Source organism: Carya illinoinensis, chromosome 15 (genome assembly GCF_018687715.1).
Source record: "Carya illinoinensis cultivar Pawnee chromosome 15, C.illinoinensisPawnee_v1, whole genome shotgun sequence".
NCBI lineage: Eukaryota > Viridiplantae > Streptophyta > Magnoliopsida > Fagales > Juglandaceae > Carya > Carya illinoinensis.
In genome coordinates, this window is record NC_056766.1 from 30747998 (window position 1) to 30820086 (window position 72089).

Genomic DNA, 72089 nt, shown 5'->3' on the forward strand with positions numbered 1-72089 from the left:
CCTCTTCCCCACTAATCGGTGACCCTCCCCCTCCATTCCTAGCCCTTCCCACATCACTAATTGCCTTGACGCATGGCTTCAAGCCAAGGGTTCCTTCAGTTCGCACGCCATCGTGCCACCACCATTGGTCACCATTTTTTCACCACATCACCAGCGACCCCCTAGTTACCTAACTCATCTGTCCTTAGCCCCGATTCGACACCTTTGAAGCCCCACCATCTCCATTTCTGATTTGAGATTTTTGGCCTCCAACCGCCACCCACGGCCAACCACCACCATCATTTGCTTTACCAACATCTCTAAGCCATTACCTAGCCAACTAAAGTCTTCGTTTGTCCCATTCAAAATTTGATATTATTAGACCCATGGCCTTGGTTTGAAACTCTGTTTTGTTGTTGTGTCGTCACCTTTAGCACCATCATGGTCCTCCAAAAATTATATTTTATCACTGTAAGTAATTTTCCAAAGAAAGTTTTGAGATTTGAATATATTTTTACACTAACATATTTTCTGCAGTTTGGTTGGTTGTGCCAGACTTTGAGTTCGAGGAGTATGGGGGCCTAGTTGGATTGAAGGATGTGTTCATTTATTAAATTGAATTACGTTTAGGTGCTTTTATGTTGTGTTTGGTGTCATGATTATCATTGCATTATTGCATGCATATTCATGTGTTGTAGATGAAAACTGGATTTTCATGTGAGAAAGAATTTTGGGTATGTTTGTAATGAATGAATTGAAATGAATGAAAGAGAGGAAAACAGGGAACTGTAGGGATGGTGGTAAGCAGGGATGGTGGTAGAGTCCCCCCTGTGATTCCCGCCTATAGTGCTCTGATAGATTGAAATAGAGGAAAAATGAACTATAGGGATGGGGATATGCAGGGACGGTGGTAGAGTCTCACTTGTGATTTCCGCCTATGATGCACACAGTATGGATGGTGGTAAGTAAGGATGGTAGTAGTACCACATGCGATTCTTGCCTATAGTGCAGGTTATAGGGATGGTGGTAGTCCCGTATGTGATTCCTGCATACGGTGCACTCGGTAGGGATGATGGTAGTCCTGCCTGTGATTCCCACCTACAATGATTGATAAATGGATCTGTCAGGCCATTTTTTGAAAAAATGGCGGCATATAATTAAGTGCATACTAGCACCATTTTTTGGAAAAATGGTGGGTTCATTTTTGGGCCATTTTTTGGGAAAATGGCAGATGGTATTTAATGACTTGTTTTGGGTCAAATGAGATTTTTTGACATGTGTTGGAAAAATGATCATTTTGGGAGAAAATGGTGGCCTTGGGCACATGCATGTTTCATCATGTGCACGCATTAATGTTGGTTGCATTAATGTATTTTTATCTCGTAGATTGTTTGGTTGGTTACGTATTGAGATTCATATTTCACGTGGTATTCAACACCCTGCAGTTTTGTTTTATAGAATCGTAGATTTTGATGCAGATGGTGATGAAGCAGAGCCTGAGGTTTCGGCTCCATCGGAGGAGTGACCTGGGGTTGCTTTCTCCTATGTTGGGATTGGTTTCCCGCTTTTGGATCTTGTAATTTGGTTTTATCATGTTTTCACTAGATAATTGTAATACTTTTTGAAACGCTTGTATTTAAGTGATTCATTATTAAGTAAATTCTGGTACTTAGTTGACTAAATTTAACGTATCCGCTACGACTTTTGTTTTATACGTGTTGCATGTGCACACACTTAGCACTTGTTGTTGGGGTTCGTGACCCATGTTGTCAGCATTTCGATGTCACGATTCTCGTATTTCTATACATAAGAGTCAAGGGCATCACATGAGGTATCAAAGAGGTTCGACTCTGGGTAAAACCAAATGTCCCGTAAGTGTAGTACCAGAAAATTTTAAAGGTTTAATTTGAAATTGTTTTATTTAATTTGAATTTATTATATTTAAATTGAAATTATGTTATTTTATTTATGGAATTTATTTTATTTTGTTTTATTTTATTTTATTTTATTTTATTTTGTTTTGTCCAGAGTTGAAAAGTGGCTCAAGGGATACGCTATGGCAGGAAGACAATACGACCGAGAATGCCATTATTAGATATGAATATTTAGTGTAGTAGGCTTGAACTTTTATCAACTTAGTTTGCTTTTATAATATCAAGGCTCGAAAGGAACAGTATGGTCTAGGTGATCTCTTTGGGGTGTGGGAACAAAAGTCACAACTGAGGAGGGGAATGGTCGACATAGCCCTAAGATGTTCTTCATTGTATAGTTAGGGTGCATCTTATAGGAGTCAAACCTCATGGTTAATCCACGTAACCTGGTGGTTGAAGTTCCCCCAAACTTCATCTTCAAGGCTTGCCACATGCTTTGGGCAGTGTCATAGGTTTCGAACTCACACATTAAATCACTATGCATGCTAATCAACATGATTATATGCGCACAACAATTCTTCTTAGCCCACTCAATATTGGCTAGATTATCTATCATGTGTTGGTCCGAGTCCCATTTATTGGGCTCAGTTAGGGAGTGAGATAAGGCCTCCAAGACCTCTTGCTCATCTAGGACTATTGGATCTTGCGATGCCATATATCATAATTCCCCCATCTAATTTCTCCCATTTGTTTAAGTCAGCAACAATACACTTGGCTGCCATTTCACTACAATACATAAAGAATGGATATTACGCACACACCTAAAAAATCTACTGCATCTATGTAAGCTAAAAAAATAATAATTTAGATATGTCGCAAGATCGAAAAATCGCTAGGTTTCAAAATCATCTCTTGCGCCACAATAGCCAATTATTAAATTTCTAACCTAATTCTCGCCAAATTAAAAACAAATATGGGAGATTTCATCATCATAAATCTTAACCATACTCTGATTATCTTAAGTAGTCAGCTAGTCCTAGTCACGCGTAAAGACAGATCCTACTAAAATCGAGGTAATCTTTTGGGCCAATCTACAAGGACAGCTACTTAGACCATAGCAACCTGTTGGGCCAGTCTACAAAGATAGCCAGACTACAGCAACCTGTTGGGCTAGACTACAGCAACATGTTGGGCCAGTCTACAAAGATGGTTCAAATAAGACCATTACAGTCCATTTTTCTTGTTCCATCAGTGCATTTTTTTTATTGGGGCCATCGTAGTCTTTTGGCTATATAGTGTATTTACAGTTCTTATTGGGGTCACTGCAATTCTTTCATCTTATCATTCACATTGAAAATTCTAACTAAGACTACTTAGTGGGATTTTCTATTTTATCACTAAAAGAAATGAAGAATAATGTCTAAACATTCAACCCTACATTCATAGATGATAAAATAATTACATATCCACATGTTCAATCCACAAAAACATGTAATCACATTTAATCTTAAATATTAAATAAAAAGATCACATGTAAAATAACATTATGGAAAAAAAAAATAGCAAGAATATAACCAAATATTCACATGTAATCACATTTAATCTAAAACATAAATACAATTAAAAAACCCCCACCTAGGCCAAAAGAAATTTGCAGCCTAGTGGTGCACCCAGCTTTTTGGATTAGTAGGTCGTCTTGGGTTCAAAATCCAGATGTTCCACTTTATTGTCTCCTTTTATTTTGTGTTAAAAAAATGTGGTCTTCGTTGCTGCCGAGCCACGAAATTAGCCTAGCCATTTTTTTATTAAACAGAATGATAGAATAGCCCAAGCCCACTGTTTTTTTTTTAAACAAAACTAGTGGGCCAAAAGGCCCAAAACCATAAAAAAATAGGCCCAAATGACTTAAAAGTCATCTTCAACCTTCAGCTAGGCACTGTTCAGAACAGTGCCTCTCTTGCAGCGAGGCAACTACTGCTGACATAAGCAGCTGCTGCCACCCCCTCAGCCACAGACGAAACCCCAACCACAGCCTCAACAACATCCTCAACTGCTGAGACATGGCTTTGTCTAGAAAAAACAAGTGGTGCCGCACCACCTCTTTGGTGCCAGCAGCACCACTGTGGTGCTTGCCACACCATTGTGGTGTGTGCAAAACCATTGTGGTGCTTATCATGCCATTGAGGTGGCGAAGCACCTTGCATGGTGCACACTGCACCAGTGAGGTGCGCGCTACACTTTGCGTGGTGCACACAGCACCTTGAGGTGATTGTAATGCCATTGTGGTGTGCGCTACACCAACCTCCAGGCAACTCAACTCAGATAAAAAGAATCACAGTGGCAGCATCATGGTGCAAGTAGCGACTTTCAAGGTTTTTTAAAAAAAAGTAGACAAAAAAAATGACACCAAGATTTCAAGCATATGTGAGAAAAAAAATATAAACTAGAAAAAACAGAAAAATAGCTCTGATACCAATATATGAAAGCATAGCAGAAATACCTCAAGTATAGCTTATTGAGTTGCTCTACAAGTTTATCCAGTTTAACAAAACGTCTCCTCTTAGCGGTGAATTGTACTATGTTGTAGGGCCGAGTAGAAATCTAAAAATCCAACTCCGACTCCGATGCCCTGGCTCTGACTCCGACTTTGAATCCGCTTCGACTTCACTCCGATATTGTATATATTTAATAAAAATATATGTATTTTTCTATATATCAATCATATAAATATAATAACATGTAATAATAATGTATAAATATTAAAATGCATAATAACATGTAACACCAATGGATAAACACTAATATATAAATAATAAATTTATAATAACATGTAATACTAATGTATAATAACTAAAGTATTGATTATGTAGATTTTATCTAACTATGTCTTATATAGTTAGTTAAACTCAATATATATATACTAGCATGAATTAATTATTATTATAAAAATATCTATATTCTTTATACATTAATCATATATATTTTATATAACTATAACTTATATAGTGAGTGAAATACTAGTATGAACAAATGTACCTAAAATAATACACTTTTACTATAATAACATGTAACACCAATGTACATAATATATCATGTAGTAGTAATGTATAGACTATAGTAATCAATCTATGATTCTATAATAACTTATATAACATGTAATACTCATTTTGTTCCTTTTTCTTTAGGCACAAGTTGTATTGGTTCTTTTGTTGTAAGTTGTAACTTGTTGATGGAATTAGAACTTGATGGATGATGAGCCATGAGTTGGTTGGGTAATTTGGGAGGATAGATGATGATGGATAATTAGTTTGTAATTTTGGTTATGTATTTTTAATTTGTAATTTTGTATAAATGATTTTAATTTGTAATTTTGGTTATGTATTTTTAATGTGTATCATAGTTGGAAAAGTTCTTGTTGGAAGTTTGAATTTTGTTTTATTTTACAGTGTCCAAGATTTTAATGTGTGTATCAAGTTTTAAGGATCTAAGGATGAAGGATCCTTGTGTGAATGATCTTTTTTTACAAATTTGGTTAAATAAATTAGAAATTATATTTAAAAAAATTGATATGGAAGCCCAAATCCGATTAGAGTCCAAAACTGTAAAATTAAAATATCAAATGGATTAAGGAAAAAAGTCCAATAAAAAAGCTTAACTCCGACTCCGCTCCGATAAGTCGGAGTGGAGCCTATAGTAGTTAGAGTCAAATTCGGAGCTCGGATTCGACCTCTGACAAAGTTGGAGTCGGAGGACGACAATACCGACTTCGAAAAGTCGGTGCTTAGCCTTATTACATCGTATAGACTAGAGCAACACTCAATATATCTACCGCCTAAATACTATTTCAAGAGAGAACAAAAGAGAGAGAGACTTGACTAACTTAGAATGCTGCCAAGAATCAACTGAGGGGGGCTATAATGCATGGTTGGCTTTTAAGACTAGCCTTCACTTTTACATTTAAATGGCAGTAATGCATGGCATTAAGTAATGTTTACAAGCCAAGTAATGCATGGCTTAAAGCCATACATTACAATGCAGGAAACGTGGGCGCCCCTTCATCTAACAATGTATATATCACCACCTTGAAATAGTTTTCAATAGGGGAAACATAGATGATGAATATGTATTTAAGTACTGTACCCAAACCCAATAATTGACCACTTTCCATGAGCAGAGGCCTTAAATACAGAGACCCTTTCCCCGCAGGAGGAACTTGTGTTCGTATTCAATGCCACAAATTCATATATTTAAAAATATGTTTAAACTTCCATTGACAGAAATAACTCAGAAACAATAAAAGTGTCAATGCAACATTAGTCTTGGGCATTTTCTTCAAGACAGAGAGAGATTGCCCAACGCTTATTGGCTATGGTAGTTTGCTTCACAACATCTACAAATTGATCAATGGAGGGTGATGGCATGCACATTGTTTCAGCGCCCATTTTCATGCGAATTGCATTCTGTTTTTGATAGAAGAGAAGAAGGTATCCATCTTCACTCATGTATGCTTTTGTGCCTTCAAATAGTCCCTGTTAAGATTTTACATTTGATTATAAGTTTCCTTTAGGCTACACAAGTAAAGGGTAAAACAAAGCTACACTCAAAGTACCTAAATTCAACAAAATAAAACCTTTCTTTTAAAAAAAAAAAATACAATCAAACAAGACATCCTTTGTTACCATATAGTTAAATTCTGAAGCAAATATCAACTGCAACATACCTACCCATAATTTAGAACTTCAGCAGCAGGGCTCAACTTAATGTTTCCATATCAACTAAGATGTCCTTGTTCAAAACACTTTGCTTTAGTGCATTTCGTTGCGTACATCCTATCATGAATGAAAACATTTTTAGCCTACTTTATTACTTAAGATTCCTAATACCTGAACATAATTACTAAAAACTATATACCATTTCCATTAGAGAGATCATATATGATGAATGAAAACACCCATATGATCACAAATTATTTGAGTACTATATATTTTTTTTAAAGTGAAACTTTGTTCCATTTATTCATTAAACTGACAATTAAAACTTCTGACCTGAAAAATACAAGTCAAATTCTAACATTTTCTCCCTCTCCAACCTACAAATTTCTTTGCGGCTGATAGGGTCTTGTTCAATGCCTCCAGACTAATCATCTGAGAGACTCAACTCTGTCTTAGACCACTATCTAAGATAGCCCACATAACTCACATTCCCATAGAGTGAAGTACAAACTCTACGGTCCTTGGGTCCTAGAGACAATGTTTCCTACTACTACCTAAAACAAACTAAATGAACGAGAATACATGAAAACCACTCAAAACACACAATACACTGAAAAAACTAAAATCACATGGACTGAAGAAACACCTTGGGCCTTGCCCAAACAAAAAAATCTAGCCCAGCCCAAACAAAAAGTCCAGCCTATTGGGAGGGCCCCTAGGGTTTCATCTCTTTTTCCTACTACTCCCTCTCTGTGCAGTGCCATCCCTCCAAGCAAGTGCAAAGACCACCAAGTGCAGAGAACACACTTCTCCTCCACAGCTCACGCCGCAATTCAAGCACTGCTCATAGCAACTCATGCGCACTTCTCCTTCCTCCCATGGGCTGAAAACACTAAAAAAATATTAAAAAACAAAACTCATGATGGACTTTGGTTAGCCCACGCTGTATGGGGCACAACACCATCCACATGCGTGCCTCCTCCACATTTTATGCTGAAGCACTCCAACAAAGCAATACATGGTGCTGCGCTGAAACCACTCCACCAGTCCTAGGATTTACGAAAGCCACCACGAAGTTATGCTGGCAACCCAGAGACGTCAACTACACTACGTCGTCATCCTCACCCTAGCCCAAAACCCCCTTCACGTGAAGTTCCTTTCGGCCATTAAGTCCCACCTTTATTTTTGTAGATGGAAATAGAGCTTGACAGCTGCACTGAACTTCCTCCATGGAAAGCGTTTGACCACCTGGAATGGCAGCCGCATCAATGCTCATATGGGGTGGTTTGTGTTCGGGTTGCACTCGGGAGGTGTTCCTCCCCTTGAGCCACTACGCCACAACCATGAAGACAAGAACCCGTCTCACCTTATTAGTCAACACCAAAGCAAACAAAACAAAAAGACTGGAGAAACAGTAGGAAAACAAAGTAAACAACAAGAAAAGGGAGGGAGGAAAGAGCCGAAACTCCCACCTCCCTTAGGGATGGTTGTCTTTTTAGATTCTAGAGAGAGAAAAAATTTGTAGAGCTTGAGTACTATTTTTTAGTCTATAGAGAAGAGATTCTTTAGCCATGAGTTGCTTTAAACCATATGGAAAATAGCACTCAAATAATCAAAAACTAAATTGTGATATAAGATTGAAACAGGAAAAAATTTGATTTTTTACTAAAAACAAAGAAAGCATTGTTTTTGGTTTCAGATATCTATAAATATCTATATCACATCATTCAAGTCCTACGAAATTCTCCATTATACTTTCTAACACCACGCTGCAAAACACTACAAAATTTGGGAACCATAAAGACACGTATTCTTTTAGAGATATGGCCCGTTTGGTTGATCAGGAATCAAAGGAATAAAAGTGCAACCAGAAAGAAAATAAAAAATAGGTTTTGAGTTTGAAAGGTTGGGCTAAGGAACATGGTCTACGATTTAGAAAGCTCATTCCTTTTTCATCTTCCATCACTTTTTGACCCTTTTTTATTTTTTAGGCAGCCAAATAGAATTAATAACTCAGAAAGGAAAAAGAGGCTGAACCGAAGCTAACCTTCATGTTGGAGAGAAGCACGAAGGACTCAAGGAACGATGTCGGGCTAAGCCTGGGTGGGATCGTATTCCTCTGATCGATGGCCAAAACCAAAAACCCAAAACCCTAGCCTCTTGTTGAATACCTTTACAGTTAGTCTTTTTGAACACGACCAGCATGGAAAATAGAAATTAAAGCAGAAAGATGGAGACAGAAACAAAGAGAGAGCGAAAGAATAGAAAAAATGAAGAACAAAAAAACAACTAAAGGCAAAAAAATGTCAGATGCAGGAGTGTATGGGAAGTACCCTTCAGATCTAGATCTTGCATAAAGGAAAAAAATAGGAACTAAGAAGAGCATACCCACACGGTATTATGAAGAGCAATGAAGAAAATGAACCAAGATATACCTAGTAGTGAATGGAAGTGTTTTTTTCGGCACCTCACCCTTGAGATTCGTCTGAATTAATGGCCAAAACGAAGAGAAAGGTCTGAAGGGAGAGAGAGAGAGAGAGAGAGAGAGAGAGAGAGAGAGAGAGAGAGAGAGAGAGAGAGAGAGAGAGAGAGAGAGAGAGAGAGAGATCTGAGGCGGTGAATGTATCTGATGATAGTATAAAAATTTACAGATGTTGGATTGACAGAAGAAAGAAGCGAGAAGTTAAATATTAAGGTTTCACTGGTTTCAATCAGTGAGGAATGGAGAGGATTAAGGAAGGCATAAATATCCAAAAGTTTTAGTCCAAAACATTTCAGGAGGTGAAGCGATAAACTTCATAAATGCAAGAATGCTAATGGGCAAGAGGAAAGTAGAAATGGTCAAAATTGTTAGATGATAAAAGAAGCAAAAAGTGAGGAATCAAGAAGAAGAAGGAAAGTATAAACATCCAAAGGTTCTAGTCAAGAAGCTTTCAGGCAGTGAGAGCAAGGGATAAACTTGAGAAATGTAGAAGACAATATATATTAAAACAAAAATACTATTCCTATGTCAAACAAAATACTATTTCTTCTACATTGACGTTTATATATATTATAGAAAAATACTGTTTCTCCTACATTGGTGTTTATATGTAGAGTAGATATATTTAATTTTAAGTGATGAATAAGATTCTGTTCCAATGTCCCATTCTTTCATGATCTCTCTGTCTTCAATCGCTTCCAAAATGTATACAATCTATCTACCTAGTGCATGTATTCGTCTGTTCTGTTATATCTGTAAAATTATATAATCAAAGTGACTGAGTTGTTTATGGTAATTCGAGGTTAACAGGCCTCCTTTTGATATTCTGTAATTTGAATAAATGCATCAGTGCCTTTTGATTGAATAATAGCAAACTTAAATAGGCCAAGTGATAATTGACCATTACACAACGTGGGCATTGCCCAGTAAATACGGACTGAAACAACTGACTCAAACAGACTACAGAGACTCAACAACTACCCACAAGCCTCTCGGTCCACTTACAAGGACTCAGTCAACAAAAAAAAAACAAAGTGAAATGACACAGTAGTAGCACCATTAGACAAACATCAGATAGTGAGGGTCTCGAACCGTCACACATAACAGATCCCCCCTTGTTAGAAAACCTTGTCCTCAAGGTTAGGGTAGCACCTCCTTAGGGTTTCTAAGTCTTCCCAGGTAACATACTCCTCGCCAGCGCCATCCCACTACACCAAGACTTCAACTCCAGCCACATTCCCTTTCCTTTTTAGTCTCCGTTGTAGGATCTTCTTGGGCTCGGGTTTCATGGATCCTTCGGGAGTAATACTCGATAAGTTTGCACATTCTTGTCTTCCTTCTCCTAGCTTCCTTTTAAGGCATGAAATATGAAATACAAGATATATCTTGGCTTCGGTGGGTAGATCTAGTTCATACGCCACTTGTCCTACCTTTCGAACTACTTTAAACGGCCCATAATACCTCAGTGTGATCTTCAAGTTCCTTCGCATCGAGACCGTCTTTTGCCGGTACAACCTTAACAAATTCACCAATTGCAAACTCTTGGCTCCTTCTTTTCTTATTAGCAAAATATTTCATTTTAGCTTGTGCTTCTTGCAGGTTTTCCTTGATGAGCTTGGCTATAAACTCACAGCTTCACAGTTCTTCATCAACCACTTGAACTTTGGTAGCTACCAACTTGTATGGTAACATGCGAGGAGGAGGTTGACCATAAACAACTTCAAAAGGGGATACCTTTGTTGATGTATGGACAGAGGCATTGTAAGAATACTTAGCTAAAGGTAACCACTTAACCCAGTCTTTTGATTTGTCACTTGGGAAGCACCTAAGGTAACACTTGCGCACTTTGTTCATGGATTCTGTTTGTTTATCCGTTTGAGGATGGTAGGCTATACTGAGTAACAAATCTGTTCCAAATAACCTGAACATTTATCTCCAAAAATTGCTAGTGAACACAAGATCTCGATCACTTATTATGGTTAGGGGTAAACCATGTAATTTAAAAACATTGTCCATGAACACCCTGGCCATGGTGAGAGCTGTGTATAAGTGAGTAATAAGCATAAAGTGAGAATATTTACTTAACTTGTCCACCACCACAAAGATTACTGTCTTACCTCATAAAGGAGGTAATCCTTCAATAAAGTCCAAACTGATATCTTCCCAGTTCTTCGAAAGAATGGGCAAAGGCTGGAGCAACCCCGATGGGAGGAGGGCTTCAACTTTGGTTCTTTGGCATACATCACACTCTTTGATGTGTGTCCGAACATCATTCCTTAGGCCAGGTCAGTAAAACTCCTTTTTGATTCTTGCTTGTGTTTTTTGTACTCCCATGTGACCTCCTAATGGACTGTTGTGGAATTGATGCAAGATCTGCTACTGGAAGGGCACCAACGGCCCAAGATGTAGCCTACCCTTGTAATAGAGTAGCTCATTTTGGAGTTGGTAATGAGATTGGTCTATGTCTCCGTGATGGTAGTGGCTAATCAGCTGCTATAGCATGAGGTCCTGTTGGTAAGCTTTCTTTAACTCTTGCATCCACTGTGCTTGGACTATACTGATTGCTTTAATTTGGATTTGATGCTGGTTGGATTTCTGTTTGGATATTGTTGTGGAGGATGGGTTTGTGATGAAATTTTCGGTAGTTGGATTGGAGTTAGTAATTTCTGGTTGGTTTGTGTTTATGGATGGTGTTTGGGTACTGTTTGGGTTTTTGCTCTTGGAATAATGTACCCTGGAGAGTGCATCAGCCACTGCATTATTTTTTCCACTCTTATAGTTGATTAGGAAGTCATAACTAAGCAATTTAGAGATCCACTTCTGTTGTGAGGGAGTTCCCACCCTTTTTTCCAATAAATATTTGAGTGCTTGCTGGTCAGTGTGTACTTTGAAGGACTGTCTCAATAGGTAGTGCCTCCATTTCTTCACTACTATCACCAAGGCTAATAGGTCCTTCTTATAGGTGGATAAAGTCAGATTCCTCCCCTTTAAAGCCTGACTGAAATAGGCTAGGGGCTGCCCTTCTTGCCTCAGCACTGCCCCAATGCTTCTCTTGAAGCATCACATTCGACCACAAACATTTTTGTAAAATTAGGTAATCTGCACAAGGGGACTTACCATAGCCTCTTTTAATTCCTCAAATGATGCTTGTGCCTTATCATTCCAAGAAAAAACATTTTTTCTTAGAAGACAGGTGAGGGGGGCTGCGATTGCTCCATATACTTTAATAAATTTCCTATAGTATCCTGTTAGTCCTAAAAAACCTCTTAAAGCTTTGAGATTTTTAGGAGTTGGCCATTCTTGCATAGCAACTAGTTTTTGGGGATCAGCTTTGACCCCTTCCTTAGAAATAAAATGCCCCCAAATAATTGACTTCCTTGCTACCAAAAACACACTTGGACAGCTTGGCAAAGAAATTTTCAGCTTCTAGTGCCTCCAAAACCCATGTGAGGTGTTCTATATGGTCATGCATTGACTTACTGTATGTTAAAATATCGTCAAAGAATACCAGTACGAACTTCCTCAAATAAGGCCTAAACATTTCATTCATCACCCCTTGAAAAGTCGATGGAACATTAGTAAGCCCAAAAAGCATTACTAAAAACTCATAATGACCTTCATGTGTGCGAAAGACAGTTTTAGGAATGTCTTCAGGATGCATTCTTATCTGCTAATATCCTGACCTTAAATCCAACTTTGAAAAAATTTCAGCGCCCCCTAATTCATCAAGTAACTCATCAATATTAGGGATAGAGTACTTATCTTTGATGGTATCCTTATTGAGAGCACGGTAATTCACACACATCCTCCAACTTCCATCAGCCTTCCTTAATAGTAACATGAGTGAAGAATAGGGACTTTGGCTACTCCATATGCCGCCATTCTTGATTAGATCAGCCACTAGCTTCTTAATCTCCTCCTTTTGGTAATACAGATACCTGTAGGGTCTTACACATGTGGGTTTATAGCCCTTCTGCAATTTAATTTTATGATAAAAAAAATCCTAGGGGGTGGCAGCCCTTTTGGTTCAGCAAACACCCCTTTGAATCTGTCTAGAAGTTGCTGTATTGCTCCCGGGATGCTAGGAGTGAGACTTGCAGCATTTCCATCCATAATTTGCAGCCATATGCCTTTTGTTGTTCCCTTCTTGAGGTCGCAAATGTTTGTCTTCCTCAGTCACATTTAGTGCTAGTCTCTTGATTCCAACTCTACAGCCATTTCATCACATTGGAACCGCATAGTTAGATCAGAAAAATTCTATAAAACTGGTCCCAATCCTCTTAGCCACTCAACACCCAAAACTAAGTCACAACCCCTAAGAGTCAACACATATAAATTAGCCTTACATGTGTAATCCTGTAGCTTCAATGAAACTGCCTTACAATAACCAAGGCAAGGAAGAGTGGCACCATTAGCCACCTGAACTGTTAAGTGGCTCTCTTCCCTTGGTGGATTTGCCTTCCTTGCTACATTTGGATCTATAAAACTATGAGTGCTTCCTGTGTCAATCAAGACTAATACTTGGTGGTGATTAATTTCAGTAAACAATCTCATAGTTTTAGGGGCTAAAGATCCAGCAATAGCATGCAGGGTGATTCCTAACAACTCACCCACTTCCTCATCATTAGTTTCTATCACAGCCAAAGTACCTTCCTCATTTTCTGGTTCCTCAAGTTCCTCTACCTCTCCCTCCATTCCTTCTAAAAGGTAAATTCTGGGTTTGGTACATTTATGTCCGGGATGGTACTTCTCATCACAAAACTAACATAGACCTTTTTCTCTTCTTTCTTGCATTAGGGTAGAAGAGACTCTTTTGATAGGAAAACTGGTTTTGCTGGGGTTATTAAAGGTTTGAGGTCTCAGGTTGGGTTTATTTGGAGGTGCTGGAAGTCTCAAAATAGGGGCTGGTGTAGGCTAGGCCTGTGCAAATTTCTGAGATTTCCGACTCCGCTCGTAATTCCGCTCCGAATCCGACTCCGACGGAGTCGGAGTTTTCAGAATTCGGAATCGGAATCGGAGCCACTCCGAAAACAGAGTCGGAGTCGGAGTCGGAATTCGGAGTTACTCCTAACTCCAAACTCCGACTCCGATGTTTTTAAATAACAACACAGAAGCAAAACGACGTCGTTTTGCTTCTGTGTTATTTACATTATTAATTTAAATGATGGCGTTCCTTTAAGATAGGAATGACGTCGTATGGCTGGGTATAGATCCCGGCCGAGGCTGCTTCTTCAGTTCTTCTTCGTCTCTTCTTCCATTCGCGAAACATCCCAATTCCCCATTTCTTCTCTCAATCTCACTGTCTTCGTCTCGTTTTTAATCTTCAACCGTTCAACGCCTCAAAGCCATTTCATTTCTTGAAAGTGCTGCCGTCATAGCTCTCCCAAGTCGTCAACACAGTGCCGAACTGTCGCCTCGCCGAGTCGCCTGCATCACCATTACAAACTGGTAAGCCGTAAGCTTTGTTGTTTGTACTTTAAATTTGGGAATGAAAATTGCTGGATGTATTTAGGATAAATTTACAGTATGTGTTTTGGAAATTGCTGGATGTATCTAGGATAAATTTACAGTATGTGTTTTTATGTTGTTGAGGTGTAAATGGAAGATGAGTGCAAGGTGTTTGAATAAATGTCTCAAAGCCTAAAAAAATTCACAACAACCTCGAAAGAGTGCAATTATCTCAAATTACAAACTAAAAGTCTAAAACATCTAAAAGAGTACTTATCTTCTTAAAAACTCATTTTGGACGTGAGATCAAAAGGTGAATTCTTACCACTAAACTACAGCCAGTGAGCCACGGTGTTGAAAGGTTAGCATCTTTTAAATATATGTAATTATTTTTTTTTCCATCAATGAATTCTATTAGACATATTAGACACTAGACAGTTGTAGTTGCTGCACGATATGTCCAAACAATCGTCTTCATTCAAGGTTTTTCCTGTGGTGGATAAAATAATGTCACGACTTATATATATATTATACACATATATATAGTAAAGCATCAATCGCACGTGTGCTTAGTTGATAATTTTCCTATTCCATAACTCTAAAATTTCCGAATTTAACTCTAGAATTATTCTTCAATCATTGATGGTTATAATTATTTATTTTGAAAATTAGATCATCAACATATATAGAAACAACTAGAATATCTATGTGATCTTGGGTCTTGATGTAGAGCATTGGTTGATCATTTTTGATCCTCCTGAAACTATGGTCACTAAAATATTTATCAATTTTAATGTACCAAGCTTGAGGTGCTGGCTTAAGCCAATACAAATACTTTCATCAAGCGTCACATGGTTTCTGCATCCACTGTCTAAATGTTACTTTTCATGTTACTTCTTAGAAGCAACTTGGCATGTATAGAACATATGATCCTTATCTTCTTCTTCAAAAAATTTGCTTGATGAGTATCTTTGAAGTGGCAAACTTGTTCAGTATTCCCAAACATTTTACAATTTCTACACCAAGGCTTTCCATGATACCAACAATCTTTTTTGAGATGACTTGTCTTCTTGCAAATGCCATAAGATGGATGATCTCTTTTCTTTTCCTTCATTTTCATATTTTCTTCCTTGTAAGATATCAATCCTCTGTTAGAATTCTTTTAAAATTCTCTTCCCACTTTGCATGATATCTAAGTTTCTATGTTGAGCTTAAATTGAAAGGCATTCTCTAATGAGACTTTGGAACACCTATTGGATCATTGCTCATTTACTTGTAGAGAAACTATCAGTTATGCGATCAACATAGATGATAAGTACTTAGACTCTCCAATTGCAGCTACAACAAGTCATATTTTTCTGTCATGTCGGTTAATATCTTTTGTAACAATCTTTGATCATATATTTTTTCTCTGTAAGCTCTCATCCATTTTACGAACCTCCATCATCCTTAGACGTCTTTAGCAACTCAGGATCTTTCATTATAAAATTCTCCAATTCTCTTATCAAAATTTGGAGTTTGATAGTTCATACTTTGGTGTGTTACCTTGGAACTTCTCCTACAACATATCCCAAGCCTGCTTTGATGATTTAACTGTCATAATTTTTGGAAAGGCTGTATCAATTAGTGCTTGTTGGAGAACAAAAAGAGTTTTGCCATCCATCCTTTTGTTTAAGTTCCTTTTGTTTTGACATTTGACTTGTAGAGAGAGGACTTCCTTTAGTATGATTTGCAACTCCTTCAATCACCTCTCATAAATCTTGATATTGAAAAACTAGTACTGTCATCATCTTGAACTAGAAGCCATGATGCCCTTCGCCCAAAATTGATCGAATTTGAGCTCTAATAGTACTGTTAGATATGAAAATGTGATATTTAGTTGAATGGATAAGTTGTGAGAAAAGGCTAGATGAATTAGGAAGACTTCTACATTTGAGTTCTTCCAAAGCTTGTAGAAAAGATTGATATTTATTTGTTTTATTTCTTTTTGGATTGTCATACAAAGCAGCGTATGTATGGTATATATAAGGGAAGTAAACAGATTCTAGAACCAGCCATTACAAATTATTTCTTTGACAGATTCATTAATACCAGCCATTACAAGTTACACTCCTCAAGTAACTTGTTCAGCTCAGCTGCTCTGTGAACACTTTTGACAAAAATAACAACTTGATTGAAGTCCAATGCATCAAGAAGATCATTTAATTTGCGGTTTTTTAATTGCTGCATGCATATTAAGGATGATCTTCATCTTCTTCAGAATTCTCAACCTTCCCATTGACAGAAAATAACATATTTCTAAAATATTAATAAAAGCTTCAATTAGACCAGTATATCTATTTGTATCTTAACAATAAGCATTAAGTGTGCTAAAAACACCAAAGTTTTTTACGAATACTAATATATTTCTATTTTCTACCATGTAGTGCGTTAAGATATGGGAGAATACATAATATGGTTTTCTGTTGCATAGATTCCTTTTGGTTGAAAGTGTCATTCTTCTTCTATTTTTCTATTTATATTAACTATTTCTTTTATTTTATTTTTGATAGATATGGAGGCTTCACCTAGTGGAAGGTCAGAAGGGAATCCAAGCCCCACGATCCCGTCACTGACACCGAGATCTAGACCCACTTCTAAAGCAGCTACTTCTTGTGCAAGTAGCCGATTCTCAATTCCAGTAGACATAGAAAATGAGGATGAGTTTAATGAGTATGAGGAGATGGGTATTGGGGATCTACCACCTCCATCTACAACTCCATCTCAACCACGAAATACTAGAAAAAGGTCTTGGACATGGGAGCATTTTACCAGGATTCCTGGTAATCCTGAGAACCCACAGGCCCAATGCCACCACTGTGGGCAACTCTGCAAATGTCATTCAAAGAAGCACGGCACCGCTGTCTTAATAGCCCATCTCCAAGGTTGCCAGCGATATAAAATGTCGAAGGGAGAGGCAGCCACTGATCAGACCAAGCTCAGTTACGAAGCTTCTACGGGCACTAATGGTACACAGATTAAGAAAATGGTCATCCCTCAATACAGTGAGAAATTGGTGAGGGATATGCTTGCAGAGATGATAATTGAAGATGAGATGCCTTTTACCACAGTCAATAAAAGAGGCTTCCGAAAGTTTGTCAAGACTATTGAGCCACGATTTCCATTGTCATCACGGTATATGGTGATGCAGGATTGTATGAAGAAGCATGCAAAAGAGAAGGCAGAGATGAAGAAGATGTTCACTACCACTAGCCAGAGAGTGTCATTTACGACTGACACATGGACTTCCATACAGAATATTTCCTACATGTGTATCACAGCGCACTACATTGATAGTGAATGGAATTTGAGAAAACGGATTATTGGGTTCAAAGAAATTATTGATCATAAGGGAGCATCAATTGGGGCACTGATGGATGATTGTTTGAAGGATTGGGGAATTCAAAAGGTTTTATGTATTGTAGTTGACAATGCCAGTGCCAATGACACCGCAATTGAATGGTTCAAGAGGAATACGAGTATGAAAGCTGATGTCATCCGCAACCACAAATTTATTCATGTTCAATGTTGTGCTCATATCCTCAACCTTATTGTCAGTGAGGGGTTAAAAGAGGTTGATGATTCCATTACCAGAGTCCGCAACATTGTGCGGTATGTGAGGGCTTCCCCTCAAAGGCTGTCAAAGTTCAAGGCAATAGCAAGCCAGCTTGGAATTTCATGTTCTAAGACATTGTGTTTGGATGTTCCGACTCGATGGAACTCAACATACCTTATGTTGGATGTGGCACAAAGGTACCAAAGAGCATTCGAGCGGATGAAGGTCGAGGATGGGGCACTTAAGTATGCTTTGTTGGAGCCTGCAGGAAAGGGGCTCGGTGCGCCAGACACACATGATTGGACTAGTGTGGGGCATTTTGTGAGATTTTTACAAGTTTTTTATGATATGACTATGCGGATATCTGGATCCGCATATACAACTGCAAACTTATTCTTCAGCGAGCTTTCAGAGCTTCACTACCACTTGTAAGAAGGTTGTACGGGTTCATGTGGATTATTATCTGGTATGGCTATGAGGATGCAGGCCAAATATGATAAATATTAGGGGGATGTTGAGAAAATAAATAGATTACTTTTTGTGGCTGTGATCCTTGACCCTCGATATAAGTTGGCCTTGATAGAATTTTGGGCAAATTCCACAATGGGGGCAGTGAAGGCTGCATGGTTTATTACATCACTTAAAAGGGATCTTGATGACTTATATTCTCACTACAACAATAATGGTCAGCCTTCATCCGCAGCGGGCACCTCACACTCGAGGCCGACACCTCTATTCGATGACCGTAGCTCAGATGACTCATTAAATCCACCTCGTCGAGGTTATAATATGTGAATCAGTATCATCAGCTCGTTGCAACGAGGAATATTATGCAGTGTACTTCTGAGATTGAACGGTATTTTATGGAAGAGGTCGAGGCACCTAGCGAGTCATTTCAGCTTTTAACTTGGTGGAATGTTAATTCCACCAAGTATCAGATCCTTTCTCGTATTGCCCGAGATGTGATGGCCATTCCAATCACCACAGTTGCCTCTGAGTCAGCATTTAGTACTGGAGGTCGAGTATTGGATTCTTACCGGAGTTCATTGTCACCGTCAACTGTGGAGGCCCTCGTTTGTACACAGAATTGGTTGAGTGATACGCCCATTGGACTAGATACCATTGGCTTTGATGCTGATAGCTATAAGCTTGAATCAGGTAACTTTGTTTGAGTATTTCAATTGATTTATTTAATTCTTTTTATGATTTCATAAATCTATTAACCTTATACTTTTTATGATTTCATAGATATAATTGTGAACCCTAGCATACTTGCCGATGATTGATACTTGGAGTGTGGCTAAGCTGATAAACTCGCGATTAAAAAATATTGGTGAGAAATGATAATCATTTTTTTCTGAATCATTTTTTTTATGAATCATTTTTTTTCTTTTTATTGATTGTGACTTTTTATTTTAATTTTAGGTATCACCAACGAGTCAACGACAAACCACGATATATTGAAAGATGTTTTGGAGCACCTCTGTATTGGAAGATGTTTTTATTTTGGTATTGGAAGATGTTCGGAATAGCATTTAAACTATTATCAATGTTTTGGACAATTGTATAAGAGTTTCTTAAAGATGTAATATGTATTATATACATACATATATATATATATATATATATATATATATATATATATATATATATATCTATATATCATTTAAAAAAAAAATCGGAATCGGAATCGGGCGGAGGTCGGAGCCCGATTTCGATCGGAAGCCATCGGAACTCCGAACTCCGATCGGGATCGGACTCCGACTCCTCGTCGGAGTCGGAGTCGGAGTGAAATTCAGTTTCCGACTCCAGTCGGAGTCGGAGTTCGGAATTGGCGATTCCGACTCCGTCGGAGTCGGAGCCCAGGCCTAGTGTAGGCAATCTAGGTTGGTTGTGTAGGTTGGTGTTTTGGTAATTTTAGAACTTGTTTGGGTTTGATCTTACATGCCTAAGCACTTCTTCCTCCTGTAACTTAGCCAAACCGAAGGCTGCTGAGAGTGTAGATGGCTTCAACATGGTGACAGTGATCCTCAAATCATCCCTAAGGCCACTGAGAAAGGTACTAATTCAAAACTCTTCAAATAATCCAGGTATTTTATTAGATAGTATTTCAAATTGTGTCTGATATGTTTCTACAGTCCCATTTTGCCTTAATTTAGTAAATTGCCCTACAAGATCCTCATAGGCCAAGGGTCCAAATCTCATTTCTAAGGCTGCAATAAAATCATCCCAAGATTGGATTGGGCTGGACTCCTTTAACCAATTATATCATGATAGGGCATTTCCCTCCGAGTTTTGCTACATACAAGCACAATCGCGTACTAATTTGTGTACCAATACTGATTTATTCATACTTAAAATTTAAATTAACACTGTTTTCAATAAAATCTATTATTTAACCAATCACATCATATTGGTGCACAGATTAGTATACAATTGTGCTTGCAACTATATTTTTCCTTTCCCTCCATATGGAAAAAGGTTATTTGAAGCCTTTGGTCATTAGCTGTTTTGTAATACTCAAAAAATTGTTATGCCTTTTGAATCCATTCATCTGGATTAGTACCATCAAATTTAGAGAAATCCAACCTTAAGGACCTAGCTTGAATTCTCCCATTTTCCTCAAATAGAGGATTGTTATTGACTTTAGAGTTGGAAGAACCTTCCCCAGAATTGTGATGTGCTGCTAAAGCCTCATAGCTAGATGCCAAATTTTTGATCTGTTGAAGTACTGAGGCTAACATCTCCTTCTGTCGCTCCTGTTCTTCACACAGGTGGGAGTTCTCTCCTTTCAGTGCTGCCAAATCTTCAGTCATTTGCGCATGCCTAGTACCTTCGGCTATTGTCATAGAACCAAGGCTCTGAATATCACTATTATATCTGTAAAATTATGTAATCAAAGTGACTGAATTGTTTATGGTAATTCGAGGTTACCAGGCCTCCTTTTGATATTCTATAATTTGAATAAATGCATCGGTGCTTTTTTGATTGAATAATAGCAAACTTAACTAGGCTAAGTGATGACTGACCATTACACGACGTGGGCATTGCCCAGTAAATACGGACTGAAACTACTGACTCAAACGGACCACAGGGACTCAATAACTACCCACAAGCCTCTCGGCCCACTTACAAGGACTCGGTCAACGGAATAAAAACAAAAAGAAACGACACAGCATAGCACCATTAGACAAACATCAGATAGTGGGGGTCTCGAACCGTCGCACATAACATGTTCTGACGAATAATATCCCGCCAAGTGGTCTTCCTTCCTCTCCCTCCCTCCCCAGAAGAATCATAGATTCGTACTAATCCCATGACCACCATGAAAATTTCCAGAACCAACCGTCCGATTTGATTCAAAGAAGCTCCAGAAACTCAAAGAGGAAAAACGAATTTAGCAGTTTAAAGAGGTTTATATGCTTTGTAGCAATCATAGTTATTTGCTTTATGTGAGTTCCGGTTTGTTGTTATTTTGTGGATGCTTGTTCTGGGCAAGTCTAGATTCAATTTTATTGCTGTTGGATTGGCTCCTCTTTCCCAAAGTTTGATCGATTCTACAGAATACACTGGTTTAACAGTTTTCTGACTCTGCTTCTTACTAATTTCCTGTTCTCATTTATTCTGTCTCTTTTTGGATAAATCATTTTCTTAATGTCCGTTAATTTAATAGTTTATTTATGCCCAACTTCTTTTTAATGTTTTCTTAACATCAGTGACATTGATGTGGTTGTTTCCAAAATTCTCATTCGAAAACTATCTCTGGGTATGTTTGTGTGTGTGTGTGTGTGTGTGAATAGACGAGTTGGTTTTAAGCTGTGTATTTCAGTGGAACAAAAAACCTTTTTTTTTTATTGGAATCTATATGTGCATGCAGGCGGTTGTAAATCTCTTTATATGAATCAGATATTTGACTGGGTTTTGCTGTTTTTCTCGTCATATAAATTTTACTGTTTTTGCTGTCTTGTGGAGAATTTATGTAATCCGAGTGATACTAAGTAATATAATGTGCTTTCTGAAAACTTTTTTGGATTAGTTGTTGACACTTTTATGGATTCGCTAAGACATATTAGTGTTGTCTGTCTTAATTTTTTAATGTACACTACGAACTCTGATGCCTGTATGTATGCATCTTCTCGAAGTGGTTGATACGAGTTTTGTTTAGATCATTAATTTCTTGGCACCTATTGAAAATTTTAATTGAAAGATTCAATTTCTTTTCTATTAATTCAAAGGGACTTGTGAAAAAATATCCATTAAATTCACAAACTCTTTTTTTTTTTTTTTTTTTTTTTTTTTTCTTTCTTTAAAACATGTTAGTGCTCTTGCTGTTCTCAATGTACATGTTTCCTTGAACCTGCAATCTAGTGGTAAAAGCGGTGTTCACCAATCCCAGCCTTTAGGACCAGAAGAACTCTGACTAGTTGGTGATGCAGGTGCAAGTGGATGCTTCATGCGTACTCTATACTAATGTACACTGATAAGCATGCATGCCAATGTTCAATTTTAAGCTTTTATATCTTTGCCATAGATAAAATTCCAGTAGAGGTGGAAGTTATTCAATCCCAATGGCTGTTGAATTGTGTTACTTATAAAAAAAAAAAAAGGGCTGTTGAATTGTGTATGTTTAACTGTTTTGTTATCGATACTTATTATTCTTTCTTTTCGCAACTTGGAAAAAATATATTTTTTCTTTTAGATGGCTCAAGATCCTTCTCTTGGTGCTGAATCGCCTCGGCGACGTTTTGGTCTATTGCGGGATCAGGTCCAACTGGTTAAAAGAAAGGACTCTGACCGCCACGAAATTGTCCCAATCCAAGATCCACTGTCGTTTGAGAAAGGTTTCTTCATTGTAATTCGTGCAAGCCAGTTGCTGGCTCAAAATAATGAAGGGATAATACTAGTAGGAGTTGCAGGTCCTTCTGGAGCTGGGAAGACTGTGTTCACTGAGAAGGTGCTCAGCTTTATGCCCAGCATTGCTGTCATAACAATGGACAGCTACAATGACTCTAGCCGAATTATTGATGGGAACTTTGATGGTAAAATGAAATTTTCCTTTAGTTTTTCTTAAATTTTTATGCCAAGAGCAATCAACATATATTACTTCTGTGTATTTGTTGCATACTATATAGGCAGTAATTTTTCTCTCGACTGTCAAGCAATTACATTTTCTTTCAATCATATTTCCTAGGAGGAGACGACTGAGTGAATGAAAGTCGATTGTATGCCATACTGTTTTTATATCTGGTTGAGGACCTCCCGAATGACTGGTTGAGTTGACTGTTAGGACTTAATAATTTAGTGGACATCGACAAAGAATACTGTTACACAACATACACATTAAACGTTGTCAGGGTCTCTCCAAGCCTACCGTGGCTATTCAGAATCTCTCAGATTAGTATCTGCCTAGAGAAAGCATTGAAAATAGAGGACTGCTGGAATTGTAGATTTTCTTCACTATCTTATTACATTGAGTGGCAGAGGTACATATATATACAAGTGTGCTCTACGAAGATCCCATAAGTTGAGTGATATCAGAATAAATGTAATCAAAGCAATAGAAGGACAATATAACACATATGGAAAGTCAAGTCTGTCTGTGTGATCTGGAGGATCTGTATTTGATTCAGCAGTAAGTGCCTGTGATAATGCATGAGATTGCTGAGATGATTGATTTTGTTAATCTGCTTGCTGTGAGCTTACTCTAAAACCTAAGTGGTTACATCTGTATAAAACTTGCATAATTGATCTTAAATCATGTTTCTCACTCCTCACTCCACCTTCTTTTGGCCCATACTTCCACTCTCATTCACCTGGGTCTATGGCTATCACCTTCATCTTTGCAACTTTTTGGTAAATGGATTTTATTCTATTATCATGTTATTTCAGAAAAAATGTGTTGAGATTCATTTGATTTAAAAATTTTCTTAAATACATTTGGTGAAATATGCTGCAGACCATTGAAATTGTGAGCGTTTTGAAATATCTATTAATGATCAAATACAACTCTTCACACCAACCAAGTATTTGGGGGCAATTTGTGATTTAAAAGATCATATTCTTGTCACAAATGATATTCATTTTTTCTTATTGCAGTTCTGAATTTTATAATTCTTTTTGCTTCTTGTTTTTCTCTCCAGATATTATTATTTGCTTATCATGAAAGTTAGTGATTCAAGATGAGAGAAGAATGCATCCGGGCTCTAATGGTTGTCATGTTTTGTAACAGACCCACGCTTGACAGATTATGATACATTGCTTGAGAATATACGTGATTTAAAAGCAGGGAAACCTGCTCAGGTCCCAATATATGATTTCAAGACTAGCTCTCGCATAGGTTACAGGTTGTGTAGCTCTCCATCCTCTTTCTCATTGAAATGTTGTCTAGGGACCATGCCATCTCCACTTATTCTTGCCAACACATAGAAGGAAATATGACAGAAAGAATGGAAATAAAAACTAAAGATGTCCCTCCTGTTGTAAAGGTTATTTAGTGTTTTACTTGAAGTATCTCAAGCCTGCATAATTTTAAACCTACTCAATCAGATATGTATAGCTTTTTTCTCATTGCTTAGTTGTGTTGATGCTTCTTATAGGACAGTTGAAGTCCCTAGCTCTCGCATTGTGATTATTGAAGGCATCTTCGCCTTAAGTGAAAGGTTGAGACCTATGCTAGATCTCCGTGTCTCTGTTACTGGTGGAGTTCATTTTGACCTTGTCAAACGAGTTTTACGAGACATTCAACGTGCTGGCCAAGAGCCTGAAGCAATCATTCATCAAATCTCTGAAACGGTGTTTTCACTGATCCTGTGTTAGATGTTTTACCTAAGGAATTTGAATGATTGCCCTCAGTAACTAAGAATTAGCTTTTAAAGCATCTATAATATTTTCATCAATTTGTTTTCTACACAGGTATATCCCATGTACAAAGCTTTTATTGAGCCAGATCTCCAAACTGCACATATAAGAATCATCAATAAGTTTAATCCTTTCAGTGGGTTTCAGAACCCTACTTACATACTGAAGGTGAATCTTTCGTTAACCAACCCACAGGTTTATGATTTATTTGTTTCAAGTGCGTCATGATTTTGTTTGTTTAATCTAACTCTTGCACAGAGTGCTTTCTATTATTGTAGTCAACAAGGGCAGTGACAGTGGATCAAATCAAGGCTATTTTTCCTGAAGAACCTAAAGAAACTAGAGAGGAAACATATGACATATTTCTGTTACCACCAGGTGAAGATCCTGAAGCATGTCAATCATATCTGAGGATGAGGAACAGGGATGGCAAGTACAATCTTATGTTCGAGGTAGGGGAATTGAAAATAATTGAAAACTCAAGCCTATTTAGTACAGGAGTGATTTGTGTTTTGTGTTTATTCCTTAATAGCCTTGAAGAAGTCCTAAAAATTATTGTAGTTTCCCCCTCTCCACCACTCCCCCCCCCCCCTCTCGCTCCTACAAGCGCTTGTTTTGGATGATTTACATAATATAGAATTTTTTTTTTATTAACAACAGCTTGGTATTGATCTCTCTCTTCCTACTAAAAAGACTATATAGATTGGTGTTTGAATAATGAACTCGTAACTTTAGTGAATTTTGGTGTTTGAATAATGAACTCATAACTTTAATGAATTTTTGTATTGTTTAATATTTGCTACTGCTAACAGCCAACGAGAAGTTCTATAAACTTTTTGGATCTATTTGCAGAAGGACCTATGCAAAAAAATTGGATACCAGACATTTAGATGCTAAGGTTTAACATTGCAACTCAGGAGCTTGAGCCCTGTACTTTTGTATCGGGGTGTTTTTAATGGACTTATGAATCTGTAATATAACTGAATATGAACATGCAAATAGTGTAAAGGGATTATCTCCTTTAGTGGCAGATCGAATTTTCTGAGATGTTCTAGCTACATAAGATTTTCCAAGGGACTTGTGAGGATTGTAAAATGTAGGAAACTTTAGATTTCTGACTGTTTTGTGCTTCTTGTTTCCAGGAATGGGTTACGGATACTCCATTTATTATATCACCTAGAATCACTTTTGAAGTTAGTGTTCGCCTTCTTGGGGGGCTCATGGCCTTGGGGTATACAATTGCTACTATCCTGAAACGGAGCAGCCATGTCTTCTCTGATGAAAGGGTGTGCGTGAAAATTGATTGGCTAGAACAACTTAATCGGAAATATGTTCAGGTGTTCTACCCTTTACTTCATTCATTTGTTGCAGTTGATTCAGAGTTTATTGCTCTAATTTCGTTCCTTATTCGCTTCAGGTTCTTTTGTGTTGTACCCAATGACCATCCAATTATTATTCTACTTCAATTGCTTTTGTTAGTAAATATTTCATGTCTTCAAGTAACAATCACGTCACATACAATTGTTAGCCCTGGACTTGTGGATGATTGCACTTGCCTAATCTGGGTTTTTAAGTCCATGGGTTTACATGGCTATGTTGATAGCCAATCCAATGCATCCCTCTCTCTCTCTCTCTCTCTCTCTCTCACACACACACACACACACACATGCCAGATTATTTTTTATGACCATCATTGTTAGAAATCATTTACCAGTTACCAGGCAATATTGAGATTCTCTGGTGCTGAATCCCATTCTTTTAGTAGAATTGGATGTATATGTGTGTGTGCGCGCGTGCACACTGAGCTTTGGGATTTCCTATACAAATTTTCACAATTAGCTTATCAGGTTAATCATCAAAGCATAGCACTTACAACCTTTTTTTTTTTTTTTTTTTTTTTTTTTTTTTTGGGTGTAAAGGTGCAGGGAAGAGATCGTTTACATGTTAGAGATCTTGCAGAGCAGCTGGGTTTGGACGGTTCATACGTGCCTCGAACATACATAGAACAAATTCAGCTGGAAAAGCTTGTTAATGATGTTATGGTATTACTCTTCCAACTGAGCTTGCAGATAGTTGACTTGTTCATAATCCTGATCTGATGAATTTCAGGCACTGCCAGATGATTTGAAGACAAAACTCAGCATAGATGATGATTTGGTTTCGAGCCCTAAAGAAGCCCTTTCTCGAGCTTCTGCAGATAGGAGAATGAAGTATCTCAATCGGTACTATCTAGTTCTAGTGATGATTTTATACATCTGCAATCCGATATGGGAAGGCACTAGAAAATTGAATAAGCTAAAATAGTAACATGCTTTTAAAAACTCACATGTTTCCCCCCACATTCATTCGACTCATATATCATCAGTTTATTGCTCAAAAAAAGAAAAAATCTTACAACTATTTATAAGTTCATGAAAAAGGTGAGATCTCCTCTCAAATTGCTGATACATTTTGGACAGAGGTATATCACACTCGTACTCAAATCAACGGGACAAGAAGAACCTGCCCAAGCTGACAAAGCTCACTGTTAACAATAGAAGGTTTGATGGGAGAACCCTAGAATCACCTGCGGCACTCACAAATCAAGTGAGTATATGTCTACGTTTAGAATTATCATTGCTTTTTTTTTTTTTTTTTTTTTGGCTGGGAGCTAAAGAGAAGTAGGGACAAGCTTATAGAATTATTTCAATTTTTATAGGATAGAGGAGATAGGGGAGGTGCAAGACACATCACCATCCACTCACATCATTGGTAAAAGAAAAATGCTAGGTCTACCAAGAGAATTTTTAAGAATACAGTTTACAAACTTGCATGTATTGATGTCAGTGGCGGAACCAGCAATGTTTTTAGGAGGGGCCGACTTTTTTACCGTATGACACATTTATGTAAGATATTAAAAATTATAAAAATATAACTATATATAAAATTATCTTAGTATTTGCTACATATACATAGAAATAAAATAATAAAAACACAACTTAATACATATTTCAGATTTTTGACGATAATGTTTCATGGAATAATATTAATCCATTATTATTTTTGTAATGAAATATTTAGAATTTATTTTCGTAAAAACTATCAAGTGATCTTTTAGAATGTTATCTTTCATTCTAGTATATAAGCTAGTTTATCAAGTGTCATATAAAATTTAGATATTTTCATGTCACATTAAGCATATAATGTTATAATCGAGACCTTAAATAAATTTCTTCTTACTCAATGAAATCTAGAAGATAAAACTTTTCAACTATTTTTCATATAGATAATCAACTTTAAATGATTTTTCTTGTATTTTCACTTTAGATTCCATATTAAGAAGTCTAATATTGTTTAACAAAAAACTTTGGGATCCATATTAATAAAATTATTGTTTCTCCTAAACATAATTTTAATTTAATTTTGGTGAGGACACATTCCTAAAAATAGATAGTATATAGAACTACTTGATTTTCCATGATTTCTCTTCGTACACCCCTTTCCTCCCGCTCTCTCATCTCTGGCGCTTCTCGTCGAGGATGACCTTTTGGTCTTCTTTCACGTTTTTGTTAGTTTTTCTGCTTGTTCTAGTGTGGCTTTAATTATGGAATCGATTAGGAATGTCATTATAGATCAGAAATGCTTTGAGTTTAAGTTGAATGAGTGGTGGTGGAGATGCACTGAGAGTAGTTGTCGGGCAGTGAACTACATCTCTTTAGATCAAGCCTCTATGGGATGGTTGGTTGCCATGTTTAAAGAAGGCATAGCTGATGAAGGACCTGCAACTTTCATCAAAACAAGGAGAAGAGGGCCTTAGGTTTTGGTGATCCAGAGGCAGAGGAACTCTTATGGGAGATTTGTCTCCATTTCGGAATTTGGTCAAGTAAAACGCCGAGGGCTGATTGTTATACCTGAAGGAAGCAAGGGAGAAGGTTGGAGGAATTTTGGGGAGATGCTGCAGAACTATCGGTAGTGCACGTTGTTCCGGGAGGAAAAAACAGAGGAAGAAGTGCAGGGAGGGCCTTACCTCCGCCGCAAGGGCACTGTAATATCTCGTACAAGGAGGCGCTATCTCGAGCGCCAAAAATCACAGAATTGGCAGGAGATCTTTCTGATGTGGGTAAAGATCATGAGGGTGTATCGGATAGCAGGGGAATGTCGGGGCCATTAATGGGAACTCTGTTGCACGCTATTGTTGAGATGGAGAAGCAGGTGAGTGTCCTACAGTCTAATATGGCTGTACTAAAATGGTGTGTACAAGAGGGTGTTTTTAATGAAGTGGGCTTGGGCCATTCAGCAGGCCTGTCGGGGTTGATTAAAGAGCTGACCCTTTTCAAAGGCCAGTCATAGGCCCCTCAGGGCTTTTCAGGCTCGCAAGCTTTGGGCCCTTCCAGGGCCCAACACGTGAGCCCAGCTCCACACAATGGCCCGTCTAACGGAGAGAGGAGGCCTATCGGGGCTCTGGGTAACAGGCTAGCGGGTAAAGACCCGATAAACAACCCACGGACGTTGGAAAGTGGTCTGGAAAAGATGGGTCCATCGGCGTTCCTCCCTCAGGTGAAACAAACAGCGCCGGCGACCTTGGTAGAGCAAATCCTCCTTGCGCGCGATGCAGAGCAAGTTGGAAACTTGTATTTTTTCTCCTTTTTTTCGGATCTTGAGACACAGAACAGACCGACGGAGGCCCCCAGTGTAGTGTTTGAGACTCCTTCGATTTCTCACGCACAGGATAACCCGAAAATGAGTTTTGACTCAACGCACGCCCAACTAGAGATCCCCTCTTGTGCGGTTGATCTGTCCCTTGATTCCCACATGTTTTCGGAAGTTGCCCCCTTAGTTTCCGATAGCCATTTCGAAGGTGTCCTGCAAATGATGGGCCCCATAGCTTCAGATGAACATTTGGATCTGTGGGCCCCATAGCTTCGGATGAACATTTGGATCTGTGTTTGGAAGGTGAGGAAGAGAGGACTTTGGAATTTAGAAGGGGGGCTACAAACTGTGAAGAGCTTTCGCAACTGGTTGGGGATGACTCTGTTATCAGTGTGGTCCCTGATTCACAACTGGTTTCTGTTGAGGTTGAGAACAATGTGGGCCAGGCGATTGAGTGGGGAGGACTTAAGTTTTTTGGGGATGACTCTGATGGTGGTGATAGGAATCCTTTTCCACTGAACTGTTTATTACCCAGTGAATTTGAGATGTCAGACTGGGTTTTCAAAAAGGTAAAGGACATCCAGCACGTTGTAGGAATGAAATGTGTGGGCTATGAAGATCAGTTTATGGCACTTCTTACGGCCATAGAGGCGGGTCATGCACAATCAAAGAAACTTGGATCCAAGAAACAGAGGGAGCTCAAGAGACTTAATTGGTCTCTGAATGAGGGGAGCTCAAGTCGTGATCGGAGCAAAGGAAAGGGTACAATTGTTTCTTTATGAAGCCAAAAATTGTCTTGGAGTGTCCGGGGGCTGAATGAGTTCAATAAGTGTCTCCGCATAAAAAATTTACTTCGAGAATGGAGGGCAGATATAGTTTGCTTACAAGAAACTAAATTAAAATTGGTGACCAGAAAATTAGTGAGAAGTGTATGGAGCTCCCCGTACGTAGATTGGATCTATCTAGCGTCGATTGGGGCCTCAGGGGGTATTCTTGTGATGTGGGATAAAATGGTGGTGGAGAAAATGGAGTTCATAGGAGAATATTCAGTGGCCGTCTCTTTTAAGATGGTAGAAGATATTTTGTGGGCTTTTGCAGGTATATATGGGCCAAATATTGATAACATCAGAAAGCTTATGTGGGAAGAACTTTCAGGTTTACATAGCTGGTGGGATCTCCCTTGGTGCATAGGCGGTGACTTTAACATCGTTAGGTTTCCAAGCGAAAGATCGGGAGACAGTCGTCTAAGCTCAGCCATGTCCGAATTCTCAGATATCATTTTTGATTTGAACTTGGTGGATCTCCCTCTTATAGGTGGTCCTTTCACTTGGTCGAATAACCAGACATGGTCTCGTTTGGACAAATTCCCAATATTGCCGGACTAGGAGTGTCACTATCCAGGGGTGTGTCAAAAGAGATTATCACGCCTTTGTTCAGATCATTTTTCCATTTTATTGGATGGAGGCGGTATTCAAGGCGGTAGGCGCTTGTTCAAGTTTGAAAACATGTGGCTCAAAAGTGAGGGCTTCGTGAATAGGGTAAGAAGTTGGTGGTCTACTTATCAGTTTCAGGGTACTCCATCTTATATTTTTGCAGCCAAACTAAAAGCTTTAAAGACTAATTTAACGCTTTGGAACGCTCAAATCTTTGGAGATGTAGGGGTACAAAAGAAAACCATGTTGGAGCAGATCCAGAACTTTGATAGAATCACCGAAGTTAGAGTCCTCACCCCGGAGGAATTATCGCGTAAGGCAGAATTGGGGTCTGAATTGGAAAGGATACTATCTTTAGAAAAGATCTCCTGCCGTCAGAAGTCAAGAGCCCTTTGGCTAAAAGAAGGGGACCGAAGTATGAAATATTTCCAGCTAACTCACATAGGAGAAATAATACCATTGATATGCTAAAAATCAATGGTAGAGATTGCATAGATGCTCATGTGATTCGGGAACATGTGGCAAGTTTTTTTGAAAATTTATTTTCCGAACAAGAGGGATGGAGACCAATTGTGGATGGACTCGGTTTTGATTCTATTGAACTTCAGTTAGCATCTTGGTTAGAAAGAGCTTTTGAAGAAGATGAGGTATTTGAAGTTGTTAGAAAAATGGGGAAAGATAAAGCACAGGACCGGATGGCTTTTCCATGAGATTCTTTCAAACATGTTGGGAGGTTGTGAAAGAGGACACCATGAATGTTTTTAAGGAATTTTTCTCCACGGGAAAATTTAAGAAAAGTCCGAATTCTACGTTCATTGCTCTTATTCCAAAGAAATCTGGGGCTTCAGAAGTGAAAGATTTTAGACCCATTAGTCTCATTAATGGGATTTAAAAAATCTTGTCTAAGGTACTAGCTAATAGACTAGGGGAAGTCTTAAGCAAGATAATTTCAAAACCCCAAAATGCCTTTGTAAGGGGTCGCAAATTCTGGACTCTGTGTTAATTGCTAATGAATGCCTGGATAGTAAAATGAAATCTGGTATGATCGGGATTATGTGCAAGCTAGATATGGAAAAGGCCTATGATCATGTTAATTGGGACTTCCTACTGTATTTGTTGTAGAGATGTGGTTTTGGGGAGAAATAGTGTAGGTAGATCAGATGGTGTATTTTAATGGCAAAATTCTCAGTTTTGATCAATGGCAGCCCGGAGGGTTTCTTCAATAGTTCCCGAGGTTTAAGACAAGGAGATCCTTTGTCCCCCCTCTTCTCTTTGTTATCATCATGGAGGCCCTAAGTAGGATGTTAACGGCTCTGGTGACTAATGGCTTTATGATTGGATTTCCAGTGGGTGACGTGAACAATGGCCTTATCTCTATTTCTCACTTGCTTTTTGCAGATGACACGTTAATTTCCTGCGAGGCAGAGTATGAACATCTTAGGGCTTTGAAGGCCCTTCTTTTATGCTTTGAAGCTGCTTCAGTCTGAGAGTGAATTTTGATAAATCAGAATTAGTGCCAGTCGGGAGAGTCAGTGATACTCAGCAGTTGGCTAGCGCACTTGGTTGTAGGGTTGCTTCTCTCCCCATGAGTTATCTGGGATTACCGTTGGGAGCTACCTCACGATCCTTACCCATTTGGGACTCAGTCATTGAGAAAGTAGAAAGAAGATTGGCAGGGTGGAAGAGACTGTATTTGTCGAAAGGCGGTTGTGTCTCTTATTAAAAGTACTCTTTCTAACTTACCAACCTATTTTCTGTCTTTATTCCCTATTCCAGCATGTGTGGCGGCACGCATTGAAAAACTTTATAGAGACTTCTTATGGAATGGGATGGGGGAGGAATTTAAGTTCCACCTAGTCAGGTGGGATAAGGTGTGCAAACCAATCCAATCAGGTGGGTTGGGGATAAAGAATTTAAGAAGGTTTAACCGGGCACTTCTTGGAAAATGGTTTTGGAGATACAATATGGAACCAGAAGCTCTATGGAAACTAGTAGTTGATTGCAGGCATGGCAAAACATGGGGGGTTGGTGTACTAGAGAGGGGACTGAGCCTCATGGGGTGGGACTTTGGAAACACATCAGACAAGGATGGGGAGTGTTTGTTGATCATACTTGTATAAAATTCTGGAGGGACATTTGGTGTGGGGAGGAGGCATCGAAGGAGGCTTTTCCAGTTGTGTTCCGAGTGGCTTGCGAGCCAGATGCTTCGGTGGCGGACCTTTTAATTCGGTCAGTGGACCAAATTCATTGGAACATTATTTTTAGTAGAGCAACTCAAGATTGGGAAGTTGATTGTTTTGAGCCTTTTTTCAGCCTACTTTACTCTTGGAAATTGAATGGCTTGCGGGAAGATAAATTGTGGTGGACACCTGCGAGTAAAGGAATTTTCTCGGTAAGCTCTTTCTACAAGTTTCTTATAGCCACACCAAACTCTCGCTTCCCTTGGAAAAAATTATGGAGGAATAAGGCGCCTCCCAAAGCACTCTTTTTCACCTGGACGGAAGCCTTGGGTAAGATTCTGACTATCGACAACCTCCGGAAGCGTCGGATAATTATTGCGGACTGGTGTTGTATGTGTAAGAAAGCCAGTGAGTCAGTGGAACATCTCTTGTTACATTGTGAGACAGCTAGAGCTTTGTGGTGTAAGTGTTCAGCAGAATTGGGTTAAACTGGGTGATGCCTGCTACAGTAGTTGACGTTTTGGCTTGTTGGGAGATACTGGGAGGACTCCCTCAGATTAAAGCAATGTGGAAGATGGTTCCTATCTGCATCATGTGGTGCATTTGGCGAGAGCGCAATGAAAAGACCTTCGAAGATAAGGAGAGGACACTAGAGGAGCTTCGCTCCCTTTTTTTCACTATTTTACTTCTTTGGGCCATTATGTTAGACTTTAATGGCCAAAATGTGCACGATTTTCTTCTTTCTTTTGTAGCGAACTAGATAGGTTTTATCTCTTGTATTACATTTTGTATGCTTGGGCTTTGCCTATTCTTATTAATATTACCGTTTACCTATATAAAAAAAAAAAATATAGTATATAGAAATTATACAAAATTTTGGGACTATAGGGAAAAAATTGGAGAGGGAAATTTACCTATCAAAAAAAAAAAAAAAAAAAATTGGAGAGGGACATATCTAAGTATATTGAAATTCTTTGGATTATAAATTCTTTTGGGAGGCCATTTTTTATATTTATAAAAGTATAAATAAAAACTAGTGGATATTTTAAAATTTCAAAAAACTTTGTGGAGGCCCTGGGCCATGCCCCCCCAAGGTATACCTAGGTCCGCCATTGATGCATGTGATAGATCGTGTTTTCTTTACAATAAAATGAGCTTTACAATATGGCGTGCCACACAAAACTACTTTAGTTTATCTGGCATACCACACAAAGTTACATCAGTTTGTAAATTAATATTTATTTGTGGACCGAGCATATCTCTTGGTGAAAATATATAATTTTTGCCTTCAGATTGGATTCTGTTTCCTTTATTGCTTGTCCCTGGGTTCTGTTCTTTGTACTGCCTTAATGCATCTAAACGTGGCATTAGTTTTCACTGATCAATTTGTTTCTGGTTTCCTTTAGGGAGTCATTACTCAGCTCTCAGAACAAATTTCTACACTGAACGAGAGAATGGACGAGTTTACATCGCGTATTGAAGAGTTTAATTCAAAGATCTCTTTAAGGAAAGTTTCAGCTAGTCAGCAAAACTTTGCTCTGCAGGCTGAAGCATGCAATGGCTCAGGACCCACTTCTCTTTTTGCGACTGGATTGGGGAATGGTTCATTGACGGGGTCATTACTGCCCAATTCTTCATCTTCTTCTCAATTGGCAAGGGAGTCCCCACTAATGGAAGAGGTACCCTAATGAATCTCATCTCCATCTCTATAGTTATGCTATGGCTGTTGTGTAGCATTTATGAGGTTCCATTTATTAGTATTTTAGCCACCCAGTGTCAAAATATTAGGAAAATTATAAACAGTTTAACCGGTAGAAAAATCAAAGATGCTATAAGAAATCAAAGAATACTGATAAGAATGACATGTAAACAGTCCCTAATATTGTTGAAGAATGGAGGTAAATAATTATGACAATCAATTATAATAGAACCCTCTTGGGATTTAAGCTTTTTGGTTCATTTTATTAATTAGCGTACAAACAAAACCTGCAAGAGTGTCCATGTTAGCTCAATAACCTTCTGAAATGACCACATTTGAGGTGTTATCTTGTGCTTCATTTCCGTCAGAAAATTGATAGAGATTATCAGCCAACATACAACAGTGACTTCTATTGCCAACCATGATTGATCGAGGAATAATGCACAGTGACGAGTAGCTTTAAGCATCTAGAGAGTTGGTTTTTTTTTTGTTCTTCTCTTCATCCTTTGACAACCAGGAGCAGTGAGAACTAATCATTACTCAAGTCTGAATATTTTTAACCATTTTGGTTAAATGTTAACTAAATTGACTCAGATCTATCCAAAATTCATTGCATCAAGTCATACTTGCCCCCAGTCAGAGCTGGCAGTCATGTTGCACTGGATGTATAATCAAATACAAAATTGAAGATAATTGTCCATAACTGTTTGTATCTGAATCACAACTCCAATTTAATATTCCGCTGAACGCTTCTGACTATGGGAATTGTTTCCTGAACAGATACAACAAATTGCCCGTGGACAACGTCAAATCATGCACCAAATGGACAATCTAACCAATCTTCTGCATGAATACAGGGGTGAGAGATCACAACATGGAAGAGTAGATCATACTAACAGATTGATTGATGTTGATTCCATCAGCATCCCTCTTATTCTAACTTTAGCAATTGGAGGTTTAGGTATCGTCTTGTTCAAGGGTTTGGCATACCAAAAATAATTTTTTTGCCAAGCTCCTCACTTTTCAACATGAAATAAATATTTACATCATACCACTTCAGGCTTCTTGCCAACAGAGGGAGAGATTCGATATTAGATAGTTCCATCATCTATAGTTTTGAGAGTTGTGTTGCAAATGTTGAGATATATTGGAGGATGGTCCTGTAATATCATAAAAGTCGGATATCTGTAGGCTTTTAAATAAGGGGCCATTGATCTTTTCAGTTCTGTGTACACACTACTGATGGACTGAATCTGTTGTAAATGTTGTATCCTCTCTGATATATAACATGGCTGGGAATTCCCTTCCCAAGAGTACATCCAGGTACAAGCACCAAGCTTGCAAGTCTGGGGCAAGCCTCTGGCATTGCATGCTCATCGAAGATTTATAAATGTACCTCGTCAAACCCCCAGTCTGAAAGTCACCATTTTCAGACAGAATCCAACCCGATATCTGAGTGGCTATTTGAAACCCACAATCTCTTGACTAATCCAACAATTTCTTCTCGAAAGCTTCAAAATGCACCATCGTATGAAATTCTCTTTTATTTCTTCTCTAAAGCTCCAAAATCCGTTTCAACCCATTTCTTGAAAGAGTTTTAGGGTGGTATTGACAAGTTAATGAATTCTTTTAGGCAATTTCTTTTGTCCAAGACATTTAAAAATGATTTATTCTTTCACAAATCCCTCACTTGGGCAAAATGAATTTCTCCCTTAATGCTTGTTAGGGGTGTAGAACTGGGCCAAGTTTTTTTCCAGTCTGGTCTGAAACTCAGAATCCAGGTGCATCCAGATAGTTATCTGTCCAGATTACACTCAAGCAGGTAAGATAAACCCAGATCTGCTTTGCGACCCAAGTCCTTAACCGGATCCGGATAGCACTATTAGATGGAAGTGTGGCATAAAAGGTCTTGAATGGCACTATTAGATATATGAATCTTTCGTCTATATAATACTACCGAATTCTTTGAGCTCCAAGTAGGCTTCACGTTGGGATGAAGAAATCTAAGATGGCCTCACTTTCTACAGGCTTACGTTTGGTAGTTTATACTTCCATAAAAACATGAAAAGGAAATGAATGGATTGAATTGATGGAATGAGTATACTGAATGGAAATGACAATAATGAAATGAATAAAATCTTTCTTGTTAAAAACTTTTAAAAAGTGTTAAAATTATTATTATTTTTTAAATCTGGGTAATTTAAACATGATATCATAATTTAAAAAAAAAAATACTATAAAAATATTTTTTAAAGTTTAAACATTTTTTTAAAGTATTAATAAATCCAGATTAAATTTGGTTACAATCCGGATATCAGGATTTATAGCTAAAAAAGAATCTGGACACCGGACTGAATCCCGTTACCTGAACAAAATGAAGTTTCTGCATCATATTTAAAGGTACTGTATCGAATACAGTTACTCAAAAATATTTCGGCGGTTGGATCACAAGGTACCCAACCACTCGAAATAAAGAAACAGCTCTACCGACATCAGAAGATACATGAAACAGCAGGCATTGTACCAGCTTAGGTAAAGTACAATAACTTTGTTCTGTCCTTCAGAAAAGAGATGATGTAAGTTCAGACACATCCGCTGCAACCTGGTTGTAATCTGCTTTTAGTTTTTCCTGTTCCTCCGGACCTAATTCTCCCTTGGTAGGCTTGGTTTGCACCAGAACACAGCATGTTGGCCTCTTAGTCGCCCCTGCATTTGCCAGGTCCTGCAGAGAATATTAACAAGAGCAAGGTGAATGCAGTTGAACTGAGTTGAGCAACAAAATAGCGAGATTGAAATACCACCAGAACAAACATAATGTAAACAAGGATAAGCTGTGCATTCACCAAAAATCTCTATTGATTATCTTCAATAGTGGGAAGGCTTCATATCAATGAGTTTGTTTGGGGACACTTTTGAATTGAAGTCATTTGAGTATTTACATTCAGTACTCACAATAATCTTATAGCAGATATCTAAGGAGAAGCCTGTAAGGTTCAATTAAAATGGAAAGCTTTACCAACATAAACAAAACAGGACCAGTCAGTCATAATGAATGAAGTGAAAATTGAATTTAAACCTCTTGCTAAATGAAAGTAGAAATTAAAAAAGAAAATTATGATCTCATTGTAAACAAAAGGAAACATCACCAAAAGCCAGAGGCGAAGACACGGGCAGAACTATATGACACACGTGTGTCATCCTCTTGAGATAGGAAGAGGCAACAACAATCAAGATCTATGCCATAAAAAATAGATGCCACAAACTTACCTCTTTTGAGTGGACATATACATAGGGAATTTCAGCCTCTTCGCATAAGATTGGAACGTGAGTAATCACATCAATAGGAGATATGTTCCCAGCTATAACACACAATCTGCACTCAACAGAGAAAAATAACTATTTATAAGTTCCAAATGACAAAAATCACCTCCAGCCTATGCCTTTTGACCAGACTATACTTGTCAATATCAAGCTAATTTGAACTATCAAAATGAATTGCTCAGTATTTGACTAGAATCTGAGAAGTAACTATTTCTTTTAATAGGTAAAATGAAAAGTACAAAACCCTCTCAAACAAAGATTAAATAGTTTTTCATTCTTCTGCACCGATTTTTCTCTATTAGCAAGACATTTTTCCTATCCACAATAACTCTAATACCAGTACTGCCTTTGAACAATATTTTTCACATATTTGTTTGAGTTTATGTATTCATTAGATAAGGCAAGACACGTCAACAACTTCCAGTTTATATGAGAACATAAAAAAAGTAAATAAAACTTGTTTCATGCTTCATAAGCAATGCAAATGCATGATGCTAAACAAGTACCAAAAAAAAAGAAACAATCATATTACAAGAAGTGCATGGTTTCTAAGTCTTTTATGAATGCTTGAAGTAATCTTTGCCCTCATCCTTCACATAATATATTTCTTAAAAAAAATTCAATTATTCAGTTAAACATCTTCGGCTAGGATTAAGCTACTATTTCTCTACAGAAGAATGGGTGAAAGGTGGACAAAAATATAAGAAACCTCTTTTCTTTCAACTCTACTTTAAGAAAAGTATGCAGCCTTGTTGACATGCATTCGTAACGCCAACAGAAAGAAGAGGAATCTCACAGAAACATACCCTTTCTGACCACGCCTTATACTTTTAACCACTTCTTTTACTCCTCTTTTCAGGCATTTGTGTTCAGCAGCTGGAATGACAAATACAAACAATTAAATTCCATTTCTGTTTTTGTAAGTTGCACACGCACCTAATTCGTCTGAACCCATGACCTCACCCTCCATCCCATTCTAAAATCCCATAATTGTCATCATTGAAAACCTATACCTCGAAAATATCTCATGCAGTTGCAACAAATCCAACAATGGTAGCCGAATATATAGGCAAAAGAATTCTCAAGATCCTTCACAAAACTCCATAAAATGGATCAGAAATTAAACACAATGTTACATGTTTGATCCTCAATGAATTTGGTACATACGCTAGAATTGGAAGAATATGGTTATTTTCAATAAGATTTTTTAATTTACGTATTGGGCAAAGATAAATGTCATATTTAATCCTACACGTGCTAGCATTCTGGAACCTCAGGCAAACACAAACCACCCCCATGACTTAGCCCAATAATGCCAAGTGCCATGTTCGAGGCTCTTTTTTTCTGATAAGTAATGTTCCCGGTTCTTTCTAATTAATAAAAAGGGAAAAAAAGAAAGCAGACAAAAAACATAACATTCGAAATTCCAGTCTCTGGTATTTTTCAGCATTTTCTCAACAGTCAAACAACTTTGCAAAATAAAATGAATTTATTCACACCAGCATGAAAAGAGCATATAATAAACACTATTATAAAGAAAACGTTAATAAGCTCTCTCTCTCTCTCTCTCTCTCTCTCTCTCAAGAACAAATTTTATCTCCAGAAATTAAAACAATGAACATTCTTCTGATAATAAACGAGGGAGAGAGTTAATTTACACCCCCCTCATTCCCTCTCCAAAGAACAAATCTTTTCACCAGAAATTAATTCAATAAAACAAAACAAACAAACAATAGAAAGGTTGATTATTGTTCAAATACAAGAGTCTATGCAAACTTTCCCCAGAAAAATCTTTACGTAACTAATTCTAGCACGAAACGAAAAACACCCATATCTATACACAGTAAACCAAACATATAACACAAACACGCACACAAAATCACATTTGTGTGGGTGTGTGGGGGTGTGTGTGTGTGTATCAAAATATACCTCTGCGGACGAGTTTGAGGGTGCGCTTGGAGAGCTTCTTGCCGGCGAGGGGTTTGGCGATGGGGGCGATGGCTAGCAGCTTCTTCCTCTCCTTCTCCTTCTGCTGCGTCTTCTCTGCTTCGCTATCGCTTCCCATTTTCAGTCTGCCTTGATTCTTCCTTAGCGGCTCAACTGAAGGGAAAGGCTCAAATTAAAGGTATTGTTATAGCCTTTGCAGCGCTGGCGGAGATTAGGGTTTTTCACCAACAGGGTTTTAAGGAGCACAAGATGCTGTGTGTGTGTGTGTGTGTGTAAGGGTCGATGCACGTGTGTACGGGTTTTAAGGAAAAATCATCCTAGATTTCTAAAATCAAAATTACATGTTTTTGTTCTTACATTTTTTAGATGTTAAAGGGCTCATATATTGAGAAGTGAGATCAGATTAGATGAAAATTTTATAAATGATAGTAAAATTATTTATAAATAATAGTGAAATAATTTAAATTAAGCTATTTTAGTACTCATTTACACACTTAGAATATCTTAGAATATTTGTAAATAATAATTAAATAGTTTGTGAATACACTAAATAGTAATAAAATAATTTGAATTAAAATGCTTTATTAGAGTTTGAAAAAAGTGAGAGAAAAAATTGAATAAAAATATTATAGAATTAAAAATTATTTTAATATAATATTTTAAGATTATTTTTATTCTGAAATTTGAAAAACTTGTATTAATTTTTGTGGTTGTTTGAAAGTTTGAAAAAGTTATAATGATTATATGAAAAATTTAAAAATTTGTAATTGAAAAATATTTTATATTTGAGTGATTTTGGAAAGGAAATATCTAAGAATACTGGTGTTCCCAAACTAGTTTTTATTAGATTTAGAAAATGAGAAAAGAATAGTTAAATAAAAATATTATAAAATTGAAATATTATTATAATATAATTTTTTGTTTCAAAATTTGAAAAATGATTATTTTTTTCGTGTTTTATTTAAAAGTTTGGATAGATTATAATGATTATATGAAAAAGTTAAATTTAAAATTAAAAAGTACCGTTTGTGTTTAAATGATGTTTGAGAAAGAAATTAGGATAATAAAATGAGATGAGGTGATGTCACCTCCCAAACAAATCCTAAAGTCTCGCACTTTAAAAAAGTAAGTAAATCTGTGATTAATATGAAAAAAAAATACTTTTAAAAGGAGTGTGTAAGATTTTCATATCCTAAAATTATATTTAGTATTACTATTATAAAATTACATAAAAAAAAGGTCCAATATACATTATAAATTATAAAAAATTATATTGTATATCATCGTTCAAGACAATGAAAAATAAACCATAAAACACAATCGCGATTAAATCTTAACTAAATATGCACTTTTTGATGCTCTAAAGGAGTAAATCCATATTTAAAAAAAAAAAAAAAAAGAGTAATGCTATGTACAGTAATGAAATATACAAGTTTCGTACAGTCGTTTTGAAAATGAATGTGATCTATTATTAAAAAATAATTTTTTTTCATACGAGTTTTATATTTATTCACATTTTTTAAAGTGATTGCTTGATGTTTTACACACTTACGACATCAAATGTCATTTCTATTTATAAAATTCTAAAGGGAAAAGCTTCTATGCGGCTTATGTTTGACCGCCCTAGTTGATCGTAGGTCCAAATTTTTTTTTTACTTAATGATTAAGAAAGTAATTTTAAGTGTATTAGTTTATTTTTTATTTTTTAAAATATTTAAATATATTAAAAAATGTGAATTTTTTTTTGTTTTTTTTGCTTGGGTGGCATAGTAGCCTAACCCAGTACTAAAATCTATGTACACTGATGAGGAATTATTTTATTCTAAAAATGAGAATCGACATGCTTTATCTTGTTACAAAACAGATAAGAAAACAGAAAATATAAATCATCCCATCAACGGTTCTAACCATTTTATAGTAAGCTCAACCACACTGAATTAATTTTATTAATAAAAAAACTGAAACCCTGCAATATAAAGAAGGATCGTGCTTATCATTTTACACTATACACTTTAAAATAATAGCCACTTTGCCTTTGGCTTTGGACTCCACCGTATCACCATTCCTCATCTTGACCTTAGTTTTGACAGGATCTAGGTCAATGAAGATGCTCTCCTTAATTGCCAAATGATTGCTACAACCACTATCAATGAACCGAGTATCATTGACTTCTTTTACTGCAGCTTGGTAAGTAAAGAACAAATGCTCATGATCTTGTTCAGAATAGTTAGCTTGATGCTCTTTTTCCTTATATTGGCAATCTTTTTCTTTATGGCCAAACTTTTTACAATTTGTACGTTGGGGCTTCCCCTTTTGAAAACAATTTTTCTACAAATGATTGGTCTTTTTGCAGGTATTGCAAGGTAGATATTCATCATTTTTAGGCTTTCATTTTTCTTTCTTCTGAGAAGTTTCACCCTTAAACTAGCCTTTATTCTTCTTTTTTGTAGTGTCCCGATTTTGGATTCTTTAGGTTGACTTTGGATTGGAAGGCATTTTCCAGAGACTCTCCACTCATTCTGCTCAATCTCTGCTCATGTACCTATAACGATCCCATAAGTTCTATAATGGTTAGAGTTGACAAATCATTGGATTCTTCAATGGCTGCCACTATGTGGTCATATTTTTCAGTGAGGTTAATCAAAAATTTTTGAACAATCCTTTGCTTAGTAATATCTTCTCCATAAGCTCTCATCTGATTCACAAGCTCAATTACTTTGGTGCTATACTCCGTAGCATTCTTAGAGTCATTCATCTTGAGATTCTCCATTTCTTTTCTCAAACTTTGAAGTTTGATGGTCTTTATCTTTGAATTCCCTTGGAACTCCTACTGCAAAATCTCCAAGGCTTGTTTTGAAGTTGTTGCTCTCATTAGTCTTGGAAAAATTGCTTCAGTAACAGCCTGTTGTAGAGTAAACAAAGATTTAGCATCTCTTTACTTGCCAATCTTGTTTTGGGTTGATTCTGAAATTCCTTCTGCTAAAGCAGAGATGCCACTTTCAACAACATCCCAAAGATCCAGTGACATGAAAATAATCTTCATCTTAATACTCCAATAATCATAGTTCTCACCGCCAAATATTGGAATAGTGGTAGATGAACCAAGACCCACCATGGTGTTTACCAGTTACTACTCGGTTGAATGTTGATGCCTTGGTAAGATCGAACCTGCTCTGATGCCACTTGTTGAAAATAAAGTGAATATTTTGAACAAAAACAACAAGAGAATTTTCTGGATAATTTGGAGTACGTATATCATTTTCTTTATATATTTTTCTTTCTTCTTTGTATCTCTTTCTTTCACAAGTACATGAACTTTTTATATTAGTCTCATAGACTATTTTTAGATAATGCAAAATACTAAGCATTTTCTTGGTACATATACATACATGGTACTTAGCCCTCCTGGGTACTCACCCATACATGTATCTAGCCTCCTTGGTACTCACTCACACATGTATTTAATAAATCAAGAACACATAATAATCCTAGGGGAAATACATTAACTTTAATAGTGAATACACTGGTCTAAAATGTATTGTGGTTGGAGGATAATTTCTTCTTGTTGACCCACGGATGAGAGTTGTGGTGATATTGTGACTGCTTCCCCCACCTTTTTCTTTAGTAGACTCACATGAAAAATAGGATGAAAGCTTGAACCTTGTGGAAGATCCAACTGATATGACACCTTGTTGATTTTCTTGTAGATTTGGAAGGGACCATAATAACGAGCTTCTAATTTCATGTTGTTATGGAGATTTAAGGAAGACTGCCTATAGGGATGAAGCTTGAGATCATAAACCCAACCCCATACTCCGTACTCCACACCTCTATGGTTCCCATCATAGTGACTCCTCATTTACTCTTGTGCCAATTGTAGATTCTTCTTAAGATGCTTCAAGGCTTCAACACTTCAACATGAGTTATGCCTAAGATGTACTTAAGTAGATTGGGTGGTGCTATGCAATAAACCAACTCAAATCGTGTTTGCTTGGTTGTGGAATGCCAACTAGTGTTATAACAATACTCATCCCAAGATAACCATTTATGCCACTCTTTTGGTTGAGTTCCCACAAAACAACGTAGATACATTTCCAATGTTTGATTTACTACGTCAGTTGCCCATCTGTTTGTGGGTGATAGACTAATGTAAAAGTAAAGCTAGTGTCATGTAGCTAGAACATATCCACCTAAAAGGAACTTGTGAACACAGGATCACGATCACAAACAATAAATAGTGGCATGCTGTGTAACTTAAAGACATCACAAAAAAAGAATTGAGCCACTGCCATGGCTGTGTATGTATGTTTAAGGGGCAAAAATGGGTGTACTTCATTAATTAATCAACCACCCTAAAAGTGATAGTCTTACCATTTGAGCTAGGATGTCCCTCAACAAAATCCATTGATATGTCTTCTCCAACTTTCTTTGGAATGGGTAAAGGGTTGAGTAATCTTGCAGGTGCTAGAGACAGTCTTGTTCCTTTGGCACGTGTCACAAGCTTGGATGAATTTCATTATACTTTCTTGGATGCTCTTCCAAAAAGAAAAAACAAAAAAAAAAAAGTGATTAGAGTAGATTCTATGGAAAGTCTTATGATACCCTTGTGGAAGTTTCCATGAAATTGGGCGATTATGTCTTTAATGAGAGGTGAGTCTTTAAGAATTAAAATCCTATCTTTAAAAAAGACGACACCATCTGAAAACTTCTAGGGCCCTACAACCTCACCTTCTCTTATCTTGTTGCCCATAACTTCTCCTTGGTGACATTTTCTTTTTTAATTACCTCTAACTAGTTAGGTACTGATTGTAAGAGAGCTTGCAGTTGTGATAGGGGATTTTATGTCGTTGTTAAGTTCTTGAAAGGGTATCAACAACTACATTTTCTCCTCCTTGTACTCAATAATAAAATCAAACCCCATAAGCTTATAAAGTCATTTCTACTATTATGTAGTGATGATCTACTTGGACCATAGATGCTGCAAACTCCTTGATTCGTGCGTACATTAAACTGCCATCCTAGCAATTATGATCTCCATTTTTGAACCATTGTCACCAAGGCGAGCATTTCTTTTTCATATGTGGAAAGAAATAAAGCTTTGCTAAAAAATGCCACTGGCCTTTCTTGGCGTAAAACAGACCCTAGCCTGAACTAGATGCATCACACTCAATTATGAATGCCGGTTCAGCCTCACTCTCACTTCCATTCTATTCCATTTTTATATCTCCATCTTTATCCTCTTCTTGACATGCGTCAATCATGAACAACATTTTACACCAGTCTCTTGCCTTATATTTCTTATTGCATTTAAAGCATAAGCCTTTTTCTTGCCGTTCTCAAAGCTATGCTGGGGTTAGTCGTTTGACAGGCAGCATTGTTTTCATTCTCCCCCCCCCCCCCCCCTGAGTGTTTCCGATATTCTTCTTAGGTTCCTTCCAAGTCAAATTTTACAAGGCATTAGTCCTAACCTCATAAATTCTTGCTAGGCCCACTGCCATTGATAGGTCTTGTGGCCTTGCTGCCATTTAATAGATTCTTTAATGTCACTTACAAGTGCATTGAACTATCTTTAAGGTGAGAGAACTCCTATCTTGGTCAACAATATTTCAAATTTGCTTTTCTACCTACATACAATTTGTTGCAACTTCACGAGCTCATCAAATGGATCGAACAGTATAGTAGGTCCATAACGTGCATGCAACACTCTCAAGAGCTCCTCCCAAGTTATCTCTCTTCCTTTCTTGTTTTAGGAGTTAAAACCAAGGTTGGGCTTCTCTCCTTCTAGGTGGAAAGAGGCTAATGCCACCCTTTCTTTAGGTGGTGTCCTTTGGTATGCAAAATATTATTCCATCCAACATGCTCAACTTGTTGGCTCCTTTGCTCCATCGAACCACATAAACTCAAGTTTCACCATTCTTTGCATTTGTTATTGACAAGGCTGCAAATCTGGGGGTCTTGTACTACCCTACATGTTGTTAGAGTTCTCCCTAGCTTCATGGTTTGGTTTGGTTGATAACAGTTGGAACACTTCCGCCACTCGTTCTATCAATTATTGATGCCCTTTTGATATCACCTTCATTGACTACTCTAGATATGAAACTCTTCCCTCTGTGGTAGATTGCTACTATTTCTATGAAAAATACCTTATAACAAGTTGAGAAACAACGGGAAAATCTGGAAAAACTACATGCATAAGCCCATAGAGTAAACCCAGCCCATTTAAAAAACTCCCTCTCACTCTTCCTCTTATTTCTCAAGTCTTTCTCTCATTCTCTCCATCTCTCTCTTGCTCTCTTTGTCCACTTCCATCTCTCTCTCTCTCTCTCTCTCTCTCTCTCTCTCTCTCTCTCTCTAGTAGCCCCTATTTTCTCTCATTTACATTGCGAACCCTATAAGGTACCCAGTGCTACCATCACTCATAGACATCGGTAAGTACCCTGCCTGTCCTTCTCTCATTCATCTCATTCATTCTCTTTTTTCTCTCTCTCTGCCCCCTCTCTAACTCTTAAGTCTCTCCCTCTCAGAAACGGCGCCCTTCTTCGGTTTGACTTGTACTACCAAGTGCACCTCGAACATCTCTAGACAGAAGTGTCTTGCTCTCGAATAGGATCAACCACCTCAAGGAGGTAATTGAGGCTCAATACCGAACCCAAAATGATTACTATTGGGATTGAAGTTTCAATATGTGGTTTGATCATTCATTCATTCTCCTCCAAGATGTTGAAAAATCAAATTTGATGAATTATTTTGCTTGTTGTCCATTTGATTGCCTCTATTAGATGAATTGTGAAACATGTTGTGGTTGGTCTCTATTTTTGGTTCTACGCCTCTATTATGCAATTGAGAGATTTATTTGGTGCTTTGGTCACTGTTTCAGGTGTTGAGTCCATGTGGTAAGCCTTTCCTTTTTCCTGAAAGCTGTATATGTTGTTAGATTATTTATATATCTTGCCTCTGTGTTATGGAAGATTATGTGAAAATTTGGTTGAGATCTTCCCTGGTTCTGTGGCTTCTTGGATCCTTTGGGTTGTTTGGACTCTCGGTTGAGCTTAGGAAGTGTGGGTTTTGTAGTTTTGCAATGGGCTGGTTGTTGGTTGGGAACTGTAACTTGTTGAGAAAATTTTGATTTGCTGGATGTAGTCCACGATATGATTTTTTGCAAGTGGTGTTGGGGGGGGGGGGGGGGGGGGGAGAGGGGAGATTTGGCTCCTTGACCATGTGTCAAATAGGACTATCATTGTATGGTTGTTGTTTGGATGTAACTGGAGTTGTGAATTTCATGTTTTTATTTTATGTTGCTGTTGAGGTATGCTTGCTGGGATTTTTTACTCATTCACATTGCTTTCAGCCCATAAATGGTTGCTGGAATTTCTCATATTTGCACTGATTTCAGCTTGTTAATTCTTCATGGGAATTTTTGACACTATTTTACAACATGTAAATACCTGATGGACATTCTTAAGTTTGTACTACCTTAAAATGTGCAATTGTTTGCTGGATTTCATAGTATTGGATTGTTTTAGCCTATACATTGATTAGGAAATGTTGCTGGGTTTTGGTTTGAAATGGATTATTTTATTTCCAAGTAGTGTGTGTGTGTGTGTGTAAGCGTTCAAATAAACGGGTTTTATGTAGGTTTGTGAGTATCAGAACCCCAAGTCGAGATAGGGCATTATCTCCGTAGAGCTCTTCTGATCACTTGGGAGCACATAATATTGGGTGATGTCCCCTAAGTTGTTATTGGGTAATAACGGGCTCAAGTAAGATAGTAACGCTCTCGAATTGAAGCCGTGGCCTCTCTAATGGTGGAGGCTAGAGGACATCGTGGTCAAGGACGGGGTGCAACTGAAATGAAGTCATACACATGGTCGTTACCCATGATGTGGCGAAGGGGGCCAATGTGTGTGGATGTCTCATGTAGGGGAGACCATGGTGGACACATTAATAAATTAATGGATATTTTAAAAACTAAGTTTTGCGTATGTTTTCCACTTGCTAGAAAACTGTGTCAAGTGCTTTGAATTTTGTTCCACAATAAATTTTTGTATGAAGTTAACTGTTGCTTGGATATCCTTAATTGGTTAAGTGTGCAATTTCAAGTATAATCTTTCCTTGCATCAACTACTTGATCATTTTCTTTTCCATTGGCATGCATCTTTGAGTGTTGGCATGCACCTTGATGCACATAGAGATTTTGGTGGTAGTTATAGACATGGAGATATGGAGCAGTCGGAAGATTGAGGACCGGGTGTGGTCAGATAAGGTAATGATAAAAGCATGTGCACGTAAAGATTTGTCATACTTTGATGTGGATCTGCAGGAGTTGTACATAGATGAAAGTTGAGTTGTGAAAATTTTGTATTGGTACTAAGGTAGAAATACTCAACTATATTCATCATCGTTGTTGTGTGTCCAAGTGAGATCAAATGTTGAGGTGAGGGGTTATCATATCAAATAGTGTACCCCTTGGTTTTCCATCCTCCCCATAGTGATGGTTCCTATTAGACTGTTGGTTTGAGAAGTATCAAGAAACACAACCATTTGTGTCCCTTGCCAATGGTTGTGCCTATTGCAAACTAGTGCTTGTGGTCTATAAATAGAGATCAAGTGGGCAAAATTTTCACACTTGCAATTCCTCCCAATTTGCAACTCTTCTGTCCAACACTGACTTGTAGGACAAACACCCTTACAAAATTGTCACCATTTTATTCAAAAACCAACAGATTTTTGTTCCTATATTCTAATAGGCTCCATGCCTGGTAGTCTTGTCGCCTTCGTTCATGAGCAGGCAGCGGGCATGCGCATACGTGCATGTTGTGATGGTTGGTTCCATGCCCTACCTTTGTGCTTTTCCTCTATGCACCTTTGTGTGTGATCAGGAGTACTAATGAGGAACTAGTTGGCCCCATGCCTTCCAGCCCATACTTACATTCAATATAAAACGCATTGACGGACATCAAATACTTGTGTCCATATGCTTATATTCGTCTTACCCGGTGACTTCTTCATTTTCATCCACTTGCTCTCTCATGGATCACGTGACCTTTTGTTCGAAGAATAACTAATCGATCCAATAGAAGGTACCAAACTATTAATGTATTTTTTGGTCTTCACAACCCAAATATGTGGGATTGGGAAATATTTTGATCCAATGTCGAATTTAGAGAGTTAACTATATATATAAATTACATAATGATACTACTCTCAAAGCTTATTTGATAAAAATAGCAAATAAAGTTATATATTAATGTTGCCCAAATTAATTTTCTCGTGCTCAAACTTAAATAATAAATAAATTTGTTGTTCACATGCAATGTTTGATAATAAACAAAAACTTAACTCCTGCTCAAATAAGACAAGTGCCTGGTAGCATATAATCCGGTTCTTTAAATGAAAAACCTTGATTCGAACTTATAAAAAAAAAAAAAATAAGATAAGAAAAAAGAAAGAAAAGAGAAAGACCTCATGCTCAAATAAAAGTTGAGTGAAATCTTGACCACTTATTACTCGCTCAAATTTGAATAATTTGTCATCTAATTTGAATGATGGCAGAAGATGCAAGCCACCTTAATTAATTAATATTGAGTAATGTACATATATATGGGCTCTTGACCAATTTAGAAGGAAGAAATTAATTTGAAGCGAGGGCTTAAATATTAGTCACCAATGATATATGGACTAGCTATGTCATGCATGCACATGTTCTTGCATGCCATAATTACCGTATCGAAGAAAATTCATGCAATGCAATAAATAAGTTAGACGATGAATTTTGTCCATTCCATAGAGATGACAAGACCAAGAAGGTGTAAACCCATGCAGGCAGTACCATTGCAAATTAAAGTTTGACTTGTCTCCAAAAACTCCAAGCTAATAAATTGTTCGGGCCTGTATTTTTCTACACTGGAAAAGTACGTGTAGGGACTCAAGTTACAGCTAGGGGAAGATCTTTATTATACATTGAAAAGTATTTAGTCGTGGAGAACCATAACACTTAAAACATTGAAAAACGTGAATTTGATAGGGACCGATGTCTAAGTTGTCCAATAATCACGCCTAAACGAAGAAAACTCATGATCTTCCGTGTATGAGAGAACCTCCCTACATATGTGTATATATACCACACCGGCTGTTAAAAACTGTTGAAAATAGAAAGTGAAAATGAGAGGAAACAAATGAAGAACAGAGTTTGACAGAGATTTGAGGAAGTTTGATTCTCATTGATCCTTTTGTCAATACAAAGGTCACATATATATACATTACAAAAAAGTAGAAAAGTAAAAGCTACTGAAAATCTAACTTTTGATTATCTACACAAGTACAAGCATCAATTCAGAACTTTTTATGCACAACATGGTAAAGATCAGCTTTATGCATCGTGTCCCTCATACTTCTTTGTGTGCAGCCATGCATTTCCTCAACTGTGCCATCTTCTTTTCTGTGCCATCTCCTGTCTCCTTTTTGCTACTGCTGCCATCTTTTTCTTTCCATGTATTGCAGCTTGCTTTATCAGCTTTATGCATCTCTTGAGTGTTGCAGTGTATTTCAGGCATGCTTTGGCTGCTATCCTTGTGCATTTCTTGCTTGCATTTTATCTTGTTACATTGCATTCTGTAAGACTCCCCCTCAAGATGGGCATAGATATTAACAATTCCCATCTTGGACAATAAGAACTGAAATGTAGAAGTTGGTAAGGCTTTAGTGAAAATGTCTGCCAACTGAAATTTTGAGGACACATGCATTGGTGTGATGATACCAGCCAAGACTTTCTCTCTAACAAAATGACAATCTAGTTCTATATGCTTGGTTCTCTCATGAAAAATTGGATTCTTTGTAATGTGTATGGCTGCTTGGTTATCACATAAGAGGGAAGCAGATTGTGCATGGTCAATATTAAATTCCTTTAGCAAACCGAGAAGCCACATGATCTCACAACTTGTAGATGCTAGTGCCCTATATTCTGCCTTAGCTGAAGATCTAGAAACTGTTGCTTGCTTCTTAGATTTCCAGCTTATTAGTGAGTCTCCAATGAATATACAGAAACCTGTGACAGATCTTCTTGTCTCAGGGCAGGCAGCCCAATCAGAATCACTATAGGCCTTTAGATGTAAAGCTGATCTAGATGATAAGAAAATGCCTTGACCTATGGATCCTTTGAGGTACTTGAGAATTCTATAGGCTGAGTGCAAATGAGATTGTGAAGGTCTGTCCATGAACTGGCTTAGAACACTTACAGCATAGGTGATGTCAGGTCTGGTGATGGTTAAGTAAATTAACCTTCCAATGAGTCTTCTATAAGCTGTAGGATCTTGGAGGATTTCTTCTGTGGTGTGGCTCAATTTATGGTTCAGTTCAATAGGTGTAGAAACTGTCTTTGTACCAAGTAGACCTGAATCTTCTAATATCTCAAGGGTGTACTTCCTTTGGCAAAGGTTAATTCCAAAAGAGGATCTAGCAACTTCCAAACCCAGAAAATATTTGAGGGGTCCAAGGTCCTTAATTTTGAACTTGCTATGAAGGTAAGATTTGAGTGAGTCAACTTCTTCTTGAGAGTTACTTCCAACTATGATGTCATCTACATAGACTAAGAGTGCTATAAATCCATTGGGACTGACCTTAGTGAACAAAGAGTAGTCAGATTTTGATTGATGAAATCCAATGGCAATGAGTGAATTTGAAAACTTTGAAAACCATTGCCTAGATGCTTGCTTAAGTCCATAGAGGGACTTATTTAATTTGCATACCAGTTTCTCCCCCTCAATTTGCTCACTCTTGATGTGATAGCCTGGAGGTAATTGCATATAGATGTCCTCATCAAGGTCTCCATGTAGAAAGGTATTGTGAACATCCATTTGAGTGAGGGACCAATTTTTAGTGGCTGCTATGGCAAGGAAAACTCGAACTGTGGTGAGCTTTACAACTGGACTGAAGGTTTCTTGGAAGTCAAAGCCTTCTTTTTGAGTGTAGCCTTTTGCCACAAGTCTAGCTTTGTGCCTTTCAAATGATCCATCTGATTTCAGCTTGGTCTTATAAACATATTTGCAACCAATTGCAGTTTTGTTGGGGGGTAAGGTGGTGATAGTCCATGTGTTATTCTCTTCTAGAGCATGGAGTTCAGCTTTCATGGCATCTTGCCAATGCTTAAACTTAACAACTTCGTTATAGGACTGGGGTTCATGAAATAATGAAAGTGAAACAGAAAAAGATTGGTGAGAGGGAGAGAGATTTTTGTAAGTTATGTAATCATGAAGGGGATGAATTGTTGAGGAGGGAAGGAAGGGTTGAGAGGCTGCAAGCTGGCAATGATATTGATGGAGATAAGCAGGTTGGTTTCTATTTCTGGTGGACCTTCGAAGAGGGAAAGGGTCAAGATCGGGTGAGGGGGCAAGTGAGGGAACTGTGGGAGCAGTAGGTGAGGGAATGATGGAGGGGTCAGCTGCTGAGGAAGGTTCTTCAGATTGTAAGGGAGTGAGATTTTGAGTGGGATTTTGAGGAGTTTGGGGAAAGGAAAATATGTCATCTGGTAATGCAGGAGGTAAGACCAAATTATTTGGAAAGGATGATAGGTCATGGTCTGAGAGGGAACCAGATTTGAAGGGAAAAATGAATTCATGAAAAATGACATTTCGAGAGATGAAGGTAGAGTGGGATTCAATGTCATACAGCTTATAGCCTTTGACATTAGCAGGGTAGCCCAAGAAAATGCAAGGTTTAGCTCTATGTTCAAATTTGGTCCTATTGGGTTTGAGTGTGCTAGCATAGGATAGACAGCCAAAGACCCTAAGGTTTGAGTATGAAGGTGGGGATGAGAAAAGCATCTCATATGGGGATTTATTGGAGAGTAGAGGTGTAGGGATTCTGTTAATGATATATGCTGCAGTCAAGACAGCATCTCCCCAAAATTGGATTGGTAATGATGCTTGAAAAAGAAGGGCTCGGGCAACATTCAAAAGATGTTGGTGTTTCCTCTCAACAACACCATTTTGTTGAGGGGTATACACACATGAGGTTTGATGAATGATGCCATGTGTTTTGTAAAAATCAAGCATAGCAAACTCAAGTCCATTGTTAGTTCTGATCTTTTTAATGTTTTTGTTGAATTGGGTTTGTATGAGATGGAAGAAAGATTGCAAGAGGGATCTTGTGTCTGACTTTAATCTCATTAAGAAAATCCAAGTCACTCTAGAATAATCATCAACAATGGTTAAAAAGTAATGAAATCCTTGAAGGGAAGCTTGGGAGTATGGACCCCATATATCACAATGGATCAAATCAAAAGGAGATGAACTACTTGAAACACTTGAAGGAAATGAAGGTTGTTTTTGTTTAGCCAAATGACAAACTGTACAATGAGATTTATCCTTGGACTTTACATTAGGTACACTGGAATGAATTAAATTCATTCTTTGAGAAGATAAATGTCCTAATCTAAAGTGCCATAGGTCGAAATCTTGATGTACAGCAGCTTGGTTGACTCGAGTTATACTAGATGGGCTTGAGGATGGGATGGTGGTGCTGTCAGGTGGTGAAAGCAGTAGGTGATAGAGACCAGCTTGGACTTTAGCAAGTCCAATCGTCATCCATGAAGAGAGGACCTGAATAAAACAAAGATCATTTGAGAAAAACAGACAAGTGTCTGGTCTTTGAGTGAGTTTACTGACTGAGATGAGATTGAAAGCAAATGAGGGAACACATAGGACATCAGTAAGAAGGAGAGAATCTGAGATTTTAACAGTGCCAATGTGTGTGACTTGAGCCTTTGTGCCATTTGGAAGTTGTACAAAGGCTTGAATGCAGCAGGAAGAATTAGTAAAAAATGAGGTGGAGCACACCATGTGATCAGTGGCTCCTGTGTCCATGATCCATGGTGTGTTCTGAATGATATTATGCTGATCTTGTGAAAGAGCAGTGAGTTTTTCATGACTTGTGACATTGAAGAGAGAGGGTTTATGAGAAACTTTAGAACTGAAAAAAAAAATGGTGATTACCTGCTAGGTTGGAGTGGGATGTTGTTGAAGGAGCAGGTTCTGAGATAATTGGTGAGGGATGCACAGGTGATGGCAGGAGAGGTTTATTGTGTCCCGAGGTTAGCTGAGAGAATTGAGCATTTACAAGTGCCACAAGATGTTGTGCTTGTGCTTGAGAGAGGGTCAACTGAGAAGTACTTGGAGTAGGTGATGCTTGACCTGAAACAATAGTATGATCCACAATGGAACCACCAAGAGCAACCTGATTTGCAGAGTAAGCAACAGCAGCAGGTTTTCCAGAACCACCTCTAAACTTAGATTTGGTGAATTTGAAGGTGGGTGGAAAGCCTATTAGTTTATAGCACTTCTCCTTTATGTGTCCTATCTTTCCACAATGATCACAAACCAAATCTGTTTTGTCCTTTTTCTTTGAGAAGTTTTGATAAGTTAGTAAGGCAGATGGTTCTGTGGCAGGTACAACCATGTTTCTTGCTTGCCTTTGCCTCTCTTCTTGTAAAATAAGTGAGAAGGTTTTATCTAGAGAGGGCAAGGGGCTCAACAAGATAATTTGCCCTCTAACAGCATCATAGCTATCATTTAGACCCATTAGAAATTTAAAAACATAATCCCTTTGCTGAACTTCACCAATATTCTTTAAAGCATCACATGTACATAAACCACAAGAGCAGCAAGGGAGGGGTCTATAACTATGCAGTTCTTCCCAAATGGCATTAAGTTGGGTGAAGTAGTCACTTACAGAAAGATGACCTTGAACTATGCCACTAAGTTTGTGTTGAAGGTGATATATTCTTGCTTCATCAGGCTGTGCAAAGCGCTCTTTGAGTTTATCCCATACCTGTTTAGCTGAGGTCATGAAGAACACATTAGAGGCTATGTCCTTGGAAACAGAATTCAAAATCCAAGCAAGTAGGATATTGTTGCATCGTAACCAAGACACATAAGTGGGATCTGCAAGGTCAGGGGTGGTAATGGTGCCATCCAAGAAACCTGACTTGTTTTTGATTGAAATGGAAAGAAGAAAAGATCTACTCCAATAAATGTAGTTAGAGCCAGTCAAGGGTGGTGAAACAATGACAGTGTTTGCACTGTCACTGTGATGCAAGAAAAATGGGCTGTTAGGATCTTCTGTAGGAGAAGAAGATGAAGAAGAAGAGGTGGTCATAGCTTAATGAAAGGTGATCAAAAAATTGAGAAGGTATTGCAGGAAATTACTCCTACTCTGATAACATGTTAAAAACTGTTGAAAACAGAAAGTGAAAATGAGAGGAAACAAATGAAGAACAGAGTTTGACAGAGATTTGAGGAAGTTTGATTCTCATTGATCCTTTTGTCAATACAAAGGTCACATATATATACATTACAAAAAAGTAGAAAAGTAAAAGCTACTGAAAATCTAACTTTTGATTATCTACACAAGTACAAGCATCAATTCATAACTTTTTATGCACAACATGGTAAAGATCAGCTTTATGCATCGTGTCCCTCATACTTCTTTGTGTGCAGCCATGCATTTCCTCAACTGTGCCATCTTCTTTTCTGTGCCATCTCCTGTCTCCTTTTTGCTGCTGCTGCCATCTTTTTCTTTCCATGTATTGCAGCTTGCTTTATCAGCTTTATGCATCTCTTGAGTGTTGCAGTGTATTTCAGGCATGCTTTGGCTGCTGTCCTTGTGCATTTCTTGCTTGCATTTTATCTTGTTACATTGCATTCTGTAAGACCGGCCCAGCTCTGCATATTATATACATTCAGATCATCACATTACTTCGCCTATCTATCTATCTATCCATCAATGATGAAGACCATTTCACTCATGATCTCCGGCCTTGCCTTGGCCTCCTTTTTTCTCTTTGGTATGTCTCATGATCGATGATCGTTGTCCAAATTTCTTCAACGAAAATGGATTTGTTTTTTCTTTCTTTCTATTGAACAAGCTCTCTATTTCTCGTATGGTTGTCCTAGCTAGGCTTATGAATAATTATTAGTTACTGTCGGAGAACACGCATGTGATATACTTATCAAATCATAAAATGACATGCCTACCAAAATGGGTTGTTTACATAAGTACCATGTCATATTATATGCATATGTATCATGGTGATAAGCATGCATGTGTGATTTACGATCGAATTCATTTGCTGACATGGATATGTTGGCTTTATGTTCGACATATATGCATGGCGACAATGAATTATTTTGTTTGATGATGCATATATATGAATATTGCAGGTGCTCAATCCGCTAGAATAACTTTCACAAACAACTGTCCTAATACCATCTGGCCGGGTACCCTAACCGCTGATCAGAAACCTCAACTATCAACAACCGGATTTGAGTTAGCGTCCAAAGCATCCACATCACTTGATGCCCAAGCTCCTTGGAAAGGTCGTTTTTGGGCACGAACTGGTTGCACCACGAATGCCTCAGGAAGGTTCTCTTGCGCTACTGCGGATTGCGCCTCCGGACAGGTTGCATGCAATGGCAATGGTGCAGTCCCGCCGGCATCTTTGGTAGAAATCAACATAGTAGAGAATGGTGGTCAAGACTTTTATGATGTCAACCTTGTCGATGGCTTCAACCTGCCTGTTTCAGTGAGCACAGAAGGTGGGAGCGGTGAATGCAAGACCTCGAGTTGCCCGGCCAATGTGAATGCAGTTTGCCCAGCAGAGCTGCAACTAAAAGCCACGGATGGGAGCGTGATCGCATGCAAGAGCGCATGCACAGCATTCAATCAGCCACAATACTGCTGCACTGGCGACTTCAGTACCCCAGCAACATGTCCTCCCACGAACTATTCAATGATCTTCGAGAACCAATGCCCTCAAGCTTATAGCTATGCTTATGATGATGTGAACAGCACCTTTACCGCTCCGGTGCACCTAATTACGTTATCACTTTTTGCCCAGCTTGAAGTAATTCTTGAATATGAGATGATACCAAGAATTATGCATGCATGCATATTGCATGCGTTCTGAGCTTCTCTTTATAATTGTTATAATAATAATTGACTATGTAACAAATAACAATGAAGTTCATTACTACATATAGAAAATTCATAAATAAATGGGCAAATTATATAAATTTCTTGTGCTATTGATCTGTATGCAGCTAGGTACTCGATCCATCTTCACATGCAACCATATATTCATTCATAAGAGTACAATATAGTACAATTACTCCATCAGAATCTCTCTCATCATGTTTACATCGATTAAAATTAACCCATAACACGCGGTTTCTATCATTCTTACATATGAAGGTTCACGTACAACAGTACTTGAACCAACACTGGCTTTCTTGGTTTACCAATGACTCACTTAAGATTGTTTCTTTATTTTTATTTGTGAGCAAAGATCCGCGCCCGCACACAAAGATATATGCACACACACGGATACAAATGGTTGTTGTTAATTAAATGGATAGAAATCATTTTAAGGGAAAATTACTTTTCAAGTTTATGTGATTTCACTTTTTTAAAATTGGTACATTTGATATGATATTTGTAGGTATGAATTGTGAGAACGTCATGCAAATTTTATTTAAAAAATAGAGTCTAATAATTTTTACATTTTTTATTTTTTTAAAACGAGTTTCCGCAAACTAGATATTTATGGTTACTGTGAAGTTTCAATTGGCCCCTTTGTCAAGATTCCAGTACTCTGCTTTTGGAAAGGCTGACATGGACTTAGACGGTCACTTAAGCACCGGTTAGAAAACGACACGTGGAATAATTTGATAATATGTGCAATCAACGTTTAAAAGTTTTAAAATTAATGCAAAGTTAGCATGAATTGTGAAAAAAAATAAATTAAAACATCAATAAAAAGTTAACCATAACTATATATTGGTGATTAATTGTTCCAAATTTTCTAAGCCAGAGATACTAATTTCGAAAAAGTTGAAGCCACATGAGGGGATATCATGAACTGTAACTCTCTCTTATTTTAATTACAATAATTTTTTTTTATAAAAAAATGATAATAAAAAAGTTGAAAGAAATTATGAAAGATTTGGACATTTTTCTATATCTGGTCTTGGAAAGAAGTGTCGTCCGCCTAATTTTCCTTTAGCTTAATTGTCATATTTTTATCACTGTTTTCTAAATTGTGATGACATTTTATCGGTGTTTGTATCACCAAAAGTCATTATCGTATAGAATCTATAGATCCACATGGCTCCCCCAGAGTCAAATTTCTGGTTTCTCCACTATCTTCCAAGCCGGATGTGTTGAAATCCGTGCCTTGTTATCTTTGGCCTTCTTATTCCTCTCCGGTATGCCTCATTATCATTATCCAGATTTCTTCACGTTTTAGCATGAACTAAAACATTTGATCATTATCTGTTTTATCGGCGCTTCTAAATGTCAGAAATGAAACAGTTAATCGATCGGTTAGCTATTGACGTAGTTTTATTTTACTCGCGTCTACATACGCCAGTAAATTTCTTTCATCTTGGCATTTAGAGAATATATTATCGACGCTTATGTATTTTAAATACTGGTAATTGAGGGGTTTAAATCTGCAATCAGCCATCCATAAAATTTGAAAGAGTAATGTTACATAAAATCGTGAAGTGTACAAACGCCGCGTAATCGTTTTGAAAAAAAATGAGGTTTATAATTAAAAGAGTTAATTTTTTTTTTTATGTGGATCCTGTATTAATTCACTTTTTTTAAAGAGACTATACGGTGCTTACACAACTACGACTACAAATATCATTTCTTAATTTAAAAATAGTTACAATTAACTATTTTTTCTGTACCAAAATAGGCACACAGGAACAGAAACAATTTTATTTCACCGACATCTATCTTCTAGAAACCAAAAGAGTTTTTCGTTTCACAAAGCAACAAGCTGAAACTGGACATTAGATGTTTATTTAGTTTCCTTTGTTTTTGTTGAAAAAGTTGGGATATTGGGGGTGGTGTGAAAGGGAGGAGGATGGAGTTATGGAAAAAGGAAATGCTACAACATATATGGTAAATGCATGTGGAAAGCATGAGATCGATTGCGGACATAGAAAACAGGGTCCCAAAGGAGGTCGATGAAGAGGGAGAGCTTGCCGCTGGACACGTACATCTTCCACGTACTCCCAAAAGCCTTATATTTGAAGTGTCAGAGAATAACCATTTGGAAATCGAATTTTTTATTTGTGAAACATAAAAAGGCTATAATATTCTTAGAATGTTTTATTTTAATAAAAAGAGAAATACTGTAGTCACAAAACTATTAAATAAAAATAATCTTAAAAACTAATGTAGCTTGACGTGGTTCAATAGATTATAAAGTTATTTTTATTATAAAGTATATTTGATAAATCATATAAAGGTACATCAATTTGTGAGATTATTTTTATGTAATCCTTTTATAGCTGACTGACCACATAAAGTATATTTGACCTACTCTGATAAAAAATACTCATGATAAAAATTTTGCAAAACATGAGAAAATGATTAAGAAAATAAAAAAAAAAAATAGGATAATGAGCTTTTTCACTTTTATTTTCTTTCTAACATCTTATTGGGTTATTGATGTCACTTTGACAATAGGAAAAAATTTTAATCACATTAATATACAAGAAGATTAATATTTTCAATATAACTCTTACTTCTGATGTGACGCCCCCAAATTCCGTTTGGGATCGGCCGGACATTTGAAGCGTCGAGACATGCAACACAAGGTTACCTGCCCTCGTTCATGACATATAAGATGCAATATTCCTAACATGCATCTAACATTATGCAATATTCGCAGCGGATAATTTTTTTTCTTTAGCAATACTATGCACCAAATTGAAAATATCCCAATTGCTTAAAACATACTTCATACATAAAGACCCATTGAACAACTAAGATCACAATACTAGTCCAAAATGCTTATGATCCAAAAAGTACTAGAGACGCAACTCCATCGTACAAGTAGTAATTTAACTAATATATTAACATTAACGACGCACCGTCGTTCAGTCGACTGTGTCTAGTTGGTCAGCTCCTGATCCTCCTTCAGGTCCTGTAACAAGATCTACCATTCGGGGGGAATGGTAGTTGGGACTACCACAGTGAGATTTGATTACAAATCTCAGCAAGTTAACAAAAAACTTCCACACAGACTAATGATGCATGGATGACAGTAAAAGCATAAATGCATAATCAAATTCATAAGTAATTAAAACATAACTTAGCGTACAACATAGCATAATTGACATGACTTTAATTGAAACATGAACTGAACTTGACTTGACATAAACTTGATCTGAAACTTGACTTAGCATGAAAAATACATACTCCACAGTTGTTGTGGCCCTATGTATTCTACACAAACTTGACTTAACATGAAAAATACATACTTCACAGTTGTTGTGGCCCCATGTATTCTATGTATAAATACATACTCCACAGTTGTTGTGGCCCCATGCATTCTACACATCACAATGCAGTTAAATACATACTCCACAGTTGTTGTGGCCCCATGTATTCTACATAAACTTGACTTAACATGACAAATACATACTCCACAGTTGTTGTGGCCCCATGTATGCTACGTGTAAATACATACTCCACAGTTGTTGTAGCCCCATGTATTCCACACATCACAATTGTAGTTAAATACATACTCCATAGTTGTTGTGGCCCCATGTATTCTACATAAACTGAATGTACTCAAGATGAAACGTGACTGGAATACGAAAGGACTGAAGCCCTGACGTAACATAACGTGACTTGAACATAACTTGGAATACATGACCAACTTGAGATAGAAACATTTCGTAACATGGCATAACATATAACAGACAACATATTTAACATGACATACTTGTAATGTATAGTAATACATGACAGAATATATTATGTAACAGATAAAAATTGATGACAGAATAAATTCTGTATAATAGACATTACGTGATAACTTGGTATGGCATGACATATATGATAACATACATACATACACTGTAGTTCTTTTACTTAGCACACATACACAGTAGACTGCTAGTAAGTTAAAAGCTAACTTACCTCGATCTCCGCGTTTCTTATAAAACCTCAAGCGCGATCACGAGGAACTGTAATTAGTGATTCTAAAAGTTAGTACTAAATCACTAATAATTTGAAACATGGAAAAATACTAACTTAAAGAGTAAAATTTTCATTTTACTTTCTACATGTAGGAAAATGACTGTTTTACCCATAACTTAAGGATTTTGCATACTAACTCCAAAAGTCACCAAAATTTACATGCCTCATGTAAATTTTATCCTCAACTCAAATATCAATTTAGAAAAATTTAAAACTAATCACAACTATTAAAACTCCATAGGGCCGAAATTCTCATATGCTATTTCTATTGATTTTTGTTTCCAACTTGTTTTGATCAACCTTTTGATCTATGACCTATAAATATGTGATCTTCAAACAAAACCATCACATGGTTTAAAAAGATGTCCTAAAACATATATAAGCTTCTAATTCAAGATCACATGGTTAAAAATTAACCAAAACATAAATTTAGCCAAGAACATCCACACTTTGGCTTATCTGAATATCTCTTTACATAAAATTTCATATCTTTGAAACTAACATCAAATATCTTCAAAATAATAATATAACATGTATATAAGATGCTTAGGATCCTCCAATAAAATTATCAAAGTCATTAGAATAGGTTTAGACCACCAAAGAGTTAAACTTTCTCAAAACAGAAACTGTTTTTCCTCTTCCAGTTTCTAAGTTTCTAAATCTAAGAAAATCTTTCATCAAAACCTTTAATCATGCAAAAATCCTCAACCAATAGTCATATATACATGTTAAAGATACTCCATAAAAATTTCGGACCAATATCTATCCATTAGATTGGTCAAAAACTCCAAACTATAACATATTCTCCAGTTTATCTCCCAGAATGACCTTTTTATAGTTTACACAATATTTGACTGACCAAATGATCTTCAAATGGGGCAAATAAGATATCCATGTAAACTAGACTCAAAAAGGAACAACTTATATGAAGGAGATTTTATGATAAAACACTTACAACAGCTTCGAAATGGGCATGCAAAAGAACTCCTAAAAGCTGTCCGAGAGAGAGTGTTTGATATTCTTTTAAATAAACGTGTAAATGAAGATAAGTTTGTGGGTGATGGCTGGAGATGCTTATGGAAGAGATAAGGGAGATGATAAGGCTGGAGTTGAGAGTTGAGTGTGGTTTTCTCCTACCCAAAATATCTATAAAAGATTATCTCAAAATATTATATCCAATAATATCTATAAAAATCAGCTCAATATATTTTCCAAATGTGGAGTAGACTTGGAAGAGTAAGGTGGCTAAAATCTTTCTATGTGTATTTTAAATCTCTATTCTTAAGATATTTTCCAAATGTGTATTTTGCTTAGGTGTCATGATCTCACACCTTGATTTCCTTCACAATTCCATCTAATGGTTTCTCTTTGTGCCAAGTATCTAATACTATTCATTATGTGTGGTTAAGATCTTGCCAAGTGTCCAAATAAAATATCGCTAACCTAATTTGGACATTTCACACTGTGATTTTGAAAACACTGCGCTTAGTACATTTACCGAGGTTACTATTCACTCCAAAAATAAACGTAATAAACTTAGTACTGAAAAATCCTAAATATTCAATTAAGCCTAGTGGTGTAGACTATAATGTATTTTGACACTTTTAACTATCTCAAATAATTAAAATCGCATTTCTGGCACCATAGTGAGTGATAACACTAACTATGTTGACAGGCTAAAATTTATGCGATTAGTCGATTCGTGTAAACTTACAGAGTTTTCACGAGGTTCTTAAAGTCAATAGAAATTCTTTAATTGAATTTCTAGCGGGCTGTTACATCTGACACACATCAATAGTGTCGTATTAGCCCTATAATTCTTCCCCAACCTCACCCTTATTAGGCTTTTGGGTACAATTATTTGTTGTTTTGTATTAATTGGGAATAAGCTATAGTTCTTAAATTTGAGAAAAACATGGGGGAAATGAGAATTTCTTTTATGCCGATAAATCTATATTTAATTACATTTTCAAAAAAAAAAATCAATAAATGACTATTTTTCTACATTTGTATAAATGCTACTAATATAAACGCCGCAAAATCCTCTCTACTTTACTGACGTTTATGTAAACGCCGATAAAGATATATTTAATTACTGGCGTGAAAACGAAAAGTCGATAAATTACTAATTTTTGACAAATCTATAAGCGCCTCTAATATAAATGCTGCTAAATCCTCTCTACTTTACTGACATTTATGTAAACGCCGATAAAGGTATATTTAATTACGGGGTGAAAACAAAACGTCGATAAATTACTATTTTTTGACATATCTATAAGCACATCTAATATAAACGCCGCTAAATCCTTTCTACTTTATTAACGTTTATGCAAACGCCGACAAATGTATATTTAATTACTGGTGAAAAAATGAAATGTCAATAAATTTCTATTTTTCTTTGGCATATGTATAAGCACCGCTAATATAAACGTTGCTAAATCCTCTCTACTTTACCGATGTTTATGCAAATGCCGGCAAATATATATTTAATTACTGGCATTAAAACGAAACGTCAATAAAAGGCTATTGTTCTGGCATATCTATAATCGTTGGTAATATAAACGCCGCTAAATCATCTCTAATTTCTCGACGTTTATGCAAACGCCGACAAATGTAAATTTAATTATCAGCGTATAGGCATATGTGCCAATAATATTTTTATTGGCATTTATATAAAGGTCGGTAATATAAATGCCAGGAAATTGGCTTTTTTTTTGTAATGACATATAATACTATAGTATAATAACATTATGATTTGACACTAGTTAAATAATGATTACAAACATATAAAGAAAAAAATTAAGTGATAAAAAAAATTACAAACATATAAAGAAAAAAAACTTAGGGTTAAAACATAGATTAAAATTGATTTAGGATTTAGATTAGGCCCTTAGGGTTTGAATTAGGGTTTAGACAAAAAAAAAAAAAAAGTGGAGAAGTGGAGAGAAGGAAAGAAAGGCAGTCAGACCACAATCCTAAGTTGATACACAACAATTTGAACATGCGAGAAGTGGAGAAGGATAGCAAGGAACGGTGTCAGACTAAGACGGATAGTCGCTACTGCAAGTATCACCAGACAGGATCACACTGGACTGAAGATTGCACAACTATGAAGAAGAAGATGATTGAGCTAGCAGGGATGGGAGAGTTGGAACAAATGGTTGCAGAGCGCTCGAAACCCAGGAGGCACAAGGAGTTTGGATGTGATACCCAAAGAAGCAGCAGTCCTGATCGATGGCACCAATATTGAGTTGATGTCTACCAAGCAACAAGGACATTTACATTCATATTCATAATCATATCTACAGTTACTTAATTCTTATTGCATTCTACTGTGTTGTTATCTCTTGGTATAAAAAAAGTATACCGTAAGGTGGAAATTTGTGCAAAACCAAACGCCCATAGAAAAAGGGCATGGAGGTCACGCCACCCTTAAACACTTATGACAAGCCTTAGCAGCTTGCTGTGCTCTAGAAAAAAGGCATGGAGGTCATGAGACCGCGCCACCCTTGAAGACCTATAACAAGCCGTTTCTCCATTCAAGCCAAAAACATTGGTAGCGCAGGTAAAACAGGAAAGGTTTCGAAAGGATTACTTGAAAATAATCATCATAGACTTAAAAGTAAACCAAAAGTTATCTTGACAAGAGTTTATAAGATAAATTACAGGAGGTACAAAAGGAAAGGTAAAAATACATGAAGAATAAAGGAGTTAGAAGGTGTCATTTCCAGAGGGCGGCAGTAGTAGAGGGACACCCCCAAAAGCATTAGGCATCTCATCCGGCCTAAAGATGTCAACTCGGTGACATGTAGCTACCATAGGAAAAAATAAGCCCCAATCCAAAGCCGTAAGGTCAGTAGAAGGGTCGAGACCTGAGCCTCAGGATGCCAGCACCATAACTATAGGCAAATGCACGGTCCCTAGTTGCAGGGGCAAAGGTTAATTGGGCCCGCAGGAAGGCCAAAATTTAGCTTCTTGAGTTCCTCGTCTGAGTTCTTACGGCTCTCCTTATATTGTTGATGACGTTGCCTGAGCTTTGCCAAGGCCCTCTGTGCCTCTGAAATGTCAAAAGAGATAAGGCAGGTCCTCTCCATAGCAGCCACCAACTCTCGTGCCAGCGCTTGACTATGTTCCTACAAATGGGCCAGTTCCTTGTGAGCTGAGTCTAACTCCCTAGTGCTGGCAAGGAGGTCAGCGTTAAGGCAGGCGAATTTGGACAAAACCCTTTTGGGCATCGGAGAGTTGGGACCTAGCAGAGTCTTTTTATGATCTTAAAAACCTTGAGGTGAAGTCATCCTTGGCCTTTGCCTCTTGGGCACGGCTTACTTCATCAGAAGCCCAAGGGCTTCATTTTCAAGAATCTCCAGATCGCCGTGTAGGGAGTAGGAGTAGCCTTTTGACTGCTCTAGCAGTATTTCCAACTCCCTCTTCTTCTTGAAAAGCACCTCCATCTCCACCTTCTCTACCCTCCATTTCTCAAAGGCGACCATGGAAATATAACACAGCCTTCACCGTTCTCAAACTTCTCTTCCAGGTGGGCCTAGTCCACCATAATCCATGCCGCCAAGTAATTGATTCCCTAAATAAACGATAGGACACTCAGGTCAAAATTGCAAATGAGCAAACAAGGAAGAAGAACAAGTCCCATGGCGATATTACCTCAGAAACCTAGTCCCTAAGACAGCTAGCCATCTTAGTGGTGGCCTCAGCTAGGGAGTTGGTAGAAGAAGAGGAAGCACATGCATGGGTATCTCCAGCATTGATTTCTTCAGGAACACGAACACCCCTAGTAGAGAAATCCTGTCAGGTCTTGGTATTGAGTTTGCCATTCATTCTAAGGAACATCTAAGGCCCATAAGTGGGCGGGAAGCCCTGTTGTATGCCGGGTCAGCATCAATCAGGCGAGTGTCTTATCCCATCGCACCGCCCAAGCCCTTGAAAAGAAGGGACTCGGTATCCCCACCAAAAGATGGGGTGAAGAGGGAAGGAATGGAGAGGCACTCACCGCTAACATTTAGCGAAGGGATAGTGCCCTTAGAAACAATATGTGGCAGGGTCTTAAGGAGGGGAATGCTAGTCTCCACTTCTTCACGCACTTCCTCGTGGTGAGGAAGTATAAGACTTTCCCCAGATTTTCTATATGTGCAGGAACGGTATCCGCCTCTCTAGCTGGGGAGATTCTCATTGGCTCACCGTATACACTCCCAGCTGGGGAATGTATAAGACTTTCCACTATAGTGGGGCGAACTCCTTCACCCACGATAGGGACCAGATTGAGAGCGGCGACAACTTTAGCATCTAACTCACTTTCCCCCACCAAATCCTTGAACATGGGGAACTCGAAAGTGGGGTTGGATGCCAATGTGTGCACTTCTGGGGAGTTTCAAGCTGGAAGGTGGCAGCTAGGTCAAAAAGGACTAAGCAAGCCAAACTCTCAGCATCTTCCAGGCTAGGGGAGTGCGACCCCATGGGAGAGGTGCCAAGGATAGAGAGCGAAGTAATGATTGGCAGGTTGGATGCTTGAGTATGGTCACCCACTGAGGGCGTTAGAATCTTTCTTTGTTTTAGGGTAGGGGAAGGGGCGTCCTTAGAGCGACTTTTCTTCTTTTTCCTTTTTCTTCTTTTCCTTTTCTTTTCCCTTTTATTTCTTCTCCTTCTTGCTTTTCTTTCTTCTCAAGTTGTCCTTTCTTTTCTTTCTTCTCTTGCACAGCTTGGCCATCCTTCTTATCCTTTTTTGGGGATTTCTTTGGCGGAGATGTTAGAACTACAGCCAGATCAAGAATGATCACCCTTGAACATGGGAGCGATTGGGGGACAGCAGGAAGCGATCGATGTGGGCGGGGGTCAACAAGAAGTCAGTCTAAAGACTATCAGGATGAGCCTCAGCCTCGGAATGGACAATTTCAATTCAAGCCAGTTCTTGGTCAGACAGTAGCTCCATGCTCGCCCACAAACCCTTTTCATCAACAATTGGACCCCAATTAGCCTAATTGGAAAATCTCACTGGTGGGTTTCAAAGGCAGGAAACTCCCAGCCTTAGCCAATGATGTAGAAGAACTTATGTGTCCAGTTCTTTAGGTTGGAATATCAAGTTTCAAACTGGGCCAATGTCTCCCCTTTATCTTTCTTACAAAAGCTTATGACGTTACCTTTTGTAGTTGGCCTCAGGTTGTAGAAGGATAAAAACTCTCGAGCGGTCAAGTCGAGGTAGAATTCTCCAAGGGGCTCCAGGGCCATACGAAACATAATATAGGCGCAGAGAAAGGCACTTAACAATAAGGAGTGGAGCTGAGCAGGAGCTAAGTAGAAGAGGTCTAGGATGTCATGTAGAGGGCGACATAAGAGAAGCCTTAATCCGTGAGCCAACAGAGATACAGTCAGGGTGACCTTGCCTGAAAAACCCATGTTGTCGTAGCACCCTTGTGAGGGAATTTCCAGCACGACTGTATCGAGAATGCAATATTCTTCTTGAATCGGTGTCCAATCCCTTGAAAGTTGGGATATCCAAGACGTACGACGATTGTGTGTAGGTGACACATGCAGAGCTGCCACCATGTTCAGCCATGGGAAGAGGAGGTGAAGAGTAGCAAATGATCGAAGAGGATGGAACAAGCTAGAAAAAAGAAGAGTCAGAGAGAAAGCACGAGCAAAAAGACATAGAAATCGTACTAAAAGAGGGGAAAATGAAAAGCTCAAGGGAAATATATCTGAAAGATGAATTTGAAGGGTCAACCATTGTAGGCATCATGGCCTGACAAGGGAGCGGAATGGTAACCATTGCACGTAACCCCATAACCATCGACACGTCAGCAGTAAGTCATGAGTGTCCTTGTTTCTTGAAAACGGGAAGCGGCAGGATAAAATGGGACAGCAGGGTAATCGATGGTTTTGAAACATGCTCGGAGGTGGTTAGAAGGTCTGAAATGTGAAGGCCAATTTAGCCCACAGCAATAGCAGGGTTCACATTTAAAAAAAAAAATTATTACCAGTCTGCACAAAGTCAAAATTATAAGGGAAAAACCAATGATATATACCAGGTTAGAAATGAATTCCCCATGCCTGGGAGCTAAAGGAATTAGCGGGATAGCTGGAGCGCCCATTTAGTGGTTCTAGCCCAATGGAGGAGACTCCTTATTACACAGCCCAATTTAGAAATCTGTGGTGCAGTAGGGATCTATATGCTGCCTTGCATAGAGGTATAAGAATTTCATGCATATACTTGGTTGTTTCGATTATTTAGAGATAATCTATGTTGATAAACATCGCGTGAGATAGACATCACATGAGCGTGATCTCATTATAGTACTGATCCAATTCAACATGAAACCTCTATATATACCAGGTAATTCCAAAGACAATCTAGATCTAAATTCTTGATTACTAAAGTGAGACTCTTACTGACATAAGTATCGGAGTGTTTGCAGGCATATCACGTTGACATTTTCTTACATTGTGCAGGTGAACGGTTACGTTTGACGTGGTGGGACACGTCTTTAACAAGTTTGGTATTGATCTTACCTGACCACTTTTATTATGCCTATTGCTTGTATATCTACGTTGAGTTTGACATAATCTGCCTATATATCTACCGATTTCTTTTTCATTTTCCAGTAGATATAGTTTATCAAAATAGTGAAGAGTTTCCCAAACAATTTGGGCTCCTAATTATAGGAGGAATTGACAAGAAGATAAGAAGATCTTCTGGTACTCAAAAGGTGAGAAAAATTATAATCCCAAAGATCGATAATGATCACGTTTCTTAGCCTATACATTATTTGAAAGGACGAGTTTGAGTCAAATACTCTTTATAAGAGTCCTAAAATATAAATGTCCATATATGAAACCGTAACAATTCAAAAGAGGAAGTGTAATGACCTGGCCTAATATTCCTAAGGTTGAAATATTAATAATTTTTATTGGTTCTAAGTTATGTTCAATAGGCCATATTGGAAAAACCCACGAGTAATAAATTATTGAGATTCATTAGGAGTTTTAATTAGGCTCAATAACTAGGTTAAATTTCATTTATTATTTATCGAATGAGTTAGACTCTTTTTAGAATTTAAAGATTGATCATTAGAAATTTATTTTAATTTAAAATCATCACTGATTACAGCTCCCTAAGCAGTCTTAGTCACTTCCAATCATATATTAAATGAACTACTAAATCATGTTTTTAAATTCAAAGTCTCTTCTCAAATTATCATGATTGAGTTCAACTTGAACTCAAACTTGTTGGGGTGTCTTGGAAAAAGAACTTGTGGGAAATTGGAAAATTTGTTGTAGTGCCTATTCCAATAATGATACAACTCTACTAGTCATTTTTACATTAAAACTCTTTAACCGAGCCCAACTCAAACTGGTCATTACCTTCTCCCAAATCTCTCTATAAATATCTTATTTCCGCGTGTTATTTGGAAAAAAATTCATAAACCTCATAGTCCAGCACCATGATCGATTTTGTGTCTGAAATTTTAGTAAACAACACTATAAGGTAAGCAGTTTGATCATAAATTAGGATTAGCAATATATATTATTATTAAAGCCAATTCTTTTGAAGCCAGTGTTTACGTACCACGGATGTCATGATATTTGTAAGCGCGTCATTCATCATGTTTCATCCGCATATTATAGTTATGTATGTATTATACATATCATGCATCTCATATTACATAAGACACATAAGTTTTCATAAGATCAAGTATAAGATAAGCTCATAATACTTAATCAGATGGTCATTTAGATGCATGATACCAAACAATTTATGGGTGGATGTGCAAGCCACGGAGATAAGCGTGGTCCATCATAGTATGCTAGAATACTATTAAAGGATCTACTTGCGGCCTCAAGATGTGGGGACGGTACACAATCTTGCACATAAGGTTAAGTGTGCGGGCTAGTAAGATAAGTATGATAAATAAGATAATTCAAGATAAGTCATGCATGACATAAGTATACGTATGAATAAGAATGATTTTAAGTTTTCAGCATGAAATGTTTTATAAAAAAAAAGCCTTAACTATCATTAGTAGCACTCCGGCTCCCAAAAAATTTTAAAAGTGACTTTATTATTAACCATGAGGAGCGGGATATTACAGGCAGATTGACAACAAAATTTAGGAGTAAAACAAGTTTAAATTAGTAGTAGTAGGTAGACAATGTCCAGTGCTTTCATTTGATTTATGTTGGGTTCTGTTTATAAGTAAAAATATTATATCAATTACTGTTAAGTTATGAATGGACCTTTTGCACTGAATTCTGAATGATTATATCTAATTGTTAATGGTCAATCATGAATAACTATTTTTAGTTCTACAAGCTAATTGCTATATGTCTGCCAATTGGATCTCTATTTCTTCATCTTTCTGTCACGAAAGAACAATAGCAGAGCATTACTCATGTAACCTTTTCTAGCATAAAACCTTTCAAACACGTTTCGTTTGCTGCCTTCACTAATCTTCAGAAAACATATCTCAATGATCTTCCTATTGCTTTCCCACATAGTTAATATTTGTTGTTTGAGTGAATTGTTAATAATTTACTATGACAGTTTCTTTACATTGAATTTACATCTTACCTAAGTTATGCTTACTACTAGCACAACTTTGCACGATCTGCATGTGTATTTATTAAAAACTTTTTATAATGTTTTGAACAAGTGGAATGTACGTCTAGTTTGTGATTTTGGAACTGTTGAAACGACTAACCTAAACATGTGGGGCTATTTTAGTGATATAACTAAAACGGCCCCAAGTTGAGTCAATATTTTTGTATTGTGCTTTTGGGATTGTCTTAACCATTCTATTTTGTTTGTTTGTTGTATTCTAGTTCTTAAATCATGAATATAGAAGGCACAAGCACTCCTACATTCACATCTGCATCTTGTCTTGGCGTCCGAGTACTAGCATTGGCTGTCTTGTGCATAACTGTAGTCAAATTTGAGTTAAAAAGTGTCGATCTAGTGGCTTTAGGTAATTTCAATCAATTTCATCCCACATTAAATTAGGTATAAGGTTAGCTAAATTAGTCTTTTTATTATTTTTTCATCCCACATTTGAATATGACCATTGGGGAAAAAATATAAAATAATATTTAACTTTATAATTAGAATATCTTAAATATTTAACAATAATTAGGGAAATCATTTTCCTAGTACAACACATATATATTACTCATATATATATATATATATATATATATATATAAATTATCTAATGATCATACTCTCAACGTTTATTTGTTAAAAAGTGTCGATCTCGTGGCGGCTTTAGCTAATTTCAATCAATTTCATCCAACATTAAAACATTGACATTTACTACAATTTCTCGTTGCCCCAACGTATACGTCCGATCGACCTTAAAGTCACGGTCGCGACCTCAATTATCGGAATGCGGACAGGAGTTTCCTGCCTATCTATCTAGAAACGTCGATGAAGACCCTTCCACTTTCCTGCCGCCTCGTCTTTGCTTTCTTTTTCCTCTCTGGTATGCCTCGTGATGATGATGGTCATGAGTATCGAGATTTCTTCAACGTTTTAGCTATTGGATTAATTGCTTTTATTTATTTTGTGATCATTAATAAGCATTCATTTAATTATGAGCCCCCGCCAGGTACAAATCTTGAATGCTAGCTTTTACTATTGGATTTTTATATATTTATATGTATTTTATATATATGTATCATGATCTCATTTTAATTATATATGGACCCCCAACCACTACTGGAGATGTTAATGCCTAAAATTCGCATAACAGATTGGAATGGAAGAAAGAATTATATCTCCGGCCCACAATAATAATTCAGACTTCGATACGATGCTCTTCACATTCGTTCATCCATAAAATAATAATAAATAAGTAAATATAGATAAAGAATGAAAAA

The 72089-nt window shown here is 37.3% G+C and overlaps 2 protein-coding genes and 1 pseudogene across 2 annotated transcripts; 2 read left to right on the forward strand and 1 right to left on the reverse strand.

Moving 5' to 3' along the window:
* The first annotated feature begins 21269 nt into the window (after positions 1-21269).
* Positions 21270-36202, forward strand: LOC122296471 (inorganic pyrophosphatase TTM1-like). Its single transcript, XM_043106220.1, has 12 exons — positions 21270-21500; positions 22787-23126; positions 24317-24431; positions 24684-24879; positions 25000-25113; positions 25224-25397; positions 26088-26282; positions 26865-26987; positions 27055-27167; positions 27405-27531; positions 34594-34866; positions 35667-36202. Exons 2-12 carry the CDS (start codon positions 22787-22789, stop codon positions 35883-35885), a joined length of 1989 nt encoding a protein of 662 aa, XP_042962154.1. The 5' UTR covers positions 21270-21500; the 3' UTR covers positions 35886-36202.
* Positions 36203-37252: 1050 nt separating this feature from the next.
* On the reverse strand, positions 37253-40404 carry LOC122295378 (H/ACA ribonucleoprotein complex subunit 2-like protein). Its single transcript, XM_043104385.1, has 4 exons — positions 40137-40404; positions 39014-39083; positions 38154-38259; positions 37253-37608 (listed from the first exon to the last, which is right to left on the reverse strand). Exons 1-4 carry the CDS (start codon positions 40270-40272, stop codon positions 37447-37449), a joined length of 474 nt encoding a protein of 157 aa, XP_042960319.1. The 5' UTR covers positions 40273-40404; the 3' UTR covers positions 37253-37446.
* A 15435-nt stretch (positions 40405-55839) lies between these two features.
* Positions 55840-57220, forward strand: LOC122297194 (annotated as a pseudogene).
* The last annotated feature ends 14869 nt before the right edge of the window (positions 57221-72089 follow it).

Bases quoted from the DNA above. Each gene is read 5' to 3' on its own strand.
- LOC122296471 (XM_043106220.1), top strand. From the start codon at position 22,787: ATGGCTCAAGATCCTTCTCTTGGTGCTGAATCGCCTCGGCGACGTTTT. The intron at 23,127-24,316 runs GTAAAATGAAAT...GTTTTGTAACAG, and splicing joins TATTGATGGGAACTTTGATG to ACCCACGCTTGACAGATTAT. The intron at 25,398-26,087 runs GTAGGGGAATTG...TCTTGTTTCCAG, and splicing joins AGTACAATCTTATGTTCGAG to GAATGGGTTACGGATACTCC.
- LOC122295378 (XM_043104385.1), bottom strand. From the start codon at position 40,272: ATGGGAAGCGATAGCGAAGCAGAGAAGACGCAGCAGAAGGAGAAGGAG. The intron at 39,084-40,136 runs GTATATTTTGAT...TTGTCATTCCAG, and splicing joins CCTCAAACTCGTCCGCAGAG to CTGCTGAACACAAATGCCTG. The intron at 38,260-39,013 runs GTATGTTTCTGT...TGTTGAGTGCAG, and splicing joins ATAAGGCGTGGTCAGAAAGG to ATTGTGTGTTATAGCTGGGA.